At 62.0% G+C, this 66,869-nt stretch overlaps 4 protein-coding genes across 7 annotated transcripts; all 4 read right to left on the reverse strand.

Moving 5' to 3' along the window:
* Window positions 1-5,431: 5,431 nt before the first annotated feature.
* Window positions 5,432-7,709, reverse strand: C1QTNF5 (C1q and TNF related 5). The gene is made up of 3 exons (XM_086627023.1): window positions 7,597-7,709; window positions 6,555-6,787; window positions 5,432-5,949 (listed from the first exon to the last, which is right to left on the reverse strand). The coding sequence occupies exons 2-3, from the start codon at window positions 6,766-6,768 to the stop codon at window positions 5,432-5,434; spliced, it is 732 nt and encodes a 243-aa protein (XP_086483149.1). The 5' UTR covers window positions 6,769-6,787; window positions 7,597-7,709.
* Window positions 7,710-9,888: 2,179 nt separating this feature from the next.
* Window positions 9,889-13,958, reverse strand: MFRP (membrane frizzled-related protein). The gene is made up of 13 exons (XM_086627038.1): window positions 13,905-13,958; window positions 13,692-13,803; window positions 13,313-13,441; window positions 12,784-12,945; window positions 12,460-12,703; window positions 12,236-12,366; window positions 11,953-12,078; window positions 11,724-11,800; window positions 11,437-11,585; window positions 11,113-11,243; window positions 10,479-10,613; window positions 10,192-10,319; window positions 9,889-10,113 (listed from the first exon to the last, which is right to left on the reverse strand). The coding sequence occupies exons 1-13, from the start codon at window positions 13,956-13,958 to the stop codon at window positions 9,889-9,891; spliced, it is 1,803 nt and encodes a 600-aa protein (XP_086483164.1).
* A 2,319-nt stretch (window positions 13,959-16,277) lies between these two features.
* USP2 (ubiquitin specific peptidase 2) lies at window positions 16,278-27,463 on the reverse strand. 3 transcript variants are annotated; one of them, XM_086626913.1, is made up of 15 exons: window positions 26,797-27,463; window positions 24,787-24,797; window positions 19,398-19,434; window positions 19,262-19,286; window positions 18,922-18,970; window positions 18,507-18,630; window positions 18,064-18,175; window positions 17,874-17,984; window positions 17,642-17,706; window positions 17,440-17,543; window positions 17,286-17,366; window positions 17,053-17,131; window positions 16,841-16,948; window positions 16,483-16,603; window positions 16,278-16,365 (listed from the first exon to the last, which is right to left on the reverse strand). In XM_086626913.1, the coding sequence occupies exons 1-15, from the start codon at window positions 27,461-27,463 to the stop codon at window positions 16,278-16,280; spliced, it is 1,782 nt and encodes a 593-aa protein (XP_086483039.1). The 3 variants fall into 3 exon arrangements, with proteins under 3 accessions (XP_086483039.1, XP_086483038.1, XP_086483040.1); XM_086626912.1 differs by lacking the exons at window positions 19,262-19,286; window positions 19,398-19,434; window positions 24,787-24,797 and having other exon boundaries at window positions 18,922-18,972; window positions 26,735-27,463; XM_086626914.1 differs by lacking the exons at window positions 19,262-19,286; window positions 19,398-19,434; window positions 24,787-24,797; window positions 26,797-27,463 and adding an exon at window positions 21,661-21,801 and having other exon boundaries at window positions 18,922-18,972.
* An 8,876-nt stretch (window positions 27,464-36,339) lies between these two features.
* On the reverse strand, window positions 36,340-37,642 carry THY1 (Thy-1 cell surface antigen). Of its 2 annotated transcripts, none has more exons than XM_086627017.1 (3): window positions 37,606-37,642; window positions 37,134-37,418; window positions 36,340-36,452 (listed from the first exon to the last, which is right to left on the reverse strand). In XM_086627017.1, exons 1-3 carry the CDS (start codon window positions 37,640-37,642, stop codon window positions 36,340-36,342), a joined length of 435 nt encoding a protein of 144 aa, XP_086483143.1. The 2 variants fall into 2 exon arrangements, with proteins under 2 accessions (XP_086483143.1, XP_009988027.1); XM_009989725.2 differs by having other exon boundaries at window positions 37,134-37,469.
* Between the last annotated feature and the right edge of the window lie 29,227 nt (window positions 37,643-66,869).

The raw sequence follows: 66,869 nt of genomic DNA on the forward strand, positions 1-66,869 counted from the left end.
GTTACTCCCTGGCTACCATCTGAGCTCTTGGCAGGTTGCTGCGTGCTTTTAAGCACCTTCTGCTTCTCCAGCATCCTTGTAAATTGTTTGGAAAAATGTTTCAGGACCCTGATGGGCAGAGAACCCGGAGTTCTGGCTCACCCAGCCCTGAACTCACCTGCCTTGGCAAGGCCATGCTGGCAAACTAGCTAATTTTAACCAGGATCATCTCACACCCTGGCTGAAAACCACAGTGGGGAGAGGGAGAGCTGCTGGCAGGCCAGAAAGAGATGGACATCTGCTGAAGAAGCGCAGCTCTGCCAGGCACAGTGCAGACACAGGAAGGAGGGCCATGCTAGCAGCCTGCCCGAGCCCTGCAGGGGTCTGGCTGCAGATGAGTGACAATGGGGGAAACTGAGGCAGTGCTCAGCCTTCCTTCTCTTGCTCCCAGGGTGTGTGAGCTGAGGCAGGCTGGGCACCCAGGGAGGCTGCAGAGCTGCCCTGGAGCCGGAAGACTGGGCCAGCAGGGGAACATCTGCCATTCGCTGCATGGGCAGGGTGCTCCCAGCCCACCACCCCCTCAGCCAGCACCAGCGAGGGACGAAGAGGGTGTTCAGCTGTCTCAGCCTATTGCGGCAAAGCCTGCCAAGCAAGGACAGGATGTGAAGAACACAGTCTTCCCCCGGGAGCCATCCTGCATGCACTTGGCTCACTCTCTGGCCAAGCAGCAAGCAATTAAGGGAGGAAAATGCAACCACCTCCCGGCTCATTGGCAGCACATATGGTCCCTGAGACTGATGGTCAGCAATGCCAGACCTGCCTGCCTGCTCTGGCACTGTGGATTTTCACGCAGGACTGAACTGTCTGGGGAGGGTGTCCAGCAGCAGCAATGCTCACAGACTAGTCCAGGGCATGAGATCTGGAGTCCCCAGGGGTACTCCCTGCTCTGGAGCTTGCTTAGGAGCCTCATGCATGAGCCGAGTGGGCTGGTCTCAGCCCATCACAATACCAAGACCCTTCTCCATTCCCCGCGGTGGGAGGAGCATGATGCTGCTAGGTTACTCCAGTTTAAGAGCACTAGGGTGGTGGGGGCTGTCAGCTTGCTGAAACCGGCGCCCCCTAGGCCCCGGGAAAAGCCCCAGAATCCCTTTGTCAGCCCAAGTGCAACACTCCAGCCCTAATTAGCTGCTAGTCCCAGCCCAGGGACAACAGCCATCATCTTCCTGACAGCAGGGAGCTGGCACGACAGACGCTCGCTGCAGATGCGCAGCAGCATGAGCAGCTAATGATACCAGGCCGACAGGGAGGGAGCAGGTGATGATCAGCAGCCAAACCATAGGGGGCCTTTGGGCTGCTCCTGGGCACCAGCTTTGCTCCCTCATTAGTGCCTCAGCACAGAGAGCCACACTGGCTCCTGAAAACGGCGGCAATCCCAGCACCTCAGAGCCACAATGCCAAGGACTCAGGGACACAATGTGGCTGAGGCTGGCAGGGACCCAGAGATCATGCAGCCCAGTCCCCTGCTGCAGGGGCAGCTAGAGCAGGTTGCGCAGGACTGTGGCCAGTCAGGTTCTGAATATCTCCATGGATGGAGACTCTACTACCTTTCTGAGCAGCCTGTGCCAGGCTTTGATCACCCTCACAGTAGAAGATGGACAGCCCTTTGCTGGACTCTCTCCAATATGTCCATGTCTTGTACCAGGGAGCCCAGCACTGGACCTAGCACAGCAGCTGTGCCTGATCCATGCTGAACAGAGGGGAAATTTGCCTCCAGCTGCTGGCAACGCTCCTGCTAATGCAGCCCAGAATGTCGATGACCTTCCTTGCCACGAGGGTGCACTGCTGGCTTGCAGTAGAGTTGTTGCCCACCAGGATCTCCAGGGCCTTTTGTCTCTTCTTCTTCTCTCAAGATCCTGAGCTTTCCCTGTCTTTCCTCGTCTGTGAGGCCCAGCAAAGCACCTCACCTCAATCACCTATGTCAACAAGGTGTTGTAAACATACTCCAGAAGCCTCCTGGGCTGCTTGTGCCCCACTGGGCACCATCTGCCTCCAGCAGATATTGGGGGCATTCCAGCTTCCCATAAGGACCAGGGCCTGTTGACATGGGGCTTCTTCCAGATGCCTGAAGAAGGCAGGCTGTGTCCTGTAGCAAATGCCCACACAGCTGCCTGCTAATCCTGACCCATTAGCCCTCAGCTGCCACATCAGCCATCATCCCCAGCAACTCCTGTCTGCCCCCCATCCTGCCAGCATTAGTAACCCCTGCACATGCCCACTTCCCAGCAAGGCTGTGAGAGCATGCCCACCATGCTGTCCTGTGGGCACTGCCCTATCTGGGCCTCTATGCTGAAGTGACCGCCCTTCAGTCCTGTTTTGTTGGTAACAGAGTCCCTGCTGTTCACACCTCCTGAGCTCTTTGCTTGCCCACCACATCCCCACCCCAGTGAGGATTGTCCCCTCCTGTGCCATTCCCAGTTTAAAGCTCTCCTTACCTGGTCAGCTGGCAGAAGTCACCTGAAGATGACTGGAGAATGCTCCTTGCCCCTTATCAGTGACAAGGGCACTGAACCTACACCATAACCGCAAGCTTTTGAGTGGAGCAGAAGCCATCCTTCTGCTGCCAGGAGTCACCAGGTCAACCTTCATCTTCAAGGGCATTTCCACTTTCAAACATGGCAGGCACATGCTCTGCCACCATAGCTGAAGGTTTGGGCTCTTGTAGCTGTAGGATCTCAGAGATGATCCAGTTGATCTCCTTCATGCCCTCTCTGATGTCATGTAGCCTGCTGACCACCTCCACCAGCTCCTCCACTTGGCAGCACAGCTCCAAGACCCGCAAAACCACACACCTCTTGCAGGCTACCAGCCAGGTGCACCAGCCCCGGCAAAAGGCCCCAAGCACTCTCCGCAGCTCAGGGTTCATCAGGCTGTAGAGTTGCACCAGTTGCTGCTGGGGACTGTGACCTTTGTGTGCCAACAACATGCATGCTGCTCTAAGAAGGGGTGCTGGCACTTTTTAAAACAACAAAAACACCAAACCCACAAAAAAAACCCACAAAACCACCCACCTTTCTGCACAAACTGCTGCCTGTCAGCTGCACTACGGTACCTGCATTTGGAGCCTGGCTCTTATATAAGCTCCCTCTTTAACCTGGGCTCAGCTAGTACAGAGGCTTCAAGCACTCCATCAGGGGCAGCTGGTAGAGTTCGTCAGAAGCAGCTGCAGCTCACTCAAAACTTGCCAGAAGTCAAGGTCTCCTGTGGCTTTCCTTCCCTTACCCTTATTTTTTCCTTATCCTCTTCCTCATCCTCCCCAGGCAGCAGCAGGCACCCTCATGTTCCTCAGAGGGTCCTCAGCAGTTCACCAATGATCCCAGACAAAATGTTCAGAAGACTAAGAGCATGTCAAAGAAAGCAGTGCCCAGAAACTGCTGTGCCAAGTGCTATGTCTGTGGCTCCCTTTGTTAGCTGTGCTCCCCTACATCGTGATCTAGAGGATGCTCCCAGCCCCCACACACCTCCTCTGGCCTTGTCTCAAGAAAAGTAATTTTCCTTCTCCCAGAATAGACAGCGCCGGCCATCGATCTGCTCTGCGGCATTGTTTGCCCCTGGGTGGCTCTGCTTACAGAAAAGGCCATCGTCAACCCAAACAGACGCTTCCGCTGTAACCCAATCCTGCAGCTGGGGCTGTGAAGAGGAACCTGCAAGATGGCTAGCAGAGTCCCTCTGCACCCCAGGGGGGAGTGAGGCTTTACCCCTGGTCCCAGCACCTCCACAGGCCCCTATGGGTTGGGGGTGGCCCTTGGACTGCTGGACTGTGCATCCTCCTCCATCTCACACCGCTGGGCAGGTTGCAGTGACATACCCTTGGTGCCAGGTCCTCGCATGGTCCCCAGTCCCAGGGTGGGGAGCTGTGGGGCTGTGGGGAGCCCCCTTTGGGGGTGGCACTGGCCGTTCACAGAGGTATACAGGCTGTCCCCAAGGCTTCTGCCAGTCTACCCCAACCCCCAGCCAGGGCAGATGGGCAGCACCGCAGGCTTTGTTCATCCGGGATGGGCACAGCCATAGTCCTGGGGGCTCCACGCAGCACGGCCTGGGGGGGCAGCAGGGGAGCTGGGCCAGAGGAGGGGTGCCTGTCCAGCTGTGTATGGGAGGTCTCGGGCTGGTAAGTGCCTGCAAGGTCCTGCTGGCATGGCCAGAAGGAGAGCCCAGTCCCGCTGCCACCCCACGGCAGGGCAGAGCAGCGGTCCCCCGCCCACTCCGGCCGCAGGGCCCATTAAGGAGTTTGGCCCCTGGCCAAAAGCCCCTTCCCTGGCTGGTCCCTGCAGGGACCTATTTTGGGCAGGAATGAGGAAGCTCTTCGTTCCACTGCTAAAAATAGGGATCTTTCTCAGAGGCGGGTCACCGCGTTCACACTGGAGCGGGGGGCTGGCAGGGGGGCAGGCAGGAAGGGGGCCTCGCAAGCCCCGTCCCGGGAGCGTGAAGCTAGCGCTCCCCCGCTGCCCACCGCCGGGCCAGGACCCCGCCTCGCCCCGGGCGAGCCCGCTCCCACCAGGGCGGCCATCCCGGCAACGGGACCCTCACGCTCAGCAAAGGGTACCTGGAGGGGCGCGGGTGTTCCTCCGCTCCCCGCCCGAGGCTTTGGGCAGGGTGCACTGGGCAAGGTCGCCGCGCCGCCGGCGCTCGCTAAGGGACGCCGATGCCTCCATCTAGTGGCTCCCGCTGGCCCTGCTGCCGCGAGCGGTGGCCCGGGACCGGCCCCTCCCGTCCGCCGGCCCTAGAACCCCAGGCAGGACGGCGCAGCCCTGCTGACCCGGGCACCTCCCGCTGCTCCCGCGGGCCCCCAGCACCCACGCAGCCCTGTCCGCGGGAGCAGCCTCCCCGAGGGCTGCCAGCACCCCAGCGAGTCCGGCACGGCCCCGAGGAGCCGGCAGGAGCGGGCACGCAGGCACGGGCGCACACGCAGCAGGCACACGGGTGGCTGAAGAGCCCTTTATTGAGGGTGAAGGAGGAAGGGAAGGCACCGGGGCGGCCGGAGGGCAGCGAGCGGAGTGACCACTAGTGCCAGGACCGCGGCAGGGCGAGCTCCCTGCCGTGCCAGCAACCAGGCAGCCGGGGCTCGCCCTGGGTGCAGGGAGAAGCTGGCAGCACGGGCCGGGGCAAGTAACATACGACAAACAGGTTATTGCGGCTCCCCAGCGCGGGCGTCTTGCTCCAGAGCCGGGTGCCTGAGATAATACTTAGCTCTTACACAGCACTGCTGAAGGGATGCTCCCTGCCACCCCCAGAGTGGCAGAAGGGCTGTATTCCTGCCCTGTGTTGGGCAGCAGCAGCGGAGTGGGGCAGGGGTCCCTGTGTCCTGGCTTCCACGTAGCTGGACCCCAACAGCACCCTTCTCAGGGTGCCGGTGGCCAGGAAGGGGCACGCACCCCGGCCGCAGCTGAGGGCAGGCTCAGGCAAAGACGGCGGAGTTTTGCCAGTAGGAGTAGACGAGGAAGCCAGTGAAGGTGCTGTCCGTCTTGACGCTGGCGTAGAAGCCGATGTAGTCCCCCACACCCACCTGCACCCACACCTCATCCTCAGGCTCCAGGCGGACCAGGGCTCCCCCTGAGAGTGAGGTGGGCTTGGGCCAGTTCCCGTAGTACTGGAAAAAGGAGGCGATGGACTGGCCATTCTTCATGATGTCGAACTGAAGGCTGGCACGGTAGACAGTGGCGTGGACGGCAAAGTAGTAGAGGCCGGGCACCTCACAGGTGAACTTGCCTGTGGCAGGGTCATAGTGGCCCTGCTCATTGATGAGCACCACGTCGAAGCGGATGGGCTGGTCGGCCAGTGGTGGGCTGCGTGACTCAGAGCGCTTGGCGCTGAAGGCCGAGCGAGGGGCCACCGCACACTCTCCCTGTGCCCCCTTCTCACCGTGCATGCCGTCCACGCCGGGGCTGCCCACCTCCCCACGGGGACCGGGCGCTCCTGGGGCAGGCAGGAGGGGGACAGGGTTACCTCTAAGCCACTGCCACCAGCACAGCACCCTGCTGTCCAAGCTCCCCTGGCCCCTGTGCCCAGCCCCAATCCCACTGGGGTTACAAGCATCCCACAGGATGTGGGTGGTGAATACCCGCTGTGACCAGGGCTCTGTGTGGGGAAGCAGCACAAGTGTGGAGTACTAGGTGCACGTGATAAGTTGGTACAGCAGCAACAGAGAGTTGGAAAAAACCCCACAGGCTTGGAGTAACTCCAGCCCAGGAGGTGGCGCAGGGAAGATACAGCCATATTCCAGGGACAGCTTGGTGGGCCCTCCTAAAGCAGGAGGTGGAAGATGGGGATGGCAGTGAGGATGGGGAGAAATGCGGCTTTACTAGTGACAGGTAGCTGCTGCCTGTTGTAGGAGCATAGGGTCACCACAGGCAGGACCAGAGGGGTGGCAGTGGCATGAAAGGGGCACTTTTGCAGGATTCACTCTCAGTTTGGCAATGGGAGCTGTGCCAGCATCCAGGACTCACCCCCTGACACAAGGGCATTCCCCATAGGCAGAGCAGAACAGGTCCCTCTCCCTGCCAGGATGTCCCCTTTCTTACCAGGAGGGCCCATCTCGCCCTTCTCCCCTGGCATCCCCATCGCGCCGTCCCGGCCATCTCGTCCATCTCTGCCTGGCAGACCCTGGCCTCCGTGCAGACCGGGGGTCCCTGGGATGCCCGGCTGCCCTGAGCACAGCCCAGGGATCTTGTTGTCTTCAATCTGCAAGGAGCTGGTGATGAGCCCGAGGAGGAAGAGGAGGAAGAGCTGCTTCATCTCGTCTGTTGTGGAGGGGCTGGAAGGGTGCAGAGAAGGGTAATGGCTCTGGGACCTCAGTGAAGGGGGCTGGTAAACAGGCTCGCAGTGCTCAGCAGGAAGCGGGTGCAGGGGGTCGGCAGGGGACTGTTCCTCCCTCCTTTCCCCTTTGCCTTTTCGGCGGCTCCCCGCAGCAAGGCCTGACTGCTGGCCGCACCTGCCGCAGCATCCCCATCGCTGCCCGTGCCACCACCGCACCGGTGCCCCCCGCCACGGGACAGCCCGTGGGCGCTGCGGCGTGTGCGGGCGGCAGCAGCTCCGTGCGCGCGGTCGGGGGCGTCTGGGGTGGGAGCCGCCACATCGGCGGCGTGCGGGCTCCGGGGTGCCGGGGTGCCGGGTGGAGGGCGGTGGGCGCGGGGTGGGCTGTTGCATCCGGGGCGGACGGGCTCCGTCGCGGCTCGGCCCTTGGCAGTACCGCGGCTGCCGGCGCTCCCCTCCGCTCCGCTCCACGCCCGGCCGGCTCCCTGGGGCACCGGCGTCTGGGGCCGCGGCATCGCCGGCCGTGCCGGACCACCTCGGTGCCGGGGACCACCCTGCTGCCCGGGCCGCCCCCAGCCCTTCCCGCACGAGCGCAGCGAAGAGCGGAGCCCCGCGGCCGGCGCTGGCTCCTTCCCCGGGGCCTTGCCCCGGGAAAGCTCCTCTCTTCCCCCTCCTGGACGCGACGGCTGCACCGAAGAGGAAAAGGAGGAGAAAAGCGACTCTCCTCCGCCCAGGCGCCGGAGGCAGGACCCCAGCGAGCCCCAGCTCCCCCCGGCGCGGGGCGGCCGGAGCGGCGGTAGCCCCACTCACCGCGATCCCGCGGCTCCTGCCCCAGCGCCTCGCTGCTCTCCGGCGTGGAAGGGCTGCGGCTCTTCCTGACCACTTTGCTCTGACGAAGGCCCTAGGAAAGGCAGCCTCTCCGCTCCCCCCCCCTCCTCCTCATGTCTCTCCTCCCAAACTCCGAAGGAAATCGAGGGCCTTGGAAGCCAAAAGCTACAAGACAAGGGGAAAAAGCAAAATAATCCCATGCTGTCAGAAGTGCTGTAAGCAGGGGGAAGGGAGAGTGAGGCAGACAGCCTGGTGAAGGGAGAGGTGGCATGGGCTGCAAAATCCTGGCTGAATGTGTCTGGGCACTCGGGCAGCAGGCCAGAGGGACAGAAAACGAGAGAAAACAGGCAGCAGAATGAAAGCAGAACAAGAGGAAGGCCAAGGGAGGGAAACTCAGCAAAGGCAGGCAGGGTTGGAGCAGGAGAAGGAAGAGGGAGCCCTCAGGGTATATGGGTGCCCTGACTGGCAGCCTCTGGACTGACCCTGCAAGGAGGGCTGGGGCAAAGGGGACAGCAGGGCACACACAGCATGGCAGTGCCAGCCCTGGGAGCACCTGCGGGGAGCTGCAGGAGCCAGCAGGGGGGTGCCGATGTAGGGCTGGTGGGCAGCGTCTGGTGCCGAGCAGGCAGGGACATGCCAGGCAGCAGCAGGCAGGTGGAGGTGCAGGCAGAGCAGCACTGTGGCCATGCCAGGAAGCAGGGAAGCAGGGCTAGGCCTAGGGGACTGCGGGGCACGTGGCAAAGCTGGGACTGTGCCGGGCTTTCAAAGGCACTCCCAGCTTGCCTTTAACTTGTTCCAGCACTGAGTGCATCCAAGGGACACCGTCAGACGCCGAGCAGTGAGGTGGTCCTGTGGCTGAGGGGCGTCCCTGTGCTCTGCAGCCAGCTTGCAGCAGCTGGGACATGCAGGGAGTGAAGGAGTCGGGTGGGCTCGAGCCCCTGAGCAGGGGTGGCTGTGCAGCGACAGCAGTGCCGTGCTGGCTGCAGAGGCAGAGTGGTGCTGACCCGAGTGGGTCCTGCTCCCAGTAACCCCAGCTAGGCAGGGGACTTTCCTATGCACTTAGGGTGGGTGAGGGCAGTGGGAAACACGCCAGCACTGCTGGCTTTCTCCTCCGTGTGTCAATGCCCTCAGTAGTGTGGGTGACGTTGCTGGCAGAGCCTTCGTGCCCTGAATGCCCAGGGCCAGGCTGAGTGCTGGCAGGAAGCCGTCTGGCTCCTCTCTCCCAAGGTGTGAAGGGGCTGTTGTTTTTGGCCAGCTGGGAGTTGGTTTGCAGCTACGGGACGTTGCCAGGCCTGTGGCCATCAGGGTGGTCTGAAGCCAGCATGGCCGGCTCAGCCAGCAGGGCCACAGCCCTGACTGGGGCAGGATCCCCTCCCTGCACCATGGGGCCTCCAGCCTGACCCCATCTGAGACCCATCCATCTCCCCAGGGCCCTGCAAGCCCCCCAGCCCATTTTGGGTAGAGCCAGCAGCCCGTTATCCCCTCAGACAGGCAGTCTCCCCTGTGCCTCTCCATTCCTGTGCAGAACCCCCACCGCAGCCCTGCCTTCCCTCCCTTGGCCTGTGCCTCAGTTTCCCCTTGGATCTGACAGAACACACACACAGACCCTCCCCAAAGGAGCCACCTGATCCATCAGGTTTGACAGCTGCTCATGCTGTTTATTGTGCTGGCTTTGGGGCTGCAGGACATGGCTAGCCCTGAGCTCTTCTTCTGCCTGCAGCCTGGCTCACCCTGGCCCAGCCTTGCTCCATTTGGGGAACATTAACCCTTCCCCTGCTAGGCTAGCAGCTGGCTGAGGGCTGTGGGAAAGAGGCCGTGCACAGCCTGCAGAGGCTGAAAGAGAGAAATGGGCTGGGAAGTATGCACAGCTCTGGCCGACACGCCTGGGGTTGGCTGAGGATGGGGAAGCAGCACCCAACCCTCTTGTCACCATCCTGCTGCTTGGCAGGGGGACTTTGCGTGGTGTCCCCAGCACAGCTCTGACCTGTGGGCACAGCCCCTCCAGCACAAGCCTTTCTCTGAGGCAAGGCTGAGAAGGGACACCTGCTCTCTAGGGACTTGGTCCTGTGGGCAAGCCCGTGGCATCCAGGCACCGAGCTGAGTGCTGAGCAGAGGGGCTGACCCCAGGGCAGGTGAGAAGCCAGGCAATGGAGTGCTGCTGATGGAGGCCATCCTAGTAGCTGGGTATTTGCAGCAGGGGGACGATAGGAGAGACATTTGGGGCAGGGGGGCAGCTCTGGGCAGGCTGCTTCAGCCCGTTCTCCTTGTACCGGGTCACGGTTGGAAGCACTCTATGGGGTCATTAGAGTCGGGCAGGATGTTGCAGTTGATGGGCCAGAGGATGCCAAGGAGGCCAAGGGACTGCTGGCACCGCAGCTCGGCAGCCAGGCACACGGCTCGGCAGGGCTGCAGTACACCCCCATCTGGGGTGCACTTGGGCACGAAGAGGCTGCAGATGAGGAGGCGCAGGTGCTGGTAGCAGGCAAGCTCCATCAGTGTCTGCAGCAGAGTGGTGGTGAGCGTGGCTCAGTGTGGTGTGGTGCGGGCAGCCCCACGGGCAGCCCCTGGGCAGCTCACCTGGTAGTCCTGCAGCACCTCAGCGGCTCCCTCCTGGTCCGGGATGGCCAGCCAGATATTGGGGAAGGAGGTGGCATTGTAGCCCAGCCCCAGGCACATCTCCACTTCCACCGGCTCACAGACAGACCCTGCCACAGGGCAAGGTGCTTCACTTCTGATAGCAGCAGTGATGCCCATCAGGTGTGCCTCGGGCAGATGTTAGTGTGGGGTAGCTGCCAGCATATCTCCCGGGCTGGGTAGGCTCAGGGGGTCTAGTACTGGGTGGAGCATGTAGGGGTGGCACTCACCAAAGGCTGGGTAGGAGACCCCAGTGCAGTTCAGCTCGTCGGTGCCATCAGGGCAGTCATGCCAGCCATCACACACAGACTCCGGCGCCTGGCACTCGCCATTTCCACAGGAGAACTCTGCAGGGCTGCAGGTCTCTGTAAGGTGAGAGGGACCAGTGCAGCAGGGCATGGGCACAGACAGAGAGCAGGCTGGCCATGGCTAGGAGTCAGCCTGTTCCCATGCTGATCATCCTGTCTCCGCTCTTGGTCACTGGCCAGGAGACATCCAGGTGAGTGGTTGCAGAGCACTGCCACCTGGCAGCCATGGCTGATAGGTGACCATGACTGGCCCAGCTTAGGGGGATCCCAAATTTCCTTGGTTATTTGGGGGCAGCCCTCAGGTGATGGATCCTGCTTGTGTGCAGGTGACCCCTTCCAGGCTGCATTCCCATGGCTAGGATCACTAGGGTTATAGAGTAACTCAGGTGAGATGGGACCCCAGGGACCTATAGCCCAACCTCCTGCTTCAAGAAGGGTCAGCCATAGGGTGAGAGCAGTTTTTTCCAGGGCCTTATCCAGGCTGGCCTTGAAGACCCCCAAGGATGGTGACCACATAAGCCCCCTGGGCAGCCTGTGCCCCTGCTTGGCTACCTACTCTCTGTGGCATTATGGGCTTGGTAGGTGGCGAAGAACCCATCGTCTGCTACTCCCTCGTCTGCCACGAAGAGGACAGTCATGACATGACGTGAGGAGGTCAGCGTGGGTGGCAGCTGGTGGCCACAGAACCTACCAGGATTGTGGGGCAAGGGATGGGGTCAGGGTGGGCAGTGGGGCTGACCAGCACCTCCCCAAACTCTGTCTTCCAGTGGCTCCACCTCACCAGCCTGCCCTGTGCCTCAGTTTCCCCAGCTGAGCCATGGGAGCCAAGTGCAGCCAGGCTGGTGCAGCAGGGCCAGAGATATCAGGGGTGTGCCTGTACCTGCCCATGAGGCTGGCAGCCCCTGTGCCTGCGCTGTCGTGCACCTCCACGAAGTCGAAGCTGCAATCCTCATGTGACTCCAGGCTGAAGTTGTGGAAGTGCAGGTCGATGACGTGGCCCACGGGCACTGAGATCTGCCAGAGGCACAGCTGCAGGGCAGGGGGCAGCCAGCGACACCTGTGAAGCTGGGCAGGGGCACCCCCAGCTCTCTGCGGTGGGAGGTAGCCTTCCTCTCTGCCCACCCTCACTCTCACCCTGCTCCATCCCACCAGCATCCCTTCCCTCACCTGCTGGTGTGGGTATGGCTGGGGATGGCTCGGGGTGGAGAAGTGCCCCTCCAAGGTGGTCAGCGGTCCCCCACACTCTGGAAGGACACACGCAAATGCAGCTTTATCCTCTGCCCCTCTCCCTTCACTCCGTCTTCCCACTCCCTCGCTCCTGCTTCCCCTGCCCATCGCTGTGCCCTGTGGTGGGGTGGCACGGGAGCTGTGGGCTGCAGGCAGAGGGCTGGCCCACCTTTGTGTTTCAGGCTGCAGTTGGCCTCATCGCTCTTGTCCGTGCAGTCGTGGAAGCCATCGCACACGAAGCCCAAGTGGAGGCAGAGCCCCTGGTCGCACAAGTGCTCGTCCCAGGCACAGCTCTCTGCAGTGCAGGCACAGACAGCCAGGCTGGTGGTGGTGTCCCACTGGGCACCTTCCCCTGCCCCAGTGCCCCAGATGCTAAGGGATAACCCCTGGCACTACCCACTGCCTGCCTGCAGTGAGGAGTCTTGGCAGTGCCCGGGGGCGGGGTTACTCACTCTCACTGGGAGCCACGGCTCGGTAGTGGGCGCTGAAGCCTGGGGCACCCACGCTGCTGTCGGAGATGAAGGTGACGCGCAGGTGGTTGGAGTTGGTGTTGAAGGTGGGGGGGGCCACGTTGCCGCAAAACCTAGGGGCACAACAAGGGGTGACATTGCTCACCCCCGGAGATCTGCCCCCTCCCCACTGCACCACCACGCTCCCCAGGTGTGAGGGGCCCTACCTGGTTGGACCCCCCCGAGCCGGGACAGGATCCGTGCCACTGGCCCCCTGCTCTTCATAGAGCTCCACGCGGTCGAAGAGGCAGGAAGCAGTGCCCTCTACGCTGAATGTCTCCATCTTCAGCTGGATGGCGAGGCCGGGGCCCACTTTGATGTGCCAGATGCAGAGTGCATTGGGCGGGTAGGGGCCGGGGAAGTTGGGAGAGCTGAAGGAGCCCTCGGAGCCATGCAGCATCCCGCCGCAGGCTGCACGAGGCAATGGCATGGGCATGAGCCCGTGCTGCAGGGCACCGCCGTCCTTGCACACTGCCCCGCACGGGACTTACCTGGTGCTGCTGTGCCAGCCATGGGCAGCCAGCTCTGCGTCGGGGTGGCAGCTGTTTTGGGGGCTAAGGGGTCTCTTGGAATGGGTGCTGTGGTGGTGGCAGCAGTGCCACGGGCGGGCAGGGCTGTGGCTGGGGTGCCAGGCAGCTGCGGGGACGTCAGCTCTGTGCCCAGGGAAGAGCAGGCACAACTCAGCCCCAGCAGGGAGAAAGGACTGCAGTGCAGGGAAGAGGCTTAGGGAGTCCAGCCAGCCCCATGTCCTGTGCTCCCACCCTACCCCACACGTGTGCAGGTCCCAGGGAATCCTAGACAGCTCTCATAGGGCCCAGTGACCCTGCTGCGTCTCAGGGAGGTGGACATCCCCCTTGCTCCTGGGCATGGGGGCACTCTCTCCCCACCATGGGCAGATCCTGGGAGATCCTGTTCAGAATGCATGTCATTGCTGTGTCCCTCTGCCCCTCTGAGCCGGTTCTGTGTCCCCCACCCCATGGTCACAGCCTGTCCCCCAGACCTCCCCACTAGGGCACTCACGGTGGATGATGATGCCTAGCAGGAGGGCAATGAGGAAGAGGAGGACGGCACTCATCAGAGCCACGCAGAGCCAGGTGAACTTGCAATCGGTGCGGTACTGCCAGCCTGCCTGGCCCCAGAGCTGCCGACCTGCAGAAAGGCGAGGAAAGTGGGCAGACACGAGGTGCTGCTAGCCATACCCCCACGCTCCCACCTCCCTGCATGGCTGGCTGAGCCCTGCTGGGCACGTCTCAACCTCTTGTCCCCAGGGTGCTTGTGGGTCCCCTATGCATCCTCATAACCCTGTGGGGAACTCGCCCCACCACCCTGCTCCCAGACCTGCGGCTGCTCCTGGTGGGGCCCTGGACAGGGGCGTGTGTACAAACCCCCAGGCTGGTACCGAGGCCATCCTGGGGCAATGCAGCGCTGGTCCTCTCCTTGTCCGGTGGGTGCTCGGCACCTGCCACTGCCTGGAGCTCCTCGCCCTCGAAGACGGGGTTGCAGAACTCAGTCTACGGGAAAGCAAGTGGGGTGGCACCCCAGGGAGCACGCTGTGGGGACCCGCGGAGGCTAGGTGGGGACCCCTCAGCAACACCCCTACCCCCAGCCCTACCTTGCTGTGGTCTAGAGCCTCAGGGCAAAGTGTGATTTCGGTGAAGTCTTTCATGGTGGCGTGCGATTCCCAGCGCAGCGTGGCTAAAAGCCTCTCCAGTGTGCTCTGCCACCCAGCACAGCAGCCTGCCCCACGACCTGCTCCTCCCCGGCTGCCTCCATTGGTTCCGGGGCAGTGTGGGGACGCCCCACTCCACACACCAGGGCAGAGGCGGTGGCAGCACCAGCTATGCCTACACGTGCCACCTCAGCGCCAGAGCCTGCGGAGCCCCGAGGGCCATGCCCACCGTGCTGCGAGTGCAGGGAACCCCGGGAGGCCAGCAGCCTAAGTCCCCTCTGCAGGCCCCTTCCCCCTTGCCCTGTTAATCCAGCTCAGCTGAGGATGCCGAGGTCAGGCTCTGGCACAGAAAGCCAGCGTCTTAAAGGGGAAGGTGTGCTTTCACCCGCTGTGCTGGGAGCCCGTCCCGTCGGGGACCCTGCTTTTGGGTGCATGAAGGCACCCTTGGTTTGCCTGCTGCCTCTGGGCTCCCTGTCGGTGCAGGGCAGCACTGAAGGGGCCGTATTGGGGAGCCCAGGCTGAACATGTTCCTCCTTCCCTTGCGCCTCCCTGGCGCCAGGCCCCTGGGCCCTGCCACCCGCATTCCTGCTGCCCCTTAATGCCTCGCTGCCCGTCTCCCTCCCTAAGCGGGGGAGAAAGGGGCCATTGTTCAGGAGCTTTGGGGGAAGAGCATGGGCACTGGGGAGCTCCGCAGGGCTGAAGTAGGAGGAAAGGCTCCCTCTGCCTCCAGGCTCCGCAAGTGGCTGAAGGAGAGGGACTGCCGCCTGCACCCATGTCTCCCTTGCTCCAGGCAAGCCCCGGGGCACGGGTGGTCCTGGGCCTCTGGAGCCATGTCCAGGCAGGCTGCTCCAGCACCAGTGGCAGTTTCCCTCCCACTGCTGGAGCCATGGTACTGTTTGCCCGCCCAGAGACAAGCACATGTACACAGCGCTCTGTTCAAGCTAAAATTTATTCCTGCACAAGTCTCCCTTGTATGAGATACTTCCCATCCATCTTGCTTACACAGTAAACAAGCCACCTGCCAAGCAGCAACACTGCCCCATTCCGGTACCTGCCGCGGGCAGCCCCTCCATCCCGGCCTGCCCTCCCCTGAGCCCTGCCAGGATGCCCCAGGCTGGGTGGGATGCTCCCGGTGGGAGAGGGCTCAGTCCATGCCCACAGGGCCAGTGAGGGTGAAGCAGGATGGGTTACTGGGTTGGATGTAGCTGCCTCGTGGGCTGGGGCTGGGATTGTGCTGGGTAGGGCCCATCTCTCCCCTCCCGCTGCACCTCAGGGAAGGCAGGATGGGGAGGAGAATAAATTAGAGAAAAGGCTAAAAAGGCCACTGGCGTTTGCTAGCTGGAGGACAGAGCAGCAGGGTGGGTGGGGACACGCATCCCCAGACACCCAGAGGGGCTCCTGATCGCAGGGAGAAGAAAGCCCCATTGCAGATGGTCCTGGAAAGCCACTGTCCTCCCCTCCCTCTCCTCTGCAGGACAGATGCTCCTGTGCAACCCCAATGGCCTCATGCTCCCCTAAATGGTTTAAGGCACCGTCGTACGAGGAGGCAGGTAAAAACCTACCCGAAGCATCACCTGGCACAAGTCCCTGGAGAGCCAGGAAGCGGTGGGGTGCTCCAGGTTGAGCGAAGTCCACTATAAATACATATAAATTCCACAAAACTTTCTGCTCCCTTCTGTCCGTGAGTCTGGGCCTGAACTCAGGCTGCTTTGAGGAGTGTGCATGGGGCAGCTGGTGGAGATGTGCTGCCTGAGACAGGACTCAGGTGACTGAAGGGCTGGGGTCCTTTGCCAGGAGGCTCAGAAGTGCTGGGAGAAGGCCAGGAGCAGTTCACGAATCCTCTGGGACAGCCAAGGAGAGTAGGAATGCCAAGAGGCCAGGAGGAATGCGGGAGGCTCTCCTGGGTCTCCAGCTCTGGGTGCTCCCCCAGGGGAGCAGAGGTTCTGGCTGAGTCAATGGGGCAGCCCCATGCCCCGAGTCCCTTGCTCAGTATTTTTATTAGAGACCACCAAAAAAAAAAAAAAAAAAAAGAAACAAAAAAGAAACTAAAACATACCCCAAGGTGAAAAACAAATGCCAGCGACTAGGAGGTGCCCAAGCTGCCTGGGCCCTGCCCTGCCATGGGCTGCCCTCCTCAGTTCAGAGCTGGGGTGTCCTTGCCCAGGGTCTGCTTCTGGCTGCCTCCAGCGTCCCACTGCAGCCACCTTGGGGTCTCTCCTCTTTGCCTCCCTCTTGAACCTGGGGGGCAAATGGCCGAAACCTGGAGAGGCCAGCTCTGAGGGATGGCGGAGGGTGTCCCCAGGGAGGCAGGGCTGGCTACATGCGAGAGGACGGGCTGGCCAGCTCGTAGAAGAGCAGGTAGGCATCACTGCTGCGGACGTGGCTGGATGACATCGGGGTAACCCTGCAGAGATGGGGAGATGTGCTGTGAGCAATGGGAACGAGGCACCAGGATGCCCTGGGCAGGGGGTCCCTGCTCACCCCGATCCCACAGCCACCCCTGTCCCACGCGCAGCCTCACCGAGAGTCGTTGAAACTGTGCCACTCGCTGGAGACAGGGCTCTTGCAGTAGGCAGTGTAGTGTCCCCCCATGGTGGTACCCGAGTGGTTGGAGACAGCGTAGAGGTTGTAAACAGCATGGTCTGTGGGAAGCAAGGGTAGTGCTCAGCCGTGCCAGCTGCTGCTCCGCTGACCCCCAACATACCAGTGCGGAGCTGGGGCCAGGAGGGACCAGGGCACTCTGGATGTCAGCGGCTCCAACCCTCCCGTGCCTCTGCACCCTGCTGCAGGCTGCAGCACCCTGGGGGGCATAAGGGACACAGCCAGGAGCCACTGGAAGCCCAGGGCTGGGCTGGAGCCACGTGGGGCCTGGCACTCACTGCAGCTCTGTGAGGCAAACTCTCGGAGGTCCAGGTCCTTCAGCTGGAAGTTGACGAATGTGGTGAGCTTGCTTGTTCGTATCCTGGCCTCTGAGAAGCGCTTCAGGTCTGGAGGGTCATGTCAAGGAGCCGAGGGACAAACGGGAGCCTGTGAGGAACTGCCTGCCCCCCGACCAGCACCCCCTGGCCCCATCCCTCTGCCTGAAGGATACGAAGCACCAGGATCTTGGGGAACTTCTGGATGCTGAATTTCTTTGTGCACCTTGTCCTGGCTTTGCAGCGACAACATGTCTGTGGGAGACAAACAGCACAAGCAGGAGGGTGAGGGCAGAGGCCAGCCCCACTGGGCACCGAGCCCACAGTCTTGGCAACACAGGCATGGAGGGAAAGGGGCCCAGCCTGCACCAAGACAAGCCCACCTGTCCCCGCACCCCATGCCCCATACCGGTTTCTCATCCCCATCCAGCACGTCCTCTTTGGTGAAGAGCCGTAGGCAGTCCATGAGGGTCACCTCCCCGTAGCCTTTCTGTGGGAGCACAGTGCAGGTCAGGGACACGGTGTGCAGGGCAGGGGGCCAGGGGTTGGCAGGGACCCTTTACCTTGGGGATGGGCAGGGACAGGTCCCAGAAGGGGTCGAAGGCTGTGGAGCAGTAGCCACACTCGCTGCAGGTCAGCGAACTCTTCAGCTGCCCAACAAAGAGGTCTGGTGGGGACGGGACAAAGCAGGGCAGGGTGAGACCCCCAGTGCCCAGCCCCACTCCTAGCCCAGCCTTGCCCTCCTCTTGTCACAGCCCTGCTCACCGCCAATGCGGCTGTCCTCCCTCTCCTGGTACCTTCTCCACATCTGGCGGCTCTTCTCATCGTCACTGCAAGGGATGGGGAGACAGAGCAGTACTGAGTGCGGCCTGGGGGACGTCAGCCCCAGCAACCCAGCCCAGAGGGACCCAGGTGGTCACTGTCCCTGGGCCGGGCTTGCAGGCAGCAAGCTCGTCCGTGGGGCTCGTCCACTGCCTCCAGCCCAGCCAGCACTTACGGGAGGTGGTCCAGGGTGTCTGTGCTGGCCCGTGGCCGTACCAGCACACGGTTCACCTCACTGTGCAGCCCGTCGAGGAGGAAGCGCAGGAACTCCTGTGCATCCTGCTGGCTGCAAGACACAGGGCACGGCTGGTGAGCAGCAGCAGGGGCTCAGCTCCCCCCTGCCACCCCTGCACCGACACCCTTACTTGTAGCCGACGAAGCGGGGGGCATATCTCTGGATCTGCGTCTTGAACTCAGAGGGGCTCACACTGTCATTGGGAGATGAAGTCCAGAGCAGCTGAATCAGCTTTGCAAACTCTGTGGGCAGAGAGGAGGGTCAGCAGCACAGCTGGCCCCAGACAGCTCTGGTGGCATGGCATTGCCATGCTCTCCAGGGGAGAGCTCCACAATCCACTCCAGGGTCCTTGTGGCCAGCCCCAGCCCTTTTGGAGAGAGGACCTGATCCCCTCCCACTGGCCGGGCACCCACAGCACAGCGCCTGCCCCAGTGAGGCTGGGGAGAAGCACCGACCTCTGTGTGGGGGTCCCGCAGGACTGGGGATGGCCCAGGGAAACAAGGATGTGCTGCAGGGACGTGCTGCAGGGGAGCCCCGCAGGGAGCAGAGCCAGGGCCAGTGACTGACGGTTACCTGACACGAGCGCGGTGCGCATGCGGCTGTTGTTGTTGAGGTCCCGCAGGTACTGGTTCTGCAGGCAGTAATCCCGCAGCTCCTTGGTGTTGCTCAGGCACTGCAGGATGGAGTTCATGAAGCACTGGGGGAGGCACAAGAGAAAACCATGGCAACGGGAGGCAGAGGGAGGCAGGCTGTGGCAGAGGGACACCTGGGGCAGGTGGGCAGAGGACAGGGATGAAGGAGTGCAGAGCATGGGAATCTCTTCCTCAGCCAGCACGGTCAGGAGCAGGGAGCAGAGAGCCACCGGGGTGAGAGTGGGTGCTGGGGGTGAGGCGAAGGGACAGGGCTCCCCACTGCCCCACAGATGTGCCCACAGAAGAGCACGGTGTGAGCTGGGGCCATGCAGCCAGGTGCCTGGGTAAGCACTCACCGTATTGCCGAGGTTTCGCAGACCGGTCAGCCCCTGCACTGCCTTGGAGCTCTGCAGAGAGAGGAAACAGGGCTGAGACAGTGCCCAGCACAGGCTGGCCATGCCTGTGGGCAGCTCAGTGAGGCCATGGTGCCATGGATAACCACATGGAGCAGAACATCAATTGCAAGCAGATGCCTCATCCCCTTGTGGGCATCATGGGCAGAGCCAGCACCACAGCTGCCCTCTGCATGGGTTGCACACAAGATTGTGGCTGAGGACTCGGCGGGAAGCCTTGGCTGGCCTGCCCCATCCTGCTGGCCTGGCTGCTGCTGCCTGGCTCCCTGGCAATGTTCAGGGCTCAAAGTTCTCCCTGCCTGGCGACACTGCTGCCCCACGCCCTGGGTTGTAGACCAGGCCAGCTGCCCCTGCTGCCTCCCCTTGCCAGCCCTGTGCCCTGGGAAGTTGGGGGTGGCAGCACCCCATGCCTGCCTCACAGCTGCAAGAGGTGCACAGTGCCCCACCACTGCCAGCCTTGTCCATGCTGGGTGTCCCCTCCAGGGCAGCCTGCACAAATGCAGACCAGACTTTGGCAAAGCTGTTTTGCAGGATAAAGTCCACCCGGCAAAGTGCAAGCCCAGCCCTTCAGCAGTCAGCCTGGGTGACCGGGCTGCACTCCCAGCAAAGCCCTCCCAACCACTCTGGCCTGGCTGTGCTGCACTTGTGCCATGGGGCTCTCCCAGGTCCCCGGGTACTCCCTGAGCTGGGCAGGCTCATGCCAAGCAGAGACAGGCATGGGCAGCTGGGCACTGGGGCCAGGAGGCATCACCACTCTTCGATGGAGAAACTGAGAGCACGGAGGGGTCTGGGGGACCACAGGGTTGCTCACCTCTCTCCCGTGGGGGGCACCGGGTGCTGGTGGAGATGAGTGGTGGGAGCTCAGGGGTTCTGCTCCCAGCTCTGCATGAGAGCCCAGTGCAGAGAGGAGCAGTGGGGCGAACCTGTCCGGAGCTGTGCTCGGAGCAGGGTGGGGGCCGACAGGGCTAGCAGGGTCAACCTGCTGATCGTGCCCCCCCTGGCTGACCAGGTTTTAAGGAACCTCAGGCGAACGCCCCAGATTCCCACCCAAGGCGTGAGGAGGGGGAGGAGAAGAGGAGGGGAGGGGGCCCAGCAGCTCCGAAATAGCAGCAGCTGGTGTGTGTGTGGGAGGTGCTGAGCACCCAGCCCTGACAGCAGCCCAAAATAACCCAGATCCAGTTACACGTGCTCCTTAGCGACAGCGCAGGCATCACCCACCACAGGGGGGACCAGCACCAGCCGGGACTCAGCCGCCCTGTGTGGGCACACACAGCTTCTCGACGGGGTGCCCGGTGTGACATGCGAGTGCCCTCGCAGTGCCCAGGGCACAGGGGTGTCCCCAGCTGTGGCTGGCCGTGGTGCTCAGTACCGAACGGTGTGGCTGTGCAGAAGTGCCGGGCAACCCCACCACTTATCCCTGGGCAGGGACCCCCAGGCTGGGGGGCAGGCTCAGCTGGGTAAGAGGTGCCAGCAGGCTGTGGCAGGTCTGTGCCACACCATGGCTGGAGGAGCTGGTCCCTGAGCAGACGGGGCCAAGCAGGCAGCAGGAGAGGTGAGTCTGTATCCCAACAGCCTACATCCCTTGAAGGGGCTGACCCACCGAGGGTTTGCTGCTTGTGTCCCATGCCTATTGCAGGCAGGGAAGGTCACGATGCTGGGAGGGGCAGCAGCAACTCCTGGGAGCTGCCCTAATGCGCCCCAGCCATCCCCACCAGGACACTCCTCGTCCAGTTGCCCTGGTTGGGCAGCACCCGATGTGTGCCAGTAGGGACTAGAGAGTCCCACCAGTGTGGGTGCAAACCTCCCCACGGACCTGGTGTTTGCCCACTGCCTGGCCAGGCTGTGACCTAGGCTGCCCTCCCAAAGCCTGGAGCAACCCCAGGGGAGAGCTGGGGGTGGCAAGGCCAGGTGCTCCCATACCACAGCACAAGCCTGTGTGCACCGAGGTCTGATTTCCCCGCCTGGTTTTCCCTCCCCTGGGTGACAACTCCAGCTAATCCCCCTCGCCTGTCCGGGGCTTTATCTAGGACACGGCGCTGCTCAGAGGCAGTGAAGGAGAGCTGGCTCCCGAGGCGGGGGCGGCTAGGGAGTCCCCAAGGCTGCACTGCAGGAGGGAAAAAGTGGACAGGGGATGGGGACAAGGGACAAGATGTGGACTGTCCTGCCCCATCTGGGTCTGCATGCCAAGTGTCTGTTGGGGCAGCAGGAGAGCTGGAGCAGCCAGACTTACGTAAGTGCCCAGACCCTGCCCTCCCTGCCCCTTGCCTCTGCTGTCCCCGCAAGGGGAGACCTGCCCGGGCACTGTGGCTCCGGGAACAGCCAAGCTCAGCCCAGTGACATTGCCAAGGGGCTAGTGTGGCCAGGAGCCCCTTCCTTGCAGTGAGTAGGCTGGGGCACGGGGACCTGGCCAAGGTCACTGCAGGGGCAGGGCTGGGAGAAGGATCCAGGTGTCCTGACACGTGCTTTCACCTGCTCCCTGCCCCTCCTGCAGGACACCTGGGCACCGCGGCCCCAACACCAGCCAGGACGGGCACCCACCCCCAGGCATCCCATCCTTCGGCAAGGGGGATGCCGCAGGGTACCCCGTGCTCCCCGATGAGGGCAGGGCCGCCCCTTCCGCACGCTCCCTTCTCTGCCCCCAAGCTGGCGGGCAGGGGCCGCAGGCAGCCGCAGGGCTCGTACCTTGGTCTTGTTGAGGACGAGCCCGACGAAGGTGGAGACCAGTAGGGACCCCGGCATGGAGGTGCGGGGACGCAGATCCTTGTGAAGGTCGGGGAGCGCAGGGGGCTCCTCGGGCAGCGTCACTGTGTAGGAGTCCCTCATGACGGCCCTTGCAGGCACGGCGAGACGGCGAGGGCCAGCCGCCCACGAGGGATGCCCGGGGTGCCAAGTGGGCACCCCTCGCCTCGGGCCAGCTGCGGCGTGGGGCGCGGGGTCGGGCACCCAGCCGTGCCGGAGCACCGCGGCGCTCAGGCGTGCGGTGCCGGAGCCAGCGCCGGCTCTGGGGCTGACGGCACCTGAGCGGCTCTGACATCACATGGGTGGAGAGGCGGCAGCCGCGCTCCGTGACGGCCGGCCCCCGCCGCACCGCGTGGTACAGCCCAGCTCCGGGCCAAGGGGGCCCGCGAGGGGCGGCGGGCCCGGCGGGCCGCGCTCACGGCACGCCGAGCCCGGGGCGGCGCCGCGGCCCCGGCACCCGCGGGCCAGGGGCAGGGCGCAGGCAGCGCCCGCGCAGCCCTCCGCCCCCTCCGCCCCGCCGGCGCGCCGCGGCCCTGCGCCAGGGTGCCCGTCCCCAGAGCCGGCACCGCGGGCCGACGGGGTGCCCAGCGCCCGGCGGCAGCCGGCGGAGCGGCCGCTCCCCCGGGGCTGCCCCACGCCGCCCGCTCCTGGGGACCGGGGCCGATGGGACCGGCCCCCGGCCCAGCGTGCGCCGTGCCGCGAGAGCTGGTCTTGTGCTTGGCACAGAGGGTCTGCCCCAGCTGAAACTGGCTCCGTAAAACTGGGACACCCCGGCAGCGTGCGGGTGCACGGAGTGCCTGTACCCAGAGCGGGGCTGAGGGCTGTCCGAGAGGATTGCGGGGCTCCTGGGCATGTGCCTTCCCCGTAGGGCCAGTGCCAGGCTCCCAGACGGTGCCATTTTGGGGGAATGGAGCAACAGCAGGCAGTGCACACACCCCCTCTTTGGGGAATGCATGAGCACTGAGCTCAGAGGGTATTTCAGTGCCTTGCTTCCTTCACTGGGGAGAAACTCCCCCCCCAATCCCTTGTGGAGCAAAGACCCCATCTGCTGTCTCCTGTCTGAGCATGGGGTAAACTGAGGCACGGAGCAGGCAGGGCTCTGGCTCTTCTCCAGCAGCAAGGGCAGATGCAGAGGCTGGCAGGGAGCCCAGGTGTCCTGTGTCCTAGTCCTGCGTCTCCCTCTGCTTCACCCCTCTGATCGCAGCAGGGCGAGTGGTGGAGGCTTGTGACTGCTATGCGTGCCCAGATGTCTTACCCACCCGCTCAGGGAAACTTCCATGGGCAGCCGAGGCAGGGAGTGCAGTCAGGCTGCTCTGGTAACAGCTAGAGCCTCCAGTCTCGCTGGGGGGCTGGAGGCAGCCAGCAGAGGCTGCTTTCCTCCCATGCCAGCCCCCACCAATACACCCCCAGCCAGAGCCAGCGGCTGCCGCTTGAATCCTAATTGCTGCAGATGCAGCCTTGCCTGTCCGTGGCGCAAGCTCGACACAGCCAGTGGAGGGGCTGACTGAAGGGGGGAGGGAGAGAGGGAGGTTATTTTTGGCATCAGCAAAAATATCTGAGGAGGCATCTTGCAGCGTTATTCATCTGCAGGGCCAGGGCTTTTTGCATCACAACAGGATGCTTGTCGTAATCTCCGCTTGCATGTGCCCACACGTGTGTATATATATACAGCCCGTGGTGTGTACACCGTACACACGCAGGGACACAGCGTGCACATGGGGGTGCGCACCCCGCTGGCCTTGTGCAGACGGTGTGGGTGCCCTGCAACGTGCTCCTGCAGCCTCTGCACGTCGCGTCCTGGGCCCTGAGGCCATGGCACAGCTCCCCAGCACGTGTACCGCTGTACCAGTTCTGCGCACGCCAACCAGGGCTCCCGACACCCTGCCCTGCAGCCCGGTGAGTGGCCTGGGGGCAGGATTTGCCCCGGTGCACAGCCTGCCCCAAGCACTGTGCAGGGTGCTGGTGCAGCACTCTCTCTGGGGATGCACCATGCTGGCAGAGCTAGTTTCGTGGCAAGAGGAGTGGCGTTCAGCCACATCCTGTGCCGAACCTTGTGCCCTGGTGACACTGGACGCCCTGGGCAAGGACCAAATTCCCCTCCAGCTAGAGCAGCACGCAGGCTTTCGGGGCAAGGCTAGAGCAGGAGAGAGAAGTGGAGACCTGGTGGGATGGCATCACTTGGAGCCAGCTCCTTGCCCTCAGCTGTCTCCTCTGCAGTGGTGACCTTCTGCCATAGGCAGAGGCTGCCACAGGCCTGGTTGGCACTATGAAGGCAGGCAGGGCCAGGACTGGCTGCAGGCCAGAGACGTCAGCTGCTCAGGATGGGACTGCGGAGAGCTGCTGGCGATTTTGTGGGTGGCTCTGCCCTTCTGACCCTATGTTCACCCAGGGTGGTTAATGGGGCGGCACAGCTCCAGTCTTGTCCGTCGCCAGCCTGCCCTTCCCAGGAGCCAGCACAGCTTTGCGCAGAGCCGGTGGCTCGGCGGGCATGGCCGCTCACTGCGGCTGCACACACCTCTCTTTGCCCTGTGGGACGGTAAACCGAGGCACAAAGTGATGGTGTAGGTAGGAACAAATGTGGGCACCCCTGCCTCCTGGCTGCAAACTCCTCTGGATGGTGGTTTGTGTGGTGCAGAAGCAGGATGTGGCTGGGAAAGATGGGATAGGAGGAGGCACTGAGCCAGCCCCACCATGCCCTGGCTCTGGCGGAAGCGGGTGCTTTTGACACTGCCCTTGGGGCTGGGTAATGGGGCAGAACTGATGGCAGTGCCGGGGCTGCAACATTTGCTTGTTTCCGGCACCTGGCATGACCGCAGACACCCAAGTCTGTTTTATGATCGGTACATTTGCTTCACGGCTTGGGAAAGGGAGGAAAAAAAGCAGAGGAGTGGAAAATAGCAGGTGTGCCCATCAAAGCACCAAGGAAACCTAAGCCAGTGTCACCGATCCAGCCTTCCTGCCTGCCCCAGCACAGCTGCCTGTGCCAGCACTCTGTGCCAGCTGCCAAGCCCTGCTCACCTTTGCCACCCCTCAGTTCTGGCTGGGAAGCCCTTGGCTGCATTTACATACAGACCACAAGGCTGCGGTTTGGGAGTAGCACAGCCCCTGCTACCCCATGGCCATCCTATGGAAGCAGGCTGGCACCCACTTCGGAGCGGTGTGTGGGCACTTGGAGGGTGGGGACCCCTGCTCTGGCAGTGGTGGCATGGGCTTTAGTGAGTGCCCATGGCTGGCCGCAGCTGCTGGGTCCCCCCACCAGGGCCTGTCGTGGGAGGGGGAGACAGGATTTCCCTTCCACAGCACTGCTCCTCCTCTCACCCCACCCCTCAACCTGCTCCCTCGCCCCAGGGTTGGGGGCCAGGGACCAGGCAGGTTGGGCACAGGGGGTCCCCACACCAGGGCAGGGTACTGCTGGCACTGCATGTGGTGCAGCTGGTTCTGGGTGGAGGGTGCTGGAGAAGGGACAAGGGAGATGCTGGCAGCAGGCTGCAATGCTGCACCCCCTCCATTGCCCCTGCTCCTGTACCTGGGGACTCAGATGGCTATTTAAAATGTGGGTAAGTGTCAGGGAGAGGGAAGAGGGGAGCCAGCCCTGGCAGGAATGGGACGAGTGGCTCCAGAGGGACAAGGGGGAGACCTTTCCCACTGAGTCCCAGCTGTGGGCACACAGCAGGCAGAAGCATCCGCCTCTCCTCCCTACATCATGCATCTGGCTGTTGTTCCTCAGCCCAAGGGCACAGGCCAGACCTCCAGGCTGCTTCCACAGCCCTTTTCGCAGGCTCTTGGGCACAGGGAGGGATGTGGGGACATTGGCTGGAAAGGTAAAGAGCTTCCTCTCCTGCTTGCAGGGAAGCAGGAAAGAATCCCCTAGTCCTTATCCTCCCAGTTTGGCAGACAACGGTGGGACAGAGGCACAGAGAAGCAAAGGGCAGGTCAGACCCTGTGCCAGGGCAGACTGGCCTCTGCCATGGGTGAATGAAGGCTGACTGGAAAGACGGTGGGAGACAACGTGGATAGAGCCTGACGAGATCTTGGAAGGAAACCTGAGTGGAAAATTACCAGACTGCTCCCCTGCACGGCCGAGCCAAGCTGCGCGTGTGATGCCTGCTCCCGGCCCGGGCTGAGGCTCTGGGGATGGTGCAGCACCAATTGGTACCCGGGGCACCAATCGCCTGCTGCCGCATGTGATGCTGTACAAAGCAGCCGCTGCCGTGGAGGAATCTGCTGCTTCCCTGGCTGCCACAGCCGTGCCAGGGGCTGGGGCACAGGGCCCCGAGGTGGCAGCAGCGGGCCGTGCCAGGGACCGAGCGTCACAGGGCACCAGCGAAAAACCTGACTGGCAGCTGGGCATCGAGTCACGGTGCCAGAGCCAGCACCAGGCAAACCAGCTTTCCCAGCTGGGTGTCTCCAGCAGGGCTGGTGCCCAGCCCGGTCGTGTCACCTTCTCTAGCTGGGAAGAGGCAGCAGGAAACCCTATTCGGCTCCACGCTGAGCTGGGACCGGGAGGGAGCCGAGGGCAGGGGGTGTGGGTACAGTCAGCTGTGTGCGGACACAGCGAACGGTGTGCACCCGTGCAGGTTTGCACACACAGAGGTGTGAGGTTGCCTGCGTGTGCCATCACCCACTGTCACGCATGCCTGCAGAAAGGTGCAGCGCACACGCCCCGGCCAGCACGTGGGCACCATTAGCCGCAAGGCGCCCGTGGGGACCCCCGTGAGCTGTGCTCCCAGCAGCGCAGGCAGTGAGGAGCACAGCCCATCAGAGGATGCCCACCTGCCCACGCATGGCTGTCTCAGCAGCTCTGGCCCAGGACTGCTGTGCCAGCAAGAGCAGCTCGAAGGGTCAGCAGCAGCTCTGCGTGACACAGATGCAGAAACTGAGGCATGGCACAACGTATCGAGATTCATCGGGAGAGCATGCAAGGTGCCTCGGGTACCCAGCCCAGCATGAGCGGGCATGGCCCACATACCCCAGCACAGCACGGCTTTGTCCCCCACCCCCAGCAGGTGCCACGTACCGTGGGGTCCTGAGCAGGCACATCGCAGTAGCCATCACTCCTCTCGCAGGGCTGGCTGGTACAGCGGGTGCCTGAGGGTGGCAAGGCAGAGCTGAGGGTGGCCTGTGAGGGGCTGAGGGGGCCCACGGGGAGGCTGTCATGGCTGCTTTTCCTCCCGTAGCTCTCCAGGTAGCCATGGACGTAGTCGGAGTGCGCGGCAGCCTGGTAGAGACCCTGCAGGGCGCTGAGCTCCTGGCGGCCCCGGGTGCCAAGGGAGCCGGGGGTGGGTGCGTAGGCACTGTCTGAAGTGCACAGCCCTGAAAACTCTCGTGCCAGGTCTGAGTGGCTGATGGATTTGCGACGGCTGAGAGGTGCTGTGGTGGGCAGGTAGCCCAGGGGGCTGCTGGGTGCCCCTGTGAAGGTGTAGCAGGCACCCCCACTCAGCCCACTGCTGGACGGCCGGGACTGGGTGCGGATGTACGAGGGGCTCAAGTGAATGCTGGAGTCGGGGTACAGGGGCAGCCGGCTGCTGTCGTAGCCACTAGTTGGGGACAGCCCCATGTGGTGGTACCGGGGGGAGGCCAGGTAGCTGGTTTTGAAGCCAATTTTGTCACAGTCTGCATAGGATGTGGTCAAGGTGGAGCCATAGGAGGTGTAGGAACTGTAGCCGCTGGGCACCTTGCTGTAGGTGGTCTCAGCATAGCGGGATGAGTCGACGTACCGCTTCAGGGTGGAGGACAGCTGGGACATGCTGGAGGCTGGGGCTCAGCAGGCTTTCCTGGAGGCATCAACTGCAAGAGAAGAGCCCAGGGATCAGCTTCCATGGGCCATGCTCAGCACAACAGGGCGCCCACCACCAGCACCCACCCACTAGCTCGCTGCCTCCTGCCTCACCTGGAGACCTTGGAAGGGGCGGCAGGCAACAACGGGAACCTGGAGGATGAAGGGTGCAGGAGAGGGCTGTGGGGTGCAGTGTGGCCACGGCTCCTGCCACCTGCCAGCCCTCCCAGAGAGCCTGGGACAGCAGAGCCCAGCTGGCACTGCCACCCCTGTGCCTTTGAGCACCTCATACTGCAGAAGGGAGCCCTGGGGCACAGTGAGAGGCACCCAGCATCCCGGCACCCACAGCCACTGAATCCAAGGGACTGCAGTGGTCACCTCTGCCCTAGACCTGGCATCCCTGTCACACTGTTCCATGGCTGTACCACTCTTGGGGCTGGAGAAGTGTCCCCAGTGCCTCCTCCAGATGGGAGGCAGTTTTCTGGTCACAATCATGATGCTTAGGCCCAACTCTGGCTGAGACAGGCAGGATGGACTGATCCAGCCAGCCTAGCACCTTCCCCTGGTTATTCAGAGCGAGCACTAGGGCTTGGCAGGGGGCTGGCATTTCCACCTCACTTTCTAGCCTCCCATCAGTAATTCAAGCTGACGCAAGTCCTCCCAGTGAGGTGGGTGCTGTGTCCCCGCCAGCTGGGCAGAGCCAGTCTGTAGAGGTGGGTGACAGCCCAGCACTTGGTCCCCACAAGGAGCTGGTGACTCCTGCTCCATGGCACCCACACGGAGCAGGAGAGGAGCACGCAGGGGACACGGACAGAGGTGCCCAGACCACACGTGGAGCCAGCCCGGAGCGGGGACAAGACAGCATGGCAGCCAGCAGCCTCCAGCACCTGCAAACATGGGTTGTCTGGAGCCAGAGGAAAGTTTGCTCTCTGCGCCCATGCTGGCAGGCTGGTGGCTGGTCCCCTACCTGTCCTGGGGCTGTGGCTTGCATCAAGGCAGGCAGGACCCCAGCCGAGCTCCTCCTGGCGTTGCTGGCGCTCAGCTCCCTGGGTGCCTGACGTCCCCTCCCTGGCAGGACAGTGGCTCATGTGGCTCCGAGAGTCTCCAGTCACCCGGGAGATGACCCTGATTCAGAGGCTTTTCCCAGCCCAGCTGGGGCGGGCTCTGGCCCAGCTCCAAGCCAGGAGGTGATGGAAGTGGTGCCTGGCCCAGCCCTTGCACAGCCCTGGCAGCATGCAGGGAGCATTGAGGCTTGGAGACAGGCACTGAATCCCCAGCAAGAGATGCCACTGCAGCATCACTTTCTGCCTGACCCTGGGGAGGACCCAGGCTTCTGCTCAGAGCCCAGGAGTCCCTAGGCATGCCTACCCCAGTGGGACACCCTGCCCAGGGGAGCTGGCAGCATCCCTCTGCAGTGTCACCCCAGGGACAGGAGCCACCCTGAGCCTCCCTGCTGCGGCCACAGCATGCGTGCCCTGCATTTTTGATGGCAGGCAGCCAAAAGTGATCCCCATGAAACCAAAGGGAGCTGTGCATCACAGGGATGAGCCCCATTGGCTCCACAGACCCTGGGGCAGGGTGTGAAGTGGCTGCAGTGTCAGCTCTCCCAGTTGCCCCTGCCCATGTAACCCTGGCATGGAAATGCCCTGGGACTGCTTTTAGGAGACAGTGGTGAGAAGCACTATCCAGCCACCATGGCCTCCTGGCTGGTAGCCTGGCTTTCCAGCCAGCCGCCTGCATCCCGGTTGACGTTGTTATTGCCCAGGGAACGACCATCCCACAGTGGAGAGGAAACTATTTACAAGCAAGAGCAAGGTAGAGCGCACAGACCTGTTTGGGAATAGAGGCTGAGGGGTGAATAATCTGCTCCCAGGCAAGGACTCTATGAAACACTCGGCTCTTCCTGGCCAGGCTGTGGCTGCCCTTGCCAGCACTGGGAGGGCCCTGGAGTGGTTCTGCCAGCTGGGATTTGACATGCACAGTGAGGAATTCTGCTTGGAGGAACATGGGCCAAGAGACTGGCACCTCCTATGGACGCTGGAGTGAGAGCGATGGAGCGCCTCGGCTCCCAGGGAGCACACACCTGGCTGCCCGCCTTGCTGGGACACGGAGCAGCCTGGCACAAGGACCCTCTCTGGGCTGCCCCTGCTCCCCATCCCTCTAGCCAGCAGAGATGATCCAGACTCGGGACAAGTGCCTCAGTGTCCCATGCTGTCACCCAGTGCTAGCGGCGCCTGTGCCCTCCTGCTGTGCCGTGCCACCACTGGCACCAGCAGCAGCTCCCCGTGGGTGTGCACAGGGTGCCTTTGCCCCCAGCAGAGCCTCCGTCTCAGAAGTGAGAGGGCAACAGGTGCTTTCTGGCAGCGGGAGAGGTCTCCACAGGGCTGTATGTGCCCTGGGGATACAGGGGAGCCGACGGAGGGAAACGGGACCCGGGAAGGGGAACCCACCCCAGACACAGCAGCTAACCCATTGGTGTTGTGGGAAGAGGGGTCTTACCACAGAGGATTGCCACATCTGCTAGGACCGCCTGCGCTGCGGAGTCCCCATTTCACATCAGAGCGGAGCCCAGGGCTGCGGGAGAGCAGAGCGAGCCAGGAGCCAGAGGAGCTGAGGGGGTGTGAGAAAACCCCGGTTCCTCCCGCGCTTCCTGGCCTGCCTCGCCCCTCCCTACCCATAATAGTGTTGAGCCTTCCTGCTGCCTGGAAAAGCCCCGGGGCTGGCATGGCTGACTCAGGTCTCCTGCACCCTCATCATCCTCCCGGGGTGTCAGGGGAAGCTGAGGCACAGGAATGTCCGGTCAGCCGTCACGTGGCCGGGCAGCAGCCAGCACCGGTGACCTGGGAGCTGGGACACCGCAGGGCTGCTCAGGTGCTGCGGGATCCTGCCCAGGCCTCCAGCTCCGGCAGCCTTCCCGATGGGAAGCTCAGCGCAAAGCTGGGGGGCAAACCCTTTACCCCAGAGGCAGAGGAGCAGATACCCTTCTTCTCCAGCTGCTGTCCTCTGCCAGAGCCCTCCTGCCCGTGACTTGGTGGCAGGTGTCCCCCTCGGCAGCCCCGGGCCCCGGAGCGGTCTCAGCTTACACAGTGCTGGCTCTGTCCGAGGGGTTAGGGCACAGCTGCTTCTTGCTTACGCAGGCTTGGACCTGTGTCCCCTGTCCCTGAGACACAATGTCCCAGCCTGGAGGTTACGTGGGAGGTCCCAGCTCTCCACAACAGCGGAGGCAGAGGGGGAACCCTGTGTGAAGCACCTTGCCTGCCCCAGCTTGCAAGTGGTTTGGGGTGGAGGGGGTCCGTGTCCACCTGACAGTGCCAGAGGGATAGGAGAGCCTCCTGTCCCTTCCCTGGGGGTGACAAGACAAAGGATCCTCTGGGTATCTGCATTTCCCTCTAGGAAGGGTGGTTCCCAGCAGCCCTAGGAGGAATGCGTTGCAGTTTGCTCCCTGCAAGGGGCCAGAGTGACCAAGGGGTCTCCTTGGTCAGCAGATAGAGATCCCAGTGCCCCGGGGCGCTGCCGGCAGCCCCCAGCAGCCCTTCTCCTGCACTCGGGGAGAAGCCGCCCTGGCTCCAGCACTGCTCCCCCACAGCTTGCACACCCCGCAGTGACAGGACTTGCCCAAGGTCGTGCACGCAGCTGGGGCCAGCCTGGCCAGGGCCCTTCCCATTAGCAGCCACTGGGCCTGAGAACCCTCCAAACTCATGCCACGTCCTGGCCGGGAGTCACCGTCCTGGACTCGCTCTGTGCTGCTGACACATACCCACCCAGCTGCAGAACGTGCTACTCGCTGCTCCTGGGCCACCCCCAGGCAGTAAAACCCCAAACCCACAGAGAACCTTGATGTAAGACCCAGGGCATGTTATTGCTTTGAGGTCTGCGGGTGGAAAAAAAGAAGGGACCCCGGGGAAGTGCCTGGGCATGCGGCTCTGCCTACGCTGGGGGATGAGGAGGGTGCTGGGGAGCATGGCTTGCTGGCAGAGAGCTACCAAGTTCTCATGCGTGAACTCTGAACCTGCTCTCTGAAGATGTAGAGACTGCAAACCTCTCCTGTGTGATTTTACCCAGCTGAAGGATGATAGGGGCAGTTTTGCCAGTGCCTCTGAGTCTCTGGTGCCACAGCCCCCTCCCCAGGGCTGGCATCCCCGCAGCACCCTCTCCACTCACCTGTGTGCCGGTCGGTGGGATGGGTGGCTGGTGGCCGTTCAAGGGCACGAGGCCGGCACAGCGTGGGGCAAGCAGCTGGTCATGGGCTGAAGCCTGCGGGGCTGAGCACAGGGAGCTGATCCTGCCTCCTCGAGGCGCTTCCCCTGGGGCTGGAGGAAAGTGAATGATGCGGAGGGGCTGGCAGCACTGAGACCTTTGCAGGGGACAGGCCACCCCACGGCTCAGCTCCTCCACCCTGTAGGGAGTGGACGAAATGGCTGGAGAGGGCCGAGCCGGAGGGCTGTGGGGCTGCGTAAAACGCCACCGCAGAAATTCACGGCTCAGGTTACCGGCTAGATAAATATAGTGTCTTTATCTGACCTCACAGGGCACCGAAATGCTCCTCTCACATTCCAGCTCTGGGGAGGCTTAAAGGGGACATGAACCCGAGGGGGCTGGTGACCCATAGCAAGAGGGTGCTGGGAGGGCAGGCTGCGGAGGCAGGGGCGGCTGTGAGATTGAAGAAGGATGACTGAATGTAAGTGTGAGGTGGGGAGAGATTTGGGGAGGGAGATGGAGGTCCAGGAGGGAAAAGATGGACAGAGGGTTAAGAGAGGGAGTGGGGTGGGACACAACCTGATGTGGGGGTCAGGAAGGCAGAAAGAGAGGGTGCTCGTGGCTGCCAGTAAGGTCTGGAGCAGAGCATCAAGGTGAAGGGAGGAGGCGGTCTGGGTTTTGCCTCTCTTGGGGCAAGCCTTAGGGAGAAGAGCCCCCTAATCCTGCAGCAAAGGTGGGCATGGGGCAGCCGGTGTGGGCACAGGAGCACCCACCCCTCCATAGGGACACCCTGGCACCACTTCTCAATGCCTGACCCACCCAGGGTGGCATGGCCTCGCAGTACACGGGAACCTGGATGGCCGTGACTCAGCGAGCACCTGCCGAGGATAATTAGGAGGGATGCAATTATGGTGGCATTTTCCTCCCTCCCACCTGGCTCCAGCCCTTAAACAGGGAGGGCCGTGCAAGGGATGCGTCTGGGCGTCACTTTGGGAGGCTGCTACAGGGTCACCAGTGGTGTTAAGGGGTGGTGACAGGGCTGTCACGGAATGACACAGTATCTGACCAATAGAGGTCAGTTCAATAAAAGTCAGGAGCAATTCGACTAGTCTACCAGTTTCCCAAGAAAGACAAGACCCTTGTATCCGACCCGCCTGCCCACCCTGGACAGCCCGCTAAGTGGGAGGGTGTTTGCCTGACCTATTCAGGGACCTCGCCAGCAGCACAATGAGTCATCCTCCCTTATATTAAAGTTTCCGGAAACTTATATTAAAACAACAAATTTTAATACTGATGCTCGTGACAGGATACAGATTCAAAGATAGCCGGTGATAGGGACTGACTGCGAAAATAGATTTGATTTAGAACCGTATAGATTAGAACTGATCAGTGATAATACTAAATAGCTAGCAAAATGTTAGTAAGTAAATGCGCATAACACAGAGCTCTCACTCAATAGGCGTCCCAATTGTGGGGGGGAAGAGAGGTTCAGCCCATCGACTGATCCCAGACGTTTCAATGGAAGTCTTCACCCCTAACATCCTCCTTCTCTTTAACTATTTTATACCATTTCTTTACTTTTAGGTGGAGCTTTGAGCGACTCTAGTCATACATATTACAATGACATTATAGTGAGCAAAGTTCAGCTTTAGGGCACGATCCCATTGTTGTTGAGGAGGCAGTTGCGATCTGTTTTTCTTGACAGCAGTTGTGCTGTTATCTTCCTCTTTGTCTCTGATAACAGGGACAAGGCTTGGTGCTTCCGCGCCACTCTCCTCCCCATCTCAGAGATATCGCACGTTCCATCTGGCCAGATGGAGGCCTTACCCATTCACACATCCGTTCCCCGCGCACTCCCTTCCTGGGAACAGCAACTGTGTATCACCTCAAAGCTGCTTTAATATTACAGCTCATTGTTTAAGATGTAAGCTGAACTTTGGGGGGACAATATTCTCCCATTCCCACAATTTCTGTTATTTTTCCACACAGGGCCCTGCTCCCAAACTTGAGGGTGAGTGTGCCACCTGGTCCCCAGTTCCCAGGGCGGCATCTTGACCCCAGGCAGGGAGCAGTGCATGGCTGCTCCGGCTGCTCTAGAGGATACGGGAGCCCTTGGCAGCCCCACAGGCAGCGTGCAGGCATGGGCATACAAGAAATACTCTGGCATGACAGGCACACTGCCCCGGGATCAGGAGCTTCAGGACACGTGTGCTCACCTAGCCCCGCTCCCACACTGCTCCCAGCCCCGCCAGTTACCTCCCCGAAGGATGGCTGGGCCAGGCCTCTGGGATGCAGCAAGGGGATAGGGACAGAGACAGGATGGAGATGGGGGCAAAGCGCCTGGGCACAGGGGTCTCCATGCTCCAGGTGGGCAGGAGGGGGTTGCTCTCCCCGGGGAAGGCAAGTCTTGTTCCTGCCTGCTTCTCTCCACAGGGCTCAGGCTGCTGGAGGCCTGAGTGGGGGCTGCCTGGGAAGGGTGTCCCCCGGAAGCCAGGAGGCTGAGGGCACAGGCTGTCCCTGCTCTCACTGCAGGCTGGAGCCCAGCCTCACCACGGCCCCTCGCCCCGCTGCCACACACACACGGCTGTAGCTCCAACAGACAACCTAGGGTTTTATTGTGCAGACAGAGGAACACTCCTGGAGGACAGGTTTTTTTGTTGTTGCTTTTCATAGGGTTCTTTTTTTTTCCCCCCTTAACAGAATTTCTTTTATGACAAGCTGTGGAAACAACTACAAATGTTCACAAAAAAATGAGACTCGAGACACATCCGCGCTCTGCTGGCTGGGCTCTGTGCCTGCCCCGGCACTCACTGGCAAGCCCAGGGAGGTGGGCACAGCCAGACCTCAGCTATACATGGCCTCAGCAGCACTAGACAGCAAGCAAGCAGGCAGGGATGGGCAGGGAACGGGTATGGGGGTGGGAGGCAGCTCGTGGTGTTGGGAGAAGAGGAAGGAGTGAAGAGCAGTGGCTGTGAATTGCTCTCAGCCATGGTGGCACAACCCAGGCTGCAGCGTATCTCAGTGGGGCTGGGCTTCACCCCATGGACCCAGAAGCTCCTGCCTGCATCTTCCCCTGCCCCATGCCCTCCCCTGAGCGAGGGTGCTGCAGGGCTGGTACTCCGGCCTCTCTCCCCACGGCCGGCTGGGCTGCTCCTTGCCTGGGAGCCACCAGGTTTCAGGGAGGCCAGGGCAGCAGCCCACCACCTCCTCGGGGTCCCATGGGGCATTGGGGCAGACCCAGGCTGGCAGACATGGGCTGTGCTCAGCGTCCATCTCCTCGCTCTTGCCAAGCCCTGGGAAGATCCTGTCCTTACTGAGGCCATGGCCGAGAGCTGGGCTGCCCTTAGGCCCTTTTCTGCTCTCAAATGGAGACAGGGAAATGCTGAAAGGGAGGAGAGAGAAGAGAGAGGGCACATGCCTCCTCCCAGCAGCATGGTGGGGCTGGAGGAAGACTATACAGGAGGAAGGCTGCTGAGCCTACCCAGGGCCAGGCACCAGGACATGTGCCATGAGGAAGGAGCAGCGGCCCCATATGTTCCCTGAGGGAAGACAGGGTGGTGGTGCAGAGGAGTCCCTGCAGAGACCTTGGGGCCACGCTCCCAGAGGGGAGCCTCCTCCCTACCAGCCTGCCTGGATCCAGCGCCAGTGACCTTGGGGAGGAAGCAGGGGTGAATGCAGGGCTGTGGCTAGCTCAGAGATGCTCTGCTTGCCTCCACTGCGAGCGGGTGCTGGCAGCAATTCTCTCGTCACAGCTAAGGGCTGGTCCCTAGGGAGAGCAAGTGGTGGCTTGGGCTTGGGCAGCCCAAAGGTACCAGATTATGTCTGGAGCAGGCCTCACTTCCAGCTTAGCTGTAAAAAACAGATTGCCAAAACTTGTTTGCAGTGAGTCCCCTCTTAAGGCCCTAAAATAGCCCTAAGGAGGCAGGGGCATTTGACAGGTGTCTCCTGGACCTCCTCCCCTCTCTCCTCCCAGCCTGGCCAGGCCCAGGATCATCCCATGCCTCCCCGGCTCCCTCCTTCTCTTCCCTGCTTGCCCTGAGACAGGACTTGCCTTGTGCCCCTTCCCGACCATGGCAGCTTGGGGTGACTCAGGGCAAGAGGAGCCAGCTGAGGAATCAGTAAGTCACCTGGCTAGCGGGCAGGGTGGGTTGGGGACGCTGGCTGCCCCATCTCCTCCAGGCGCTGTGGGCACAGCACCCAGCACGGGGACCCCTCCACATGCTCTCGCATCATCTCTTTCTCTTACCTGCCAATCCAGCTGAGAGCAGACAAACCCCAAAAGTTAAAGGGATGGGAAAAGCGGGCTGTGCAGGGCTGAGGCTCCAGTGCTCCCAGCATGAGCAAACCAGCCAGCCTACTGAGCGGGGAGGCGCGATGGGAGAAGCAACGCTGCCTAGCAGAGCCACCATGCTTTGGAGCAGGGCGTGTGTGCGTGTGATGGCAGGTCTCAGCACAGGACGGTGGTTTAGCGTTAGATATACGGCTATATAGAGTTAACACAGAGAGAGGTTTCACTTGTTCCAAATGGTTCAGCTTCTCTTTCCAAGGGCTGCATTCTGGCGAGGGAGGCGGGTTTGCTGGGGTACTCGGTGTGTGCGTGCGTGTGTGTGTGTGTGCGTGCGTGTGTGCGTGCGTGTGCGCTTTTCCTTTCACAGGGACACGAAGTCCACGGCTTGCAGGAGAGGCAGTGAAAGGAGGAGAAGCAGGAGCCACGAAGTGTTCTGGATCAAGAGGCTGAAGCCGGCACATTTCTCCAGTTTGTCTGTGAGGACAGGGAATGGGGAGGGAGAGAAGAGCCACAATGAAATCCCTCGGGAGCAGGGATCAGGCTGGGTGTTACAAGGGGTACTGGGACACAGCTTCTTGCCTTTTTCTCTGCCACAGAAATGCAGCAAGTCCCATCCTGGCCCCTTGTCTGTTTCCCCTCTCACCTCGTGCCCAAGTAGCAGCCAAGCTTTTAGGGGCACAGAGACCCTGGGAAGCATAACCCTGCCTGTGCCTGACTGAGGTGACAAGGGGATGAGTACCAGGTAAGACAAAGGGCTCCGCAACTGGAGGACTGCTCCTGCGAGACATAAGTGTGGAAAACCCCCACTCTGCTCCCACTCTGGACCACATACCTCTTAAGTCCTTCACCAGCAGACTTGTCCTCTCTGCTGGGACTGTGAGGCATCACCTATAGGAGGACACCTGGGCAGTGTGCCCAAGGCGGGGCCCAAGAGAGGCAGCAGTAAGCAGTCTGAGATGGGGCAGAGTGAGGCCATATGTGGGACTGACTGCTCTGCTCGCAGTAATAAGGACATGTAAGGGCTGGGAAACATTTATAAGGCTCGGGGAGGGTTTGGGGACACCATAGGGAGTTGTGGTTTTCTCTGCTGGCCTTGCCAAGCTAAGGAGCAGGTGAGAAAGAGGGGCTGAGGCCAGGCCCCGCTGCCCGTCTCACCTTTAATGACAGTGATGTTCTTTATCTGGTTGCCAGTGTAGTCATTGGTGGCCTTCAGCTCGCACATGTAGACGCCCTCATCACTGGTGGTGAAGCTCTGCAAGTAGAGGCAAACCAGGTTCTTGTGCATGGTGACGTTGGCTCGGCTCCGGTAGATGTTCTCAGAGACGCTGATGGTGCTGTGGATGACGTGCTTCCTGTTGTCCTTGGTGATGCTGAACTCGTAGGTCAGGGGGTTGCTAGTTTTGTTCTCATAGCGGCAGTCCACCCGGAGGCTCTGGCCCAGCAGACAGGCACTCAGGTCCTTAATCATCTGGCAGTGGGCTGCCTGGAGAACTGGGAGAGGCAAGCAGGGGTTGGACAGGGAACAGCGAGCACTGGGGATGCCCATGCAGCCTCCTGGCTCTTGCCCAGCTGCTCTGGACCAGTCTCACTATAGAGCAGGGAGGGGGTGCGCATATGTTGGCTGTACCTGTCAGGATGACAGCGATGCCGAGAGTGGGGTTCATCTCTCCGCTGAGGTGCCCGGCAGTGGCTGTCACTGAGAGAGGAGCCTGGGTAGGGAGAGAGAGAGGCGGTTAGCCAAGCCATTGCCCTGGGTGGTGCACTCGGTGGTGCAGACATGGGCACACATGGCACAGGTGGGCTGGCTGCCTCTTCTTGCACAAATGATGCTCTATAGCCTGCTCCTCACCACGATGTCCAATCCACTGCACAGGGACAGGCTGGCCCTGCAACGAGCTAGGGAATCAGGTACTGCGTGTCCGGCCAGCACCACCTTTCCATATCCCCAGACAATGCCAGCCACGCTATCTTTTCCCTATCTGCATCTCCCACGCCAGACATTCAGTGAGTGTGGTAGAGCCCTGCGGCTGCCTGTGGTGAGGCCTGCGTGTGCTGCCCTCCCCTCTTTCTGCCCCGTGCCCAGGCCAGGTGTCGGCTCAAGGGATGGGCAGGAGAAATCAGGATGCGCCCCGGTGCCTGCACGTGGTGGCTGGAGGGGCCAGAGGGCTGCAGCTCATGATGAGCGTGCTGCCAGGTGAGGGACCCTCCCTGGGCACCGGCGGGCGCCAGGCCTGCCAGCCCCCTGCAGCTCCAGCGGGTAAGCTCAGCAAAGATGACTCATTGCGATGCAGTGAGGGAAAGGGGCCAAGAGAAGCGAGAAGGAGGGACACGGCAGCTGGACAGGGAGCTGAGACTGCTGAAGGACAGCACCAAGTCTCCAGGGGCTGGGCTGAGCCTGCCCAGCCACAGGGTGGAAGGGTTTTGGGGTGGCAGAGTTCACTCTCGGGGTCCCTGGCCTGGTGCCCATGTCTCTCCAAGCTGCCTCCTGCTCTGGGCGGGTAAGGGTCCCACAGATGTGCTGTCAAAACCTGGGGGCTGCTGACAGCTCAATCCAGCTGAGAGGAATCAATTAAAGGTTTGCAGCTCAGCCAAGCAGCCGCATGGCGAATCCAGCCGCAGACATGCGGAATGGAGGGAGAGGGTGGGGGAGCAGCAAGGCAGATGCCGAGGCTGAAGGGCATACCGAGCATCCTGCAGTCAGTCCTTCAGGCAGGGGATGTGGGGCCAGATCCAAGAGGAGGAGGTGAATTACCACCTATTTGGGACCCCAGGCTGGCAGAGGGGAGAGCAGACCCTCAGTTTGCTCCCTCTGAGCCTGGCTAAGCATTCAGGGAAGAGCCAGGAACTGCCTGCACTGCAGCCAGCGGGATTTTTCTTTTTAGCATTTTTTGGGTGTTTCAAATGATGTTCTAGGAGGAAATACCAAAACCATTTGCTCACTCTGAAGCTGTGAAAAATCTCTATATCTGCAACCCCCAAACCTGGCCAGGAAGAAAAACTCCCTTCTCTTTGGTCTTGACAACCAAATGGGGGCAAAGGCATGATGGAAGAGACTACCTGAGTCTCCTCTGGCTTCCTAGAAACTGGCCCCTGTCCCTTGCTTTGTCATTTCCCAGCTCCCACCCACTCCTCTTTGAATGTCCTGGAACACTATCTAGGTCACAGCCAGGCTCTCCTTCAGAAAATCAGTGCAAATAAGCTCCCAGAGAGGGGGCTTCCTCCCACCAACATGCAAAAGCATTCAGATCTTCTAGGCTCCGGCTTCAAGAGCCCTCGGGTGCCTCGTACCCCTCCCCTTCTCCTGACAGCAGTGCCGGCAGCAGAGCTAGCCAGGTGGCTAGTGTGACCCCAGGGGCTCCGCGCAGGGACAGGACTCACGACGCCGGTAGCACTTCGCAGAGCAGAGCTGTCGGCGCAGTCTCTGCCACCTACTCGGGGCCACGCCACGGTGGCACCTCTGTGCCCACCACCGGGACGAGCTAAGGGTGACAAACGGCCCGTGGGAATGGTGGAGGCGGGGGCGGCGGGGAAGAAGAGAGCCAGACTGATGGGCTGAGAGGAACCGCGACCCCCAGGACCCTGGCTGTGCTCGGCGGAGGCTGCCAGCGAAAGGGGGGTGCCCGGGGGCTGCCGGGCGCGCGTGTGCGCGGGCGGGCGAGGAAGAGCGAGGCCAGCGACATCTCCGCCCGGGCGCTGCGGGGGGCAGGGGGATCGGGGCGAGGATGGCGGGCGCGTGCGTGCGCACAGGCGCGCCCGGGGAGCAATGCCGCAGTCCTGATGCTCGGCGGGAGGGCGGAGAGGGGGGGACCAGCACCAACGCGAAAAAAAAAATCGAGAGCGTCTCCCTCCGCGGCGGCCGCCGCCCTCTAGGAGCAGCCTCTCCGCGGCGGCCAGGGGCGGGCAGCGCATCCCGGCGCCGCCGCCTCGCCCGGGGGCTGCGGACCCTCCCCGCGGAGCCGGCGACGTGCCCCCTCCCTCCCGGCCGCCGATGCCCCGCCGGCGGGGCCCTTCCCGCGGGGCGAGGGCGGCAGCCCGCAGGGTCGCGCCGCCGCCGCTGCCCCCCGGGGCCGGAGCGGGGCAGCGCGGCGGCGGGGCTGCCCGGTGCGGGCGGAGCCGAGCCTACCTGCCGGCGCTGTCCGGTGCTGCCCGCGCTGCCGCCCGCGGGGCTGCCGGCGCTGTCCGGTGCTGCCCGCGCTGCCGCCCGCTGCTGCCCGGCGCTGCTGCCCGGCGGGGCTGTGGGCGGCGCGGCGCTCCCGCAGTTTGGGAAGGGCCGGGCGGGCGGCCCCAGCAAATCAGTGCCGGGCGGCGTCACGCAGGCTCGGCCCCCGGCCCTGCGGCGCGGGGGGGGGGAACACACACGACACACACGACCGGCCTCTGCGGGCCTGCCCCCTCCCCCGCCCCGGGTTGCGGCCGCTCCCGCCCCGGGGGCTCGGCCCGAGCTCGGGGCGCCGGGCAGGGTGCGGGGGACCGGGGAGGAGGGAAGTCCCTTGGGCGGGGGGCAACGGGGGTACCGCTGGGGTAGCCCCTCAGCCTGGAGCGGCTGGGCACGCGCTGATGCGGGGGGTCCCATTCGGTCCCCTTCCTTCCCGCCCCCCCCCCCCCCGGCTCCGTCCCCTCTTTCTGCGGGCTGGAAAGGGCGACAGATTCCCATTGCCATGGGAACATCACATTTTGCAGAAGAGCTGCCAGCTCTCATCCTCCCCCCAGCAACCTGGGAGTTGTTTTGCTGGGAAAGGAGGATGTTTCAGAAGTGGAAAGAAAAGCTTGGTTTGGGCTTTGCTGAGGGGACGGCAGGTATTCCCCCTCCCCAAATGAGTAGAGCTCAGGTGCCCAACGAGGCCAGCCTGCACCAAGTCACCAAAGACCCGTGCAACACAAGACTCCTCCATGCAGGAAATGGTGGTGGGAATCGTGGGGGACACAGCTGAAGCTCCATCTGTGATGCCACTGGCCACAAGCCCGAAGTTTTAGGCCCAGGGTGGGTGGCAGGGAGGATGCAAACAAGGGTTTGGTCCCTGCAGGCTCCTATCACTGCATGGTTGGGAAGGGGCTAAGCAGAGCTGCTTCTGCTCTAGCAAAATGTTTGTGGACCTAGGAAGCAGCCTGGCAAAAGACCTCTTCCTGGCTCTTGGGCAAGGCGGAGATGACAGGACAGGAGGGCACCAGCACCAGGGAGCCTCTCTCCCTTGGAGTTTGGGTTCCAAGGCACCCCAGGAAGGAGCAGAGGCATGCAGATAGCCTGCCCTGTCCTCACCTCCTCCCACACTCCCTGGATGGGCTTTGCAAAAAAATGCTGGTACTGTGAAAGTTGATATGAAAAGTCGTTATTCTGCTCCAGCAGAAACTGATCCCAGGTGACATTCGAGTGCTGAGGTTTTGCAAGCTGGCTGTACAGTAGGGTTTTGCTAATTCTACAAAATCTTGTCTCTGGCTGCTCGCTCGCTACGTGGGCTGTGGCTGTGCTGCCCCAAACAGGGCTGGACACCCAGGCTGGCTGGGGGCCCCGTAATGCCCAGGAAGTGTGCAGCAGGGAAGTGTGCTGCCATGAGGAGGGCAAAGGCCTGACCCTATCTGTTGCGGCACCTGGGTATCGAACGGACCCGGGTTGTGGGGTCATGCACAGCTGCGTGTGCACAGCAACACAACTACACTGTGACCAAGTATGGCACAGACCAACAGTGCTGGCTAAGGAGGAGATTAAAGGCATAGCAAACTGACACAGAAAGCCACTACTAACACGACTGGAAGCAGATTGATGCAACACAAACAGGCAAACACAAGAGGCATGTTGTCAGGGTGCAAAACCTGCAAGGATGAGGTCTGCATCCAAACACAACTGTGATGTGGCACAACACATGAAACCATGTGCACACGTGTGCACACACACACGGGTCCCTTTTACATCTAGCCCTGCACCTCCACAAGCTGTGTTCCTCCACATCCCCACCCTCACCCCCAGCTACATGAAGACAGATAACCAGGGAATTCAAGCTCAAGGGACTGGCTTTTGGAAGCTTGCAGTTGCCTAAGTTCCATTGCGAGAGACTTCAGCTCCCTTTAAATCTTTGGCTGGTGGTGCTGTGGAGGCAGGCATGATTGTGCAGTTTCTGGGCAGTGCTGGCAGCAAACGTCCTGCTTAGGTATTTGCAGGAGGCTCCTTGCAGAGGTTCTTCTGCTAGATAGTCTCTTCACTGCAGATTGCAGTCTGGCTGCTATCCATAAGCCAGAGAAAATCATTCCCCAAGTCACGCCTAATGCAGAGGCCTCCGGATAGAGGCCAAAGGAAAAGAAAAGGGTGGGGAGAAGAAAATCTAATAATGACAGACAGACAAATGGAGAGGGGGCAGGCAACGTTTGCAGTGGTAAGTCTCAGGTATAGACAGACAGCCAAGCACAAACAGGGGCAAAGAGGTAGCCAAATGGACACAGTGCAGCATAGCAGTGCAGATACCAGCAGGCGTGGGTTGATGCAGCAGGACAGATAGACAAGCAGGCAGAGGCAGGGCACAGGCAGCCCTCCTAGGAGCTCCGATCAGCCGAACTACCCCTAGCTCCTGTCTGGAGAAAAAGCCAGGGCATGCGGGCAGTCCTTCTGCTCCGCTGGAGCATGTCGAGGGCATCACTGCTCCTGGTAGCTCAAGCACCATCCCCAGTAGCTGCAGGAGCAGAGGCACTGAGGGGGATCATGACTCGGGTGTCTGATGCTGCTACAGCAATTAAAACCTGGCCTTGCCCAAGGACACCCTGCTGCAGAAAACACCCTTCTTCTAGGAGAAAGGTGGGTGCACATCCTTCCCGAGAGGAACATCTCTCCCCTGCCCTCAGCCTAGCCCCAAACACAGTAATAAGAGATAATCTCTCTTCTTCCTGCTCATGACTCACTGCACAGCACTACACTCTTGGTCCTGCTCAAAACGTGACAGCAGGATGCCCACACAGCAGCTGGTCCCTACCAGCAACCATTTGCTCCCCCCTGCCAATTGCTGGGGAGGGGAAACATGAAGTCTCAGCTACTGGGACCTGAGAGCAGAGCACCTGGGGAAGAGACCCCTGGCATTCTCTCCAATGCCGTTAGAGCTGGGGAGTTACAGGATGGAGGAGTGAGGGAGGGCATCCTAGAATCAGTGCTATTGATCAGGCAGATCATGCAGCTCTAGGCGTGATTGATGGAAATGCTAACCAGCCTTGCAGTGCAGCACCTGCCCCTGCATGTCCCCACTCTGCCTTGCAGACTGGCCAGGTCCCAGAGCTCCAGCTGGCAGAAGAGCTGCAAAGGATTCATGCTTCTCACTACAGTAAGCCAAACCCAAGCCCTTCCCACCCCAGCTTTGAGGGACAAGAAAGGGAGGCTGCAGAAGAGCTTTGCCCTTGATTGGAGAGACAGAAGGGCCCCTGGGAGCCCAGCAAGTCCCCACAGATGCTATATGTAGCATGGCCCAGATATGAAGCCCTTGGGCTTTGTGGCACCACTGCACAGAGCAGGGGTGGAGGAGACTGTGCTCCCCTCCTTCCTGCATGCAGCACACAGCCACAGAAAACAGGGACAGGCAGGACTCTTGCTGCAGCACTGGCCTGAGGTCTTCTGTGCTTTGAGCAGCCATATTAGCCTAGCAAAGGAGATGGCTGGCTAGCACAAAGCCCCAGCGGTGTGCCTGCAGTGTGCAGGGCTCCTCCTTGGTAGCCTCTACCTGTTTTATGGCTGTGTCCTGGGTACGGAGAAGCCTCAGACACTGAAGACCTCAATCTGACAGAGAATGATCCAGGACTAGGAAGTGCCTGTGACGAATCAGCTCCAGTCCCTGCACTGACGCACCTGCCAGCAAGAACATTCCTCCTTTTGCTCCATTCCTCCCCATTTGCCTGTGCACTCTGGCTAGCAGAAAGCCCTGGCTCTGTGTTCCGGAGTGAGGAAGTTGTGCCCTCCTGCTTGTTGTGGTGTCTTGCCTTGAAAGGACACTTCTCTGCGAGGCTGCTAAAGCGCAGGAGGCCCCATAGTAAAACCCTGCTTCATCTGGCACTGCTGCCTTTCCACCCTACTGGCATCTGGGAGCCACCTGCTCTCCTGCCCAACCAGAGCAGAACAATTCTTCTTGCAGTCTGGTGCCTGTCCAGAGGAGTGAGTGACCATCTCCATCTGCTTCCAGCCCCTCCTGCCCAGGGCCACTAAAATCTTCCTGCAAGATACTTGGAAATCCTTGTGGGAGCCAGCCAGGACACTAGGAGCAAACTCAGCCTGGGGTTGTCTGATGCACAGAGCTCTCAGCTTGCTGCTCCATCTGCTCCCTAGACTGAGTGGGAGTGATGCTTGGCTGCCTGCTCCAGCCTCCTCCTCACTGCCTCCCATTGCAGCCAGTGATGCATCCTGCTGGCACTTGGCAGGGACTAGTTTTTTTTCCCCACACAGCTGCTGGGATGGGAGAGCTGCTTTCTGCACCATGTCCTGTAAACCTGATCTGTATTGAGCTTAGAGAGAGACTTGTCCCCTGGGGAAGAAGAAACGTCTCTGCCAGTTGAACCAAGTAGGTTTGACAGGTAACTCAGCTCCTAGCTCAGAGCTTACAGATCTACATCTCTCACCTGCAGTGTGAGCGGCCAGAGCACCACATCTCATGGGCTATTCATATAGGAGTTAACATGACAGAGTGCTGGAACTGTGAAAAGATGCCACTTCAGAAGGGGAAACTCACCCCCTCCACCTGCTGAACACCTTATCCTGAGACATAACACCACCCCACATCCCCCCCTTAAGATGGCAATCAAGTGGAGTACCTATGGGGGTTGATGCCAGGTTGTGCAGCATTAGAAGCCCCAGACAAGCAGCTAATTCTCAGTACAACTTTAGACCCTTTTGTTTTGGGGGAATTTACTTATGTGGGAAAGGAGAAGCTCCTAGGGGCCTCCTAGGAAGGCACTGGACAGAGAAAGGGGTGTAGAGCACAGCACTGCTTCTGCTCCCATTCTCAGCCTAGCTTTCTTCTCTCTGTCTCAGGAGAGATAAATAATGCAAGCTACAGAAAATGGAAATAGCTTGCGTGAATTTTCTGTTTCTACCTGCTGGGCCTTAAGGAATGGGAACCATTTACTAGCGTTCCCCATTTACGAAGAAACCATCAGGCCGGGGTGGTTAACTCTCACCATGCAGGTTCCTGCTAATAGTTCCAGAAGAGAAGAGTCACTGGAAGCAGCTGCCTGCAGGGTCCCCCGTGTGCTCCAAGCCAGCTTGGCACCTTCTCACTCTGGAGAGAGGCAGGTTAAATAAAGGCAGGCAGGCTTGCCTCTTCCAGGCACGGAACAGAGCTCAGTTCTACACTGAGGCTGGAGACTATCAGGGGCACTGGTGCAAGAGTGAGGCCCAGGCCTAGCTCTCACCCTGGCAGTACTGGAAGGGCAGGGGCTGGTGCTACAGCACACACAGTACTTCCCTTCAGCAGCCAGCCAGCTGCTTCCCGCACTTGGGTTTGTGTCATCAGCTCCAGCACTTGCTCATCATCCCCATTGTTAGAGGGAACAATGGAAGCATGTACCCGGGCTGAGGCAGGAAGGGCTTCCCCCTGCTCATTGTCCTCCCTACAGCCAATACAAGCCAGCAAGCCTGCACTGCCAGCATGCCCCCTTAGCCCTCCTAGCCCAAGGACACCCAAGTGCCTGCGCAGAGGGGGAAAAAGCACTGCCTGCCCAGAGCTGGACACCAGCACTCTTCGGAGGCACTTGGCGGGCTCTGCTCTCTGCATTACCCTTCTTCTCAGTGTCAAGCTGCAAACACCAGCGTACCTCCAGCCACATCTGGCCATGCAACCAGACTTGTGTTGTTCTTAGCCACTCAGCAATTCCTCCCAGTCCATAATGACAAATTGTTTGGAGCAGAGATCGTTTCAAGTGCTTCCCAAGCAGCTTTTTACCCATTGTTGTCTGCTTCTGTTCACTTAGAAGGCTGGAAAACCTGTGTTTTTGGGCTCTTAAGGAAGAGCTACAAAGCCTGAGTCCCCCATCCCCACGTCTTATACTGTCTTCTTCAGGGACAGGAAGTGGGTTGCTTTGTATCTCTGTGCATCAGTTTTGCCACAGAAAAACATGTCCTGAAGAACTTCCATTTTTGTCCAGGCCAACCCTCTGATATGAAATACTGGTCTCTAGAACACAGATTGCTAGTAAAGACAGCGCAGTTGAAAAGAATAACTGAACTTTTGTAAAAATGGAAACCCAAAGCCATGGGTAAAAGTTAGAAATGAAAGAGAAAGAAAAAATATCTTAACTGTAGCAGTGGAGAAGTCAGCCAAGCACCCACTAAGGAACTGTGTAGGTACGAGTGTTCTTCAATATACTCACAGAGTTACTACAAGCACCAAGGCAGCAATCGGAGGCCCTCCAGCAAGCAGTCACAATTGCTTCGTGCATGCTATAGGACAGAAGATTGTTTCCAACAGCAGGTACAACATCAAACATCTGAAAATGCCATTGCCTTGGGCTTTTTCCATTGTACTGTCACGCAAGGCAAGCAAGAGGCCCCAGTGGTAACCCAGCACGAGCCTCTTGCCCTGTAATACAACAGCTCTGGTGGAGACCTCCTCAGATGTTCCTGCACCTTTAGAGCCCAACAGACTGGCACTACCAGGGAGCCAAAGTTTGCTCAGAAGTGGGGTCCTACTAGGGAAAAACAACGCTCAGCCAGGGCTCTGGGCCCACGGGCCAGAAGCAGAACAGTCTTTGTCATTCAGCACTTAAGCAAAGAGAGACAAGCAGAAGGAGGTGCAAGACATGATGAGATTTTTGCCCAGCTACAAGTTTGCTTTAACTCTGAGGTAATAAAGCAGAAGAAATAAGGCTGTGTCTAAAGGATCCACCTTTTACCAGAGAGGTAACCGTGTGGAAAGGGCTGAAACTCCCGTGTTGTAATAAACCGTGTTAAATAGGCCTCGATAGTCCTCAGAAAATATGATTTGAAGATCGTTTTCTGTACTGAAAGAACTCAAGTTTCCGGAGCTGAATTCTCAACAGCAAGCAGTTTTAGGGAAAGTATAGTTGCAGATTTAGCATAAGCCTAACTCATACAACACTGCTGGTAATCTTAAACTTAGGAAACTAAATCCAAGGCGAACTTTGAATTGTTCTGAAAAACATCAATAAAACATACTTCCTCCATAGCCAAATCTGAGGACTGCCTTTTGTACTGAATGCATTGTCATTTGCAAACTTAGGTTGTGTCCTGGCTTCAGCTGGGACAGAGTCAGCTCTTCTTTAGCAGCCAGAAGAGCTCCATGTTTTGGTTTTCGTCTGGGACTTGCTCTGAGAAGACTGCTGGCAGCGCACTGATGTTTGTAGGTGGCACTGAGGTCTCAAGGACTTTTCAGCTGCTGTGTTCTTGCCTGTGTGCAGGAGCATGGCGAAGACAGAGTTCACGACTCTCCTTATGATTTGTACTTAGGATTGAGGCCAAATTGGCCAATTAGTATTCCATATCATGCAGCGTCATGCCCAGTATAAGAGTGAGGGACAGCCAGAAAGAAGGGCCTTGGCTCTTCCAGGACTCTCACTTTCCGACTCAGAGTGCTCTCTCTGTCTCGCTCTCTATTTTGGGCCTCTCGCTCGTCCAGAATTGCAGTATTGGGACTTACCTGTTTCAGGATCATTAGTTCAGGACAGACAGTCCTTGGCTAAGGGGTGGTGAGCAATTACATCACACATCACTCATTTATATATATTTATCATTGTGCATATATGTATATATTCATATATTAGTAGCAGTAGTATTAAATTGTTCTTATCTCAACCCACAGGTGTCTTTTCCTTTTCTCCTTTAATTCCCTTCCTCATTCCCAGGGAGTGGGAGGGTGAGCGAGCAGCTGTGTAGCGTTTAGTTGCTAGAGCGGCCTAAACCACAACAGGTTGGCAACAAAATCTTTCTTCACTCTAAATTTCACCCTATCACCACCATTTCCCTATGAAGCTAGACCCTAAATGCGATTTTGGTTTGCATGTCAGAAAGATTAGCTCTCTGTCCAAAAACCACAACCACCGAAACAAAACAGCTGGAAAGAAGGATGTCACTGGCAAGACTCCCATGGAGAAAAGTGCAAAGGGTACCACAGCCATTCTAGGCAGAGCTGTCTGTTCCGCCCTGACTGCTCCGTGCAAAATCCCACTTCAGTATTGGAACAGCTGCCAATTGGCTCCTTTAAACGACAACAAAACTGTCACTCTCACAAAACAGTGAGTTTATTCCAAACCCTTCGTATTTTGTAGGGCAAGGTAGGGACAAGCTTGGCTGCCCTGTTTAGAGGCCCTTTTCTCTGGTACCAACAGCTGAAAAACTGTAGCTGTGTACCATTACTAGCAATAAACAAGTAAATGCAACACAGAGAATAAACCTCCGCAACTTTTAAAAAATCATTATTGCAAAAAGTAAATGCCCCCCTGCTTCTGTTTACCAGAAGAAATCTCACCCTGTGCCTTTAGATAGCTTGAGCATGGTCAAAATCTGAAGCTACTTTCCACTTGGCTAAACATTTACTGCTAATGGAACTTGGGATCCTGCCAGCCAGCACTTGATTGCAATTAACTTACCCTCCTATTCTTTTCAGAAAATTTATATGGTTTATTAATCTATATAAAGCTTCAAACAACACCCTGTATGTTGAATGCACAACTTAATGATTTCTTGAAAACAAACCCCTCAGCAACAGGCTGGGACACCATCAAAGCTGCTGAACCTCACCTGCCATCCAGTGTGTCGAACCAAGCTCTTCAAGCAGCCACTCCAGACCCCCGAAATACTGCAGTACTGCCATGCAGCCCCCCAAACTGTCCATCGCTTACTGCTCCCTTACCTGCTCTAGCACTTTTGTGACTATAGGCTTTGAGAGCAATTTTCAAACAAGTGCAGAATAAAAAACCTCAAACATAGAAAACCTCAAGTGCAGCAGTGAAGCCATGCTTTTCTTTTTTTTTTATTTTGAAAGGACTTCACCTGTCCTCTTGCCCAAGCAAATCCTCAGCTAGAGTGCGAACACAAACTGACTCCCAGAGAGTTCCACTCACAAACCAGAAAACGTGCCCAGCAGATAGGCGAGTAGGGCCACACCCCACACACCAGTTTGGCACAGAGTAGAGCACCTCAGACACCTGCCAGCAATCCCAGAGCTCTTCCCCATAACATGCCTGCCATAATATTGCAACGTCACCTATCTGGACAACATCTCACAGCACTGACCATTCCACATGGAAGCACCTAGGACAAATACACAACCACCTCACAACACTAATAACTATAACTGCTGTTACACAGGTTAAAAAAAAAGCATAGTACAAAATTACAAGCATGAACAACAAAAACTTGGTATGAAAATCACTAAGAATATAAAACACAGTTTGAAACAGCATTTTATTGAGAAGTCAGAAACGGGAAAAAGGGAAGTCAAAAAAACAATTCTTGGAGAGACAGAACAAGGCTTTTATGCATGATGGAGTCCACCTTTTTCCTCCCTTAGGACAAACCTGCAATGAAGAAAGAATACTGAAAGACAAACACAGAAGAGTCTCATTTAAAGAATAGCAAACAAACTAAATGAACAGTTATGCGACAAAGAAAACACACACCAATATACTGAGATACCACATATCCCAAAGCAGCATATCTAGTGCAGAACCAAGCTGTGAAAGAAAATACGAACACAAACTCTCAGAATAGCAGAACACAAAGAATATCCCACATCCACAAAAAAAACCCTCCTGGCTTCAGCTTGTCTCACCAAAGCTACGCGCAGCAGAGTTCCAGCCGGTGCTGGAGCAGGGCTTGGAGGCGGGCACCCTGGGCAAATCGAGCTGGGCATGCAAAGCAGCGGCCAAAGAGGCTGCGCCCCTGCTTACAGGGGGCTCGAGCCGCTGCCTGGACTGCAAAGCGCCCGGGACTCCAGGGCACTGGCCAGTCCCTGACTTACAGGGCAGCCCTGGTCCCAAAGGCCCACGGAGGCTCCTTCTCTCCGGTTCAGGGGCACCCTGACCCGCACCCCGCTAACGAGGCGGTCACCCCACACAGGCTGCCAGCAGAGCACAAAGGCTCCCAGACCCGGACCCTGGCTACAGGCGGGTCGACACCCAGGGAGCCCCAGAGCTCGGCCTTCCCCCACAGCCACAGGAACGAGGCTCAGCAGCCAGGCAGTGGAGCTTCACGGCCAAAGGCCGGGGGGCCGGAGCCCTGGCCCCGAGGCCGGGGAGGGCACATGCCCGGCCCCACGCATCCTGGCCCCGCGCCTCTGAAAGGCCGGAGCCAGAGATACCCGCCTGATTACAGGGGGTCCCTCCAAGCACCTCCCGCCGAGCGCAGGGGGCACACACAGCCCTGCTTACAGGGCGGCCCGCCTCGGCTCGGCCCTCCCAACAAGCTCCACGGAGCCCGAGGCTCCGACCTGCGCCCGAGTTACGGGCTGGCCGTCCTGGCTGCAGCACAACACCACGTCTTCGGGAGGGAGCCCAGGGAGCGACCTCGACCCCAAGCGCGGGGAGGCCACCCCAGCCAAAAGCAGCGCCAAAGGCGGGCCTGCGCCCCCCGGCACAGCGCTTCCTCAACCTGCAGCCTCTCGAGGGCGAGGGAGGGCTCGTTCCTGTCGGCTGGCTAAAGCAGCCTGCCCAGCCCTGCTTACAGGGAGCTCGGGCTGCTCCTGGGCACAGAGGGCTCCACGACTCGTGACACACGCCCCGAGTACAGGGCTGTCACGCTGGCAGGTCACCAGCAGGCAGAAAGTTGCCAGGACAGGAGGAGAAATGGCCCTCCCCTGCTTACAGGTAGGGCACAGGGTCGCCAGGCTGCATGGAGGCCAGAAAGGCCTCAACACGCCAAGGGGCAAATGCCGTGACACACCCCAACTTCGGGGGAGTCACGCTGGCCAGGCCGCCAGCGGGCAGAAAGCCGCCGGGGCCGGAGGAGGGGGACAGGGAAACGGCCCTCCCCTGCTTACAGGGGGGGCTTGGGGTCCAGAGAGCTCCGTTTCCCCCTCGGGTGCGGAGACGGTGGTGCTTACCCTCCTTACAGGGTCGCCACTCTCTCCGGGCAGCCAAAGGAGCAAGATGGCAAAAGGCCAACAACAGCAAAAGCAAAGACCGAGCCCTGGTTACAGGGAGGTCGCCCAGCGCCAAGCCCGCCAGGGCACCCCAAAGGTGCCCGCGATGCTCTTACGTGACCGCGCCCTGGCGACGCCAGGGAGGTCCTTTTGCCCAGAGCGCCTTTCTCGTGCCCCCTCTTCAGCCCGACGCCGCTCCTCTTCTCCCTCGCTCTTGCCTCGCCGTTCCACACGATGCCTCTTTGTTCTTCTCCACTGGCTTCTGCCAAGGAAGGAGGACGCAGTTAGGCCCGAGAAAGTCACGTCCTAACCGCCTGAAGGAGACGGGGACCCCTACAGCCCAGAGGGAGCTCCCCAAGGCACCGCCCGCCCACCCATTCAGCCCCCACCGCCACAAAACCCTCCTGCCTTCAGCTTGTCTCACCAAAGCGACGCGCAGCAGAGTTCCAGCCGGTGCTGGAGCAGGGCTTGGAGGCGGGCACCCTGGGCAAATCGAGCTGGGCATGCAAAGCAGCGGCCAAAGAGGCTGCGCCCCTGCTTACAGGGGGCTCGAGCCGCTGCCTGGACTGCAAAGCGCCCGGGACTCCAGGGCACTGGCCAGTCCCTGACTTACAGGGCAGCCCTGGTCCCAAAGGCCCACGGAGGCTCCTTCTCTCCGGTTCAGGGGCACCCTGACCCGCACCCCGCTAACGAGGCGGTCACCCCACACAGGCTGCCAGCAGAGCACAAAGGCTCCCAGACCCGGACCCTGGCTACAGGCGGGTCGACACCCAGGGAGCCCCAGAGCTCGGCCTTCCCCCGCAGCCACAGGAACGAGGCTCAGCAGCCAGGCAGTGGAGCTTCACGGCCAAAGGCCGGGGGGCCGGAGCCCTGGCCCCGAGGCCGGGGAGGGCACATGCCCGGCCCCACGCATCCTGGCCCCGCGCCTCTGAAAGGCCGGAGCCAGAGATACCCGCCTGATTACAGGGGGTCCCTCCAAGCACCTCCCGCCGAGCGCAGGGGGCACACACAGCCCTGCTTACAGGGCGGCCCGCCTCGGCTCGGCCCTCCCAACAAGCTCCACGGAGCCCGAGGCTCCGACCTGCGCCCGAGTTACGGGCTGGCCGTCCTGGCTGCAGCACAACACCACGTCTTCGGGAGGGAGCCCAGGGAGCGACCTCGACCCCAAGCGCGGGGAGGCCACCCCAGCCAAAAGCAGCGCCAAAGGCGGGCCTGCGCCCCCCGGCACAGCGCGTCCTCAACCTGCAGCCTCTCGAGGGCGAGGGAGGGCTCGTTCCTGTCGGCTGGCTAAAGCAGCCTGCCCAGCCCTGCTTACAGGGAGCTCGGGCTGCTCCTGGGCACAGAGGGCTCCACGACTCGTGACACACGCCCCGAGTACAGGGCTGTCACGCTGGCAGGTCGCCAGCAGGACGGGCAGCCGCACAGGCAGAGACCCAGGCCCCGACTACAGGCGGGTCGCCTTGCCCGCACTACGGGCGCACTAGGGCTCAGCGGCTTCGCTCCGTCCTTCGAGAGAAGGGGCAAGCCCAGACTCCCCCCTCCGCTCACGGTCTCAGAGGGGACCCCCCTGTCACTGCACAGAGCCCTTCTCTCCCTCCTGGGAAGCTTAAGCTAAACTGCAGCGATTTTAACAGGGGCCTAAAGGACAAGCTCACCCACTCACTTGCTCACTCACACCGACAGGGACAGGGACACGCACACAGAACTTTCCAGAAGAGATCGAGAGCTCTGTTCAGCCAATGTCTGGGGAGCCATCCCTACCTGTGAGCCGGAGAAAGGAGCCGCAGACCCGCCCCTGGGGCTGCATGGAGGCCAGAGAGGCCTCAACACGCCAAGGGGCAAATGCCGTGACACGCCCCGACTCCAGGGGGTCACGCTGGCCAGGCCGCCAGCGGGCAGAAAGCCGCCGGGGCCGGAGGAGGGGGACAGGGAAACGGCCCTCCCCTGCTTACAGGGGGGGCTTGGGGTCCAGAGAGCTCCGTTTCCCCCTCGGGTGCGGAGACGGTGGTGCTTACCCTCCTTACAGGGTCGCCACTCTCTCCGGGCAGCCAAAGGAGCAAGATGGCAAAAGGCCAACAACAGCAAAAGCAAAGACCGAGCCCTGGTTACAGGGAGGTCGCCCAGCGCCAAGCCCGCCAGGGCACCCCAAAGGTGCCCGCGATGCTCTTACGTGACCGTGCCCTGGCGACGCCAGGGAGGTCCTTTTGCCCAGAGCGCCTTTCTCGTGCCCCCTCTTCAGCCCGACGCCGCTCCTCTTCTCCCTCGCTCTTGCCTCGCCGTTCCACACGATGCCTCTTTGTTCTTCTCCACTGGCTTCTGCCAAGGAAGGAGGACGCAGTTAGGCCCGAGAAAGTCACGTCCTAACCGCCTGAAGGAGACGGGGACCCCTACAGCCCAGAGGGAGCTCCCCAAGGCACTGCCCGCCCACCCATTCAGCCCCCACCGCCACAAAACCCTCCTGCCTTCAGCTTGTCTCACCAAAGCGACGCGCAGCAGAGTTCCAGCCGGTGCTGGAGCAGGGCTTGGAGGCGGGCACCCTGGGCAAATCGAGCTGGGCATGCAAAGCAGCGGCCAAAGAGGCTGCGCCCCTGCTTACAGGGGGCTCGAGCCGCTGCCTGGACTGCAAAGCGCCCGGGACTCCAGGGCACTGGCCAGTCCCTGACTTACAGGGCAGCCCTGGTCCCAAAGGCCCACGGAGGCTCCTTCTCTCCGGTTCAGGGGCACCCTGACCCGCACCCCGCTAACGAGGCGGTCACCCCACACAGGCTGCCAGCAGAGCACAAAGGCTCCCAGACCCGGACCCTGGCTACAGGCGGGTCGACACCCAGGGAGCCCCAGAGCTCGGCCTTCCCCCGCAGCCACAGGAACGAGGCTCAGCAGCCAGGCAGTGGAGCTTCACGGCCAAAGGCCGGGGGGCCGGAGCCCTGGCCCCGAGGCCGGGGAGGGCACATGCCCGGCCCCACGCATCCTGGCCCCGCGCCTCTGAAAGGCCGGAGCCAGAGATACCCGCCTGATTACAGGGGGTCCCTCCAAGCACCTCCCGCCGAGCGCAGGGGGCACACACAGCCCTGCTTACAGGGCGGCCCGCCTCGGCTCGGCCCTCCCAACAAGCTCCACGGAGCCCGAGGCTCCGACCTGCGCCCGAGTTACGGGCTGGCCGTCCTGGCTGCAGCACAACACCACGTCTTCGGGAGGGAGCCCAGGGAGCGACCTCGACCCCAAGCGCGGGGAGGCCACCCCAGCCAAAAGCAGCGCCAAAGGCGGGCCTGCGCCCCCCGGCACAGCGCTTCCTCAACCTGCAGCCTCTCGAGGGCGAGGGAGGGCTCGTTCCTGTCGGCTGGCTAAAGCAGCCTGCCCAGCCCTGCTTACAGGGAGCTCGGGCTGCTCCTGGGCACAGAGGGCTCCACGACTCGTGACACACGCCCCGAGTACAGGGCTGTCACGCTGGCAGGTCACCAGCAGGCAGAAAGTTGCCAGGACAGGAGGAGAAATGGCCCTCCCCTGCTTACAGGTAGGGCACAGGGTCGCCAGGCTGCATGGAGGCCAGAAAGGCCTCAACACGCCAAGGGGCAAATGCCGTGACACACCCAACTCCAGGGGGGTCACGCTGGCCAGGCCGCCAGCGGGCAGAAAGCCGCCGGGGCCGGAGGAGGGGGACAGGGAAACGGCCCTCCCCTGCTTACAGGGGGGGCTTGGGGTCCAGAGAGCTCCGTTTCCCCCTCGGGTGCGGAGACGGTGGTGCTTACCCTCCTTACAGGGTCGCCACTCTCTCCGGGCAGCCAAAGGAGCAAGATGGCAAAAGGCCAACAACAGCAAAAGCAAAGACCGAGCCCTGGTTACAGGGAGGTCGCCCAGCGCCAAGCCCGCCAGGGCACCCCAAAGGTGCCCGCGATGCTCTTAGGTGACCGTGCCCTGGCGACGCCAGGGAGGTCCTTTTGCCCAGAGCGCCTTTCTCGTGCCCCCTCTTCAGCCCGACGCCGCTCCTCTTCTCCCTCGCTCTTGCCTCGCCGTTCCACACGATGCCTCTTTGTTCTTCTCCACTGGCTTCTGCCAAGGAAGGAGGACGCAGTTAGGCCCGAGAAAGTCACGTCCTAACCGCCTGAAGGAGACGGGGACCCCTACAGCCCAGAGGGAGCTCCCCAAGGCACCGCCCGCCCACCCATTCAGCCCCCACCGCCACAAAACCCTCCTGCCTTCAGCTTGTCTCACCAAAGCGACGCGCAGCAGAGTTCCAGCCGGTGCTGGAGCAGGGCTTGGAGGCGGGCACCCTGGGCAAATCAAGCTGGGCATGCAAAGCAGCGGCCAAAGAGGCTGCGCCCCTGCTTACAGGGGGCTCGAGCCGCTGCCTGGACTGCAAAGCGCCCGGGACTCCAGGGCACTGGCCAGTCCCTGACTTACAGGGCAGCCCTGGTCCCAAAGGCCCACGGAGGCTCCTTCTCTCCGGTTCAGGGGCACCCTGACCCGCACCCCGCTAACGAGGCGGTCACCCCACACAGGCTGCCAGCAGAGCACAAAGGCTCCCAGACCCGGACCCTGGCTACAGGCGGGTCGACACCCAGGGAGCCCCAGAGCTCGGCCTTCCCCCGCAGCCACAGGAACGAGGCTCAGCAGCCAGGCAGTGGAGCTTCACGGCCAAAGGCCGGGGGGCCGGAGCCCTGGCCCCGAGGCCGGGGAGGGCACATGCCCGGCCCCACGCATCCTGGCCCCGCGCCTCTGAAAGGCCGGAGCCAGAGATACCCGCCTGATTACAGGGGGTCCCTCCAAGCACCTCCCGCCGAGCGCAGGGGGCACACACAGCCCTGCTTACAGGGCGGCCCGCCTCAGCTCGGCCCTCCCAACAAGCTCCACGGAGCCCGAGGCTCCGACCTGCGCCCGAGTTACGGGCTGGCCGTCCTGGCTGCAGCACACCACCACGTCTTCGGGAGGGAGCCCAGGGAGCGACCTCGACCCCAAGCGCGGGGAGGCCACCCCAGCCAAAAGCAGCGCCAAAGGCGGGCCTGCGCCCCCCGGCACAGCGCTTCCTCAACCTGCAGCCTCTCGAGGGCGAGGGAGGGCTCGTTCCTGTCGGCTGGCTAAAGCAGCCTGCCCAGCCCTGCTTACAGGGAGCTCGGGCTGCTCCTGGGCACAGAGGGCTCCACGACTCGTGACACACGCCCCGAGTACAGGGCTGTCACGCTGGCAGGTCGCCAGCAGGACGGGCAGCCGCACAGGCAGAGACCCAGGCCCCGACTACAGGCGGGTCGCCTTGCCCGCACTACGGGCGCACTAGGGCTCAGCGGCTTCGCTCCGTCCTTCGAGAGAAGGGGCAAGCCCAGACTCCCCCCTCCGCTCACGGTCTCAGAGGGGACCCCCCTGTCACTGCACAGAGCCCTTCTCTCCCTCCTGGGAAGCTTAAGCTAAACTGCAGCGATTTTAACAGGGGCCTAAAGGACAAGCTCACCCACTCACTTGCTCACTCACACCGACAGGGACAGGGACACGCACACAGAACTTTCCAGAAGAGATCGAGAGCTCTGTTCAGCCAATGTCTGGGGAGCCATCCCTACCTGTGAGCCGGAGAAAGGAGCCGCAGACCCGCCCCTGGGGCTGCATGGAGGCCAGAGAGGCCTCAACACGCCAAGGGGCAAATGCCGTGACACGCCCCGACTCCAGGGGGTCACGCTGGCCAGGCCGCCAGCGGGCAGAAAGCCGCCGGGGCCGGAGGAGGGGGACAGGGAAACGGCCCTCCCCTGCTTACAGGGGGGGCTTGGGGTCCAGAGAGCTCCGTTTCCCCCTCGGGTGCGGAGACGGTGGTGCTTACCCTCCTTACAGGGTCGCCACTCTCTCCGGGCAGCCAAAGGAGCAAGATGGCAAAAGGCCAACAACAGCAAAAGCAAAGACCGAGCCCTGGTTACAGGGAGGTCGCCCAGCGCCAAGCCCGCCAGGGCACCCCAAAGGTGCCCGCGATGCTCTTACGTGACCGCGCCCTGGCGACGCCAGGGAGGTCCTTTTGCCCAGAGCGCCTTTCTCGTGCCCCCTCTTCAGCCCGACGCCGCTCCTCTTCTCCCTCGCTCTTGCCTTGCCGTTCCACACGATGCCTCTTTGTTCTTCTCCACTGGCTTCTGCCAAGGAAGGAGGACACAGTTAGGCCCGAGAAAGTCACATCCTAACCGCCTGAAGGAGACGGGGACCCCTACAGCCCAGAGGGAGCTCCCCAAGGCACCGCCCGCCCACCCATTCAGCCCCCACCGCCACAAAACCCTCCTGCCTTCAGCTTGTCTCACCAAAGCGACACGCAGCAGAGTTCCAGCCGGTGCTGGAGCAGGGCTTGGAGGCGGGCACCCTGGGCAAATCGAGCTGGGCATGCAAAGCAGCGGCCAAAGAGGCTGCGCCCCTGCTTACAGGGGGCTCGAGCCGCTGCCTGGACTGCAAAGCGCCCGGGACTCCAGGGCACTGGCCAGTCCCTGACTTACAGGGCAGCCCTGGTCCCAAAGGCCCACGGAGGCTCCTTCTCTCCGGTTCAGGGGCACCCTGACCCGCACCCCGCTAACGAGGCGGTCACCCCACACAGGCTGCCAGCAGAGCACAAAGGCTCCCAGACCCGGACCCTGGCTACAGGCGGGTCGACACCCAGGGAGCCCCAGAGCTCGGCCTTCCCCCACAGCCACAGGAACGAGGCTCAGCAGCCAGGCAGTGGAGCTTCACGGCCAAAGGCCGGGGGGCCGGAGCCCTGGCCCCGAGGCCGGGGAGGGCACATGCCCGGCCCCACGCATCCTGGCCCCGCGCCTCTGAAAGGCCGGAGCCAGAGATACCCGCCTGATTACAGGGGGTCCCTCCAAGCACCTCCCGCCGAGCGCAGGGGGCACACACAGCCCTGCTTACAGGGCGGCCCGCCTCGGCTCGGCCCTCCCAACAAGCTCCACGGAGCCCGAGGCTCCGACCTGCGCCCGAGTTACGGGCTGGCCGTCCTGGCTGCAGCACACCACCACGTCTTCGGGAGGGAGCCCAGGGAGCGACCTCGACCCCAAGCGCGGGGAGGCCACCCCAGCCAAAAGCAGCGCCAAAGGCGGGCCTGTGCCCCCCGGCACAGCGCTTCCTCAACCTGCAGCCTCTCGAGGGCGAGGGAGGGCTCGTTCCTGTCGGCTGGCTAAAGCAGCCTGCCCAGCCCTGCTTACAGGGAGCTCGGGCTGCTCCTGGGCACAGAGGGCTCCACGACTCGTGACACACGCCCCGAGTACAGGGCTGTCACGCTGGCAGGTCACCAGCAGGCAGAAAGTTGCCAGGACAGGAGGAGAAATGGCCCTCCCCTGCTTACAGGTAGGGCACAGGGTCGCCAGGCTGCATGGAGGCCAGAAAGGCCTCAACACGCCAAGGGGCAAATGCCGTGACACACCCAACTCCAGGGGGGTCACGCTGGCCAGGCCGCCAGCGGGCAGAAAGCCGCCGGGGCCGGAGGAGGGGGACAGGGAAACGGCCCTCCCCTGCTTACAGGGGGGGCTTGGGGTCCAGAGAGCTCCGTTTCCCCCTCGGGTGCGGAGACGGTGGTGCTTACCCTCCTTACAGGGTCGCCACTCTCTCCGGGCAGCCAAAGGAGCAAGATGGCAAAAGGCCAACAACAGCAAAAGCAAAGACCGAGCCCTGGTTACAGGGAGGTCGCCCAGCGCCAAGCCCGCCAGGGCACCCCAAAGGTGCCCGCGATGCTCTTAGGTGACCGTGCCCTGGCGACGCCAGGGAGGTCCTTTTGCCCAGAGCGCCTTTCTCGTGCCCCCTCTTCAGCCCGACGCCGCTCCTCTTCTCCCTCGCTCTTGCCTCGCCGTTCCACACGATGCCTCTTTGTTCTTCTCCACTGGATTCTGCCAAGGAAGGAGGACGCAGTTAGGCCCGAGAAAGTCACGTCCTAACCGCCTGAAGGAGACGGGGACCCCTACAGCCCAGAGGGAGCTCCCCAAGGCACCGCCCGCCCACCCATTCAGCCCCCACCGCCACAAAACCCTCCTGCCTTCAGCTTGTCTCACCAAAGCGACGCGCAGCAGAGTTCCAGCCGGTGCTGGAGCAGGGCTTGGAGGCGGGCACCCTGGGCAAATCAAGCTGGGCATGCAAAGCAGCGGCCAAAGAGGCTGCGCCCCTGCTTACAGGGGGCTCGAGCCGCTGCCTGGACTGCAAAGCGCCCGGGACTCCAGGGCACTGGCCAGTCCCTGACTTACAGGGCAGCCCTGGTCCCAAAGGCCCACGGAGGCTCCTTCTCTCCGGTTCAGGGGCACCCTGACCCGCACCCCGCTAACGAGGCGGTCACCCCACACAGGCTGCCAGCAGAGCACAAAGGCTCCCAGACCCGGACCCTGGCTACAGGCGGGTCGACACCCAGGGAGCCCCAGAGCTCGGCCTTCCCCCGCAGCCACAGGAACGAGGCTCAGCAGCCAGGCAGTGGAGCTTCACGGCCAAAGGCCGGGGGGCCGGAGCCCTGGCCCCGAGGCCGGGGAGGGCACATGCCCGGCCCCACGCATCCTGGCCCCGCGCCTCTGAAAGGCCGGAGCCAGAGATACCCGCCTGATTACAGGGGGTCCCTCCAAGCACCTCCCGCCGAGCGCAGGGGGCACACACAGCCCTGCTTACAGGGCGGCCCGCCTCAGCTCGGCCCTCCCAACAAGCTCCACGGAGCCCGAGGCTCCGACCTGCGCCCGAGTTACGGGCTGGCCGTCCTGGCTGCAGCACACCACCACGTCTTCGGGAGGGAGCCCAGGGAGCGACCTCGACCCCAAGCGCGGGGAGGCCACCCCAGCCAAAAGCAGCGCCAAAGGCGGGCCTGCGCCCCCCGGCACAGCGCTTCCTCAACCTGCAGCCTCTCGAGGGCGAGGGAGGGCTCGTTCCTGTCGGCTGGCTAAAGCAGCCTGCCCAGCCCTGCTTACAGGGAGCTCGGGCTGCTCCTGGGCACAGAGGGCTCCACGACTCGTGACACACGCCCCGAGTACAGGGCTGTCACGCTGGCAGGTCGCCAGCAGGACGGGCAGCCGCACAGGCAGAGACCCAGGCCCCGACTACAGGCGGGTCGCCTTGCCCGCACTACGGGCGCACTAGGGCTCAGCGGCTTCGCTCCGTCCTTCGAGAGAAGGGGCAAGCCCAGACTCCCCCCTCCGCTCACGGTCTCAGAGGGGACCCCCCTGTCACTGCACAGAGCCCTTCTCTCCCTCCTGGGAAGCTTAAGCTAAACTGCAGCGATTTTAACAGGGGCCTAAAGGACAAGCTCACCCACTCACTTGCTCACTCACACCGACAGGGACAGGGACACGCACACAGAACTTTCCAGAAGAGATCGAGAGCTCTGTTCAGCCAATGTCTGGGGAGCCATCCCTACCTGTGAGCCGGAGAAAGGAGCCGCAGACCCGCCCCTGGGGCTGCATGGAGGCCAGAGAGGCCTCAACACGCCAAGGGGCAAATGCCGTGACACGCCCCGACTCCAGGGGGTCACGCTGGCCAGGCCGCCAGCGGGCAGAAAGCCGCCGGGGCCGGAGGAGGGGGACAGGGAAACGGCCCTCCCCTGCTTACAGGGGGGGCTTGGGGTCCAGAGAGCTCCGTTTCCCCCTCGGGTGCGGAGACGGTGGTGCTTACCCTCCTTACAGGGTCGCCACTCTCTCCGGGCAGCCAAAGGAGCAAGATGGCAAAAGGCCAACAACAGCAAAAGCAAAGACCGAGCCCTGGTTACAGGGAGGTCGCCCAGCGCCAAGCCCGCCAGGGCACCCCAAAGGTGCCCGCGATGCTCTTACGTGACCGCGCCCTGGCGACGCCAGGGAGGTCCTTTTGCCCAGAGCGCCTTTCTCGTGCCCCCTCTTCAGCCCGACGCCGCTCCTCTTCTCCCTCGCTCTTGCCTTGCCGTTCCACACGATGCCTCTTTGTTCTTCTCCACTGGCTTCTGCCAAGGAAGGAGGACACAGTTAGGCCCGAGAAAGTCACATCCTAACCGCCTGAAGGAGACGGGGACCCCTACAGCCCAGAGGGAGCTCCCCAAGGCACCGCCCGCCCACCCATTCAGCCCCCACCGCCACAAAACCCTCCTGCCTTCAGCTTGTCTCACCAAAGCGACACGCAGCAGAGTTCCAGCCGGTGCTGGAGCAGGGCTTGGAGGCGGGCACCCTGGGCAAATCGAGCTGGGCATGCAAAGCAGCGGCCAAAGAGGCTGCGCCCCTGCTTACAGGGGGCTCGAGCCGCTGCCTGGACTGCAAAGCGCCCGGGACTCCAGGGCACTGGCCAGTCCCTGACTTACAGGGCAGCCCTGGTCCCAAAGGCCCACGGAGGCTCCTTCTCTCCGGTTCAGGGGCACCCTGACCCGCACCCCGCTAACGAGGCGGTCACCCCACACAGGCTGCCAGCAGAGCACAAAGGCTCCCAGACCCGGACCCTGGCTACAGGCGGGTCGACACCCAGGGAGCCCCAGAGCTCGGCCTTCCCCCGCAGCCACAGGAACGAGGCTCAGCAGCCAGGCAGTGGAGCTTCACGGCCAAAGGCCGGGGGGCCGGAGCCCTGGCCCCGAGGCCGGGGAGGGCACATGCCCGGCCCCACGCATCCTGGCCCCGCGCCTCTGAAAGGCCGGAGCCAGAGATACCCGCCTGATTACAGGGGGTCCCTCCAAGCACCTCCCGCCGAGCGCAGGGGGCACACACAGCCCTGCTTACAGGGCGGCCCGCCTCGGCTCGGCCCTCCCAACAAGCTCCACGGAGCCCGAGGCTCCGACCTGCGCCCGAGTTACGGGCTGGCCGTCCTGGCTGCAGCACACCACCACGTCTTCGGGAGGGAGCCCAGGGAGCGACCTCGACCCCAAGCGCGGGGAGGCCACCCCAGCCAAAAGCAGCGCCAAAGGCGGGCCTGTGCCCCCCGGCACAGCGCTTCCTCAACCTGCAGCCTCTCGAGGGCGAGGGAGGGCTCGTTCCTGTCGGCTGGCTAAAGCAGCCTGCCCAGCCCTGCTTACAGGGAGCTCGGGCTGCTCCTGGGCACAGAGGGCTCCACGACTCGTGACACACGCCCCGAGTACAGGGCTGTCACGCTGGCAGGTCACCAGCAGGCAGAAAGTTGCCAGGACAGGAGGAGAAATGGCCCTCCCCTGCTTACAGGTAGGGCACAGGGTCGCCAGGCTGCATGGAGGCCAGAAAGGCCTCAACACGCCAAGGGGCAAATGCCGTGACACACCCCAACTCCGGGGGGGTCACGCTGGCCAGGCCGCCAGCGGGCAGAAAGCCGCCGGGGCCGGAGGAGGGGGACAGGGAAACGGCCCTCCCCTGCTTACAGGGGGGGCTTGGGGTCCAGAGAGCTCCGTTTCCCCCTCGGGTGCGGAGACGGTGGTGCTTACCCTCCTTACAGGGTCGCCACTCTCTCCGGGCAGCCAAAGGAGCAAGATGGCAAAAGGCCAACAACAGCAAAAGCAAAGACCGAGCCCTGGTTACAGGGAGGTCGCCCAGCGCCAAGCCCGCCAGGGCACCCCAAAGGTGCCCGCGATGCTCTTACGTGACCGCGCCCTGGCGACGCCAGGGAGGTCCTTTTGCCCAGAGCGCCTTTCTCGTGCCCCCTCTTCAGCCCGACGCCGCTCCTCTTCTCCCTCGCTCTTGCCTCGCCGTTCCACACGATGCCTCTTTGTTCTTCTCCACTGGCTTCTGCCAAGGAAGGAGGACACAGTTAGGCCCGAGAAAGTCACATCCTAACCGCCTGAAGGAGACGGGGACCCCTACAGCCCAGAGGGAGCTCCCCAAGGCACCGCCCGCCCACCCATTCAGCCCCCACCGCCACAAAACCCTCCTGCCTTCAGCTTGTCTCACCAAAGCGACGCGCAGCAGAGTTCCAGCCGGTGCTGGAGCAGGGCTTGGAGGCGGGCACCCTGGGCAAATCGAGCTGGGCATGCAAAGCAGCGGCCAAAGAGGCTGCGCCCCTGCTTACAGGGGGCTCGAGCCGCTGCCTGGACTGCAAAGCGCCCGGGACTCCAGGGCACTGGCCAGTCCCTGACTTACAGGGCAGCCCTGGTCCCAAAGGCCCACGGAGGCTCCTTCTCTCCGGTTCAGGGGCACCCTGACCCGCACCCCGCTAACGAGGCGGTCACCCCACACAGGCTGCCAGCAGAGCACAAAGGCTCCCAGACCCGGACCCTGGCTACAGGCGGGTCGACACCCAGGGAGCCCCAGAGCTCGGCCTTCCCCCACAGCCACAGGAACGAGGCTCAGCAGCCAGGCAGTGGAGCTTCACGGCCAAAGGCCGGGGGGCCGGAGCCCTGGCCCCGAGGCTGGGGAGGGCACATGCCCGGCCCCACGCATCCTGGCCCCGCGCCTCTGAAAGGCCGGAGCCAGAGATACCCGCCTGATTACAGGGGGTCCCTCCAAGCACCTCCCGCCGAGCGCAGGGGGCACACACAGCCCTGCTTACAGGGCGGCCCGCCTCGGCTCGGCCCTCCCAACAAGCTCCACGGAGCCCGAGGCTCCGACCTGCGCCCGAGTTACGGGCTGGCCGTCCTGGCTGCAGCACAACACCACGTCTTCGGGAGGGAGCCCAGGGAGCGACCTCGACCCCAAGCGCGGGGAGGCCACCCCAGCCAAAAGCAGCGCCAAAGGCGGGCCTGCGCCCCCCGGCACAGCGCTTCCTCAACCTGCAGCCTCTCGAGGGCGAGGGAGGGCTCGTTCCTGTCGGCTGGCTAAAGCAGCCTGCCCAGCCCTGCTTACAGGGAGCTCGGGCTGCTCCTGGGCACAGAGGGCTCCACGACTCGTGACACACGCCCCGAGTACAGGGCTGTCACGCTGGCAGGTCGCCAGCAGGACGGGCAGCCGCACAGGCAGAGACCCAGGCCCCGACTACAGGCGGGTCGCCTTGCCCGCGCTACGGGCGCACTAGGGCTCAGCGGCTTCGCTCCGTCCTTCGAGAGAAGGGGCAAGCCCAGACTCCCCCCTCCGCTCACGGTCTCAGAGGGGACCCCCCTGTCACTGCACAGAGCCCTTCTCTCCCTCCTGGGAAGCTTAAGCTAAACTGCAGCGATTTTAACAGGGGCCTAAAGGACAAGCTCACCCACTCACTTGCTCACTCACACCGACAGGGACAGGGACACGCACACAGAACTTTCCAGAAGAGATCGAGAGCTCTGTTCAGCCAATGTCTGGGGAGCCATCCCTACCTGTGAGCCGGAGAAAGGAGCCGCAGACCCGCCCCTCGGGCTGCATGGAGGCCAGAGAGGCCTCAACACGCCAAGGGGCAAATGCCGTGACACGCCCCGACTCCAGGGGGTCACGCTGGCCAGGCCGCCAGCGGGCAGAAAGCCGCCGGGGCCGGAGGAGGGGGACAGGGAAACGGCCCTCCCCTGCTTACAGGGGGGGCTTGGGGTCCAGAGAGCTCCGTTTCCCCCTCGGGTGCGGAGACGGTGGTGCTTACCCTCCTTACAGGGTCGCCACTCTCTCCGGGCAGCCAAAGGAGCAAGATGGCAAAAGGCCAACAACAGCAAAAGCAAAGACCGAGCCCTGGTTACAGGGAGGTCGCCCAGCGCCAAGCCCGCCAGGGCACCCCAAAGGTGCCCGCGATGCTCTTACGTGACCGCGCCCTGGCGACGCCAGGGAGGTCCTTTTGCCCAGAGCGCCTTTCTCGTGCCCCCTCTTCAGCCCGACGCCGCTCCTCTTCTCCCTCGCTCTTGCCTCGCCGTTCCACACGATGCCTCTTTGTTCTTCTCCACTGGCTTCTGCCAAGGAAGGAGGACACAGTTAGGCCCGAGAAAGTCACATCCTAACCGCCTGAAGGAGACGGGGACCCCTACAGCCCAGAGGGAGCTCCCCAAGGCACCGCCCGCCCACCCATTCAGCCCCCACCGCCACAAAACCCTCCTGCCTTCAGCTTGTCTCACCAAAGCGACACGCAGCAGAGTTCCAGCCGGTGCTGGAGCAGGGCTTGGAGGCGGGCACCCTGGGCAAATCGAGCTGGGCATGCAAAGCAGCGGCCAAAGAGGCTGCGCCCCTGCTTACAGGGGGCTCGAGCCGCTGCCTGGACTGCAAAGCGCCCGGGACTCCAGGGCACTGGCCAGTCCCTGACTTACAGGGCAGCCCTGGTCCCAAAGGCCCACGGAGGCTCCTTCTCTCCGGTTCAGGGGCACCCTGACCCGCACCCCGCTAACGAGGCGGTCACCCCACACAGGCTGCCAGCAGAGCACAAAGGCTCCCAGACCCGGACCCTGGCTACAGGCGGGTCGACACCCAGGGAGCCCCAGAGCTCGGCCTTCCCCCGCAGCCACAGGAACGAGGCTCAGCAGCCAGGCAGTGGAGCTTCACGGCCAAAGGCCGGGGGGCCGGAGCCCTGGCCCCGAGGCCGGGGAGGGCACATGCCCGGCCCCACGCATCCTGGCCCCGCGCCTCTGAAAGGCCGGAGCCAGAGATACCCGCCTGATTACAGGGGGTCCCTCCAAGCACCTCCCGCCGAGCGCAGGGGGCACACACAGCCCTGCTTACAGGGCGGCCCGCCTCGGCTCGGCCCTCCCAACAAGCTCCACGGAGCCCGAGGCTCCGACCTGCGCCCGAGTTACGGGCTGGCCGTCCTGGCTGCAGCACACCACCACGTCTTCGGGAGGGAGCCCAGGGAGCGACCTCGACCCCAAGCGCGGGGAGGCCACCCCAGCCAAAAGCAGCGCCAAAGGCGGGCCTGTGCCCCCCGGCACAGCGCTTCCTCAACCTGCAGCCTCTCGAGGGCGAGGGAGGGCTCGTTCCTGTCGGCTGGCTAAAGCAGCCTGCCCAGCCCTGCTTACAGGGAGCTCGGGCTGCTCCTGGGCACAGAGGGCTCCACGACTCGTGACACACGCCCCGAGTACAGGGCTGTCACGCTGGCAGGTCACCAGCAGGCAGAAAGTTGCCAGGACAGGAGGAGAAATGGCCCTCCCCTGCTTACAGGTAGGGCACAGGGTCGCCAGGCTGCATGGAGGCCAGAAAGGCCTCAACACGCCAAGGGGCAAATGCCGTGACACACCCCAACTCCGGGGGGGTCACGCTGGCCAGGCCGCCAGCGGGCAGAAAGCCGCCGGGGCCGGAGGAGGGGGACAGGGAAACGGCCCTCCCCTGCTTACAGGGGGGGCTTGGGGTCCAGAGAGCTCCGTTTCCCCCTCGGGTGCGGAGACGGTGGTGCTTACCCTCCTTACAGGGTCGCCACTCTCTCCGGGCAGCCAAAGGAGCAAGATGGCAAAAGGCCAACAACAGCAAAAGCAAAGACCGAGCCCTGGTTACAGGGAGGTCGCCCAGCGCCAAGCCCGCCAGGGCACCCCAAAGGTGCCCGCGATGCTCTTACGTGACCGCGCCCTGGCGACGCCAGGGAGGTCCTTTTGCCCAGAGCGCCTTTCTCGTGCCCCCTCTTCAGCCCGACGCCGCTCCTCTTCTCCCTCGCTCTTGCCTCGCCGTTCCACACGATGCCTCTTTGTTCTTCTCCACTGGCTTCTGCCAAGGAAGGAGGACGCAGTTAGGCCCGAGAAAGTCACGTCCTAACCGCCTGAAGGAGACGGGGACCCCTACAGCCCAGAGGGAGCTCCCCAAGGCACTGCCCGCCCACCCATTCAGCCCCCACCGCCACAAAACCCTCCTGCCTTCAGCTTGTCTCACCAAAGCGACGCGCAGCAGATTTCCAGCCGGTGCTGGAGCAGGGCTTGGAGGCGGGCACCCTGGGCAAATCGAGCTGGGCATGCAAAGCAGCGGCCAAAGAGGCTGCGCCCCTGCTTACAGGGGGCTCGAGCCGCTGCCTGGACTGCAAAGCGCCCGGGACTCCAGGGCACTGGCCAGTCCCTGACTTACAGGGCAGCCCTGGTCCCAAAGGCCCACGGAGGCTCCTTCTCTCCGGTTCAGGGGCACCCTGACCCGCACCCCGCTAACGA

This window comes from Tauraco erythrolophus, chromosome 26 (genome assembly GCF_009769465.1).
Source record: "Tauraco erythrolophus isolate bTauEry1 chromosome 26, bTauEry1.pri, whole genome shotgun sequence".
NCBI lineage: Eukaryota > Metazoa > Chordata > Aves > Musophagiformes > Musophagidae > Tauraco > Tauraco erythrolophus.

Coding starts and splice junctions, on each gene's coding strand:
- C1QTNF5 (XM_086627023.1), bottom strand. CDS start 6,768: ATGAAGCAGCTCTTCCTCCTCTTCCTCCTCGGGCTCATCACCAGCTCC. Junction 5,950..6,554: donor GGGCGAGATGGGCCCTCCTG/GTAAGAAAGGGG, acceptor TGCCTGCCCCAG/GAGCGCCCGGTCCCCGTGGG.
- MFRP (XM_086627038.1), bottom strand. CDS start 13,958: ATGAAAGACTTCACCGAAATCACACTTTGCCCTGAGGCTCTAGACCAC. Junction 12,704..12,783: donor GGCTGGCACAGCAGCACCAG/GTAAGTCCCGTG, acceptor TGCCTCGTGCAG/CCTGCGGCGGGATGCTGCAT. Junction 12,079..12,235: donor AGCCGTGGCTCCCAGTGAGA/GTGAGTAACCCC, acceptor CCTGCACTGCAG/AGAGCTGTGCCTGGGACGAG.
- THY1 (XM_009989725.2), bottom strand. CDS start 37,642: ATGAACCCCACTCTCGGCATCGCTGTCATCCTGACAG. Junction 37,470..37,605: donor CATCGCTGTCATCCTGACAG/GTACAGCCAACA, acceptor TGCCTCTCCCAG/TTCTCCAGGCAGCCCACTGC. Junction 36,453..37,133: donor GAACATCACTGTCATTAAAG/GTGAGACGGGCA, acceptor CTGTCCTCACAG/ACAAACTGGAGAAATGTGCC.
- USP2 (XM_086626913.1), bottom strand. CDS start 27,463: ATGTCCCAGCTGTCCTCCACCCTGAAGCGGTACGTCGACTCATCCCGC. Junction 18,176..18,506: donor GCGCACCGCGCTCGTGTCAG/GTAACCGTCAGT, acceptor CTCTGCCCACAG/AGTTTGCAAAGCTGATTCAG. Junction 17,544..17,641: donor GGAGGACAGCCGCATTGGCG/GTGAGCAGGGCT, acceptor CGTCCCCACCAG/ACCTCTTTGTTGGGCAGCTG.